Source organism: Nerophis ophidion, linkage group LG22, assembly GCF_033978795.1.
Source record: "Nerophis ophidion isolate RoL-2023_Sa linkage group LG22, RoL_Noph_v1.0, whole genome shotgun sequence".
Classification (NCBI taxonomy): domain Eukaryota; kingdom Metazoa; phylum Chordata; class Actinopteri; order Syngnathiformes; family Syngnathidae; genus Nerophis; species Nerophis ophidion.
The window spans coordinates 36,375,212-36,447,300 of record NC_084632.1 but is presented as its reverse complement, the minus strand read 5'-3'; the positions used below and the strand labels follow the sequence as shown (position 1 = coordinate 36,447,300).

General features: G+C 44.2%; 2 protein-coding genes and 1 long non-coding RNA gene across 4 annotated transcripts; 2 read left to right on the top strand and 1 right to left on the bottom strand.

The window, feature by feature from the left end:
• The first annotated feature begins 14,364 nt into the window (after positions 1–14,364).
• On the top strand, positions 14,365–22,989 carry LOC133540831 (uncharacterized). 2 transcript variants are annotated; one of them, XM_061883789.1, is made up of 8 exons: positions 14,365–18,347; positions 18,470–18,652; positions 21,651–21,753; positions 21,849–21,913; positions 22,020–22,289; positions 22,400–22,493; positions 22,591–22,658; positions 22,763–22,989. In XM_061883789.1, exons 3-8 carry the CDS (start codon positions 21,651–21,653, stop codon positions 22,889–22,891), a joined length of 729 nt encoding a protein of 242 aa, XP_061739773.1. In that variant the 5' UTR covers positions 14,365–18,347; positions 18,470–18,652; the 3' UTR covers positions 22,892–22,989. The 2 variants fall into 2 exon arrangements, with proteins under 2 accessions (XP_061739773.1, XP_061739772.1); XM_061883788.1 differs by having other exon boundaries at positions 14,365–18,652.
• LOC133540832 (uncharacterized) lies at positions 14,736–62,345 on the bottom strand. The gene is made up of 3 exons (XR_009803739.1): positions 62,235–62,345; positions 15,733–15,857; positions 14,736–14,912 (listed from the first exon to the last, which is right to left on the bottom strand). It is a non-coding gene; the product is annotated as an uncharacterized LOC133540832 (long non-coding RNA).
• Positions 40,783–43,168, top strand: LOC133540348 (uncharacterized). Its single transcript, XM_061882871.1, has 8 exons — positions 40,783–40,940; positions 41,035–41,234; positions 41,830–41,932; positions 42,028–42,092; positions 42,199–42,468; positions 42,581–42,674; positions 42,772–42,839; positions 42,941–43,168. Exons 2-8 carry the CDS (start codon positions 41,214–41,216, stop codon positions 43,073–43,075), a joined length of 756 nt encoding a protein of 251 aa, XP_061738855.1. The 5' UTR covers positions 40,783–40,940; positions 41,035–41,213; the 3' UTR covers positions 43,076–43,168.
• Positions 62,346–72,089: the final 9,744 nt, after the last annotated feature.

Genomic DNA, 72,089 nt, shown 5'->3' with positions numbered 1-72,089 from the left:
TAAATAAAGTGGATCACCATGGTCTTAAAATGGGCATTCCGACTCCTCCTCTGTTTGCTAACTCCCCCAACCTTTGAGCCTTTGCTTGGGAATATATATGGCGCCCCCTGCTGGTCAGCACGTATTAAGTATAGGCCCCAAAATTCCACCCAAAAGCTCCGACAAGACTCTCCCCCCTCTTTATTTTTCTTCTTTCTCTCCCCTCCTGCTGTGCCAAACACCAACATTAAATAAAGTGGATCACCATGGTCTTAAAATGGGCATTCCGACTCCTCCTCCGTTTGCTAACTCCCCCAACCTTTGAGCCTTTGTTTGAGAAGAGATATAAGGCGCCCTCTGCTGGTCAGCATGTATTAATTATAGGCCCCAAAATTCAACCCAAACACTCCGACAAGACTCTCTCCGTCCTTATTTTTCTTCTTTCTCTCCCCTCCTGTTGTGCCAAACACCAACATTAAATAAAGTGGATCACCATGGTCTTAAAATGGGCATTCTGACTCCTCCTCCGTTTGTTAACTCCCCCAACCTTTGAGCCTTCGCTTGGGAATATATATGGCGCCCCCTGCTGGTCAGCACGTATTAAGTATAGGCCCCAAAATTCAACACAAAAGCTCCGACAAGACTCTCTCCCTCCTTATTTTTCTTCTTTCTCTCCCCTCCTGCTGTGCCAAACACCAACATTAAATGAAGTGGATCACCGTGGTCTTAAAATGGGCATTCCGACTCCTCCTCCGTTTGCTAACTCCCCCAACCTTTGAGCCTTCGCTTGGGAATATATATGGCGCCCTCTGTTGGTCAGCACGTATTAAGTATAGGCCCCAAAATTCAACCCAAAATCTCCGACAAGACTCTCTCCCTCTATATTTTTCTTCTTTCTCTCCCCTCCTGCTGTGCCAAACACCAACATTAAATGAAGTGGATCACCATGGTCTTAAAATGGGCATTCCGACTCCTCCTCCGTTTGCTAACTCCCCCAACCTTTGAGCCTTCGCTTGGGAATATATATGGCGCCCCCTGCTGGTCAGCACGTATTAATTATAGGCCCCAAAATTAAACTCAAAAGCTCCGACAAGACTCTCTCCCTCTTTATTTTTCTTCTTTCTCTCCCCTCCTGCTGTGCCAAACACCAACATTAAATAAAGTGGATCACCATGGTCTTAAAATGGGCATTCCGACTCCTCCTCCGTTTGCTAACTCCCCCAACCTTTGAGCCTTTGTTTGAGAAGAGATATAAGGCGCCCTCTGCTGGTCAGCATGTATTAATTATAGGCCCCAAAATTCAACCCAAAAGCTCCGACAAGACTCTCTCCCTTTATATTTTTCTTCTTTCTCTCCCCTCCTGCTTTGCCAAACACCAACATTAAATAAAGTGGATCACCATGGTCTTAAAATGGGCATTCTGACTCCTCCTCCGTTTGTTAACTCCCCCAACCTTTGAGCCTTCGCTTGGGAATATATATGGCGCCCCCTGCTGGTCAGCACGTATTAAGTATAGGCCCCAAAATTCAACACAAAAGCTCCGACAAGACTCTCTCCCTCTTTATTTTTCTTCTTTCTCTCCCCTCTTGCTATGTCAAACACTAAATATGAAATAAAGTCAAATAAAAATAGGGCAAGAAAGAAGTATCCCGCAATCCTCTTTTATAAATTACAGCCGGTCAACAATCTGATTTGCCAGGGCGGCTGGACAAGACAGGTTAAAAAAAATTATCAATCAATCAAAGTTCAATCCATAATGGATCCAACACAGTCGCGAGAGTCCAGTCCAAAGCGGATCCAACACAGCAGCGAGAGTCCCGTTCACAGCGGAGCCAGCAGGAAACCAACCCAAGCGTAGGCGGATCAGCAGCGCAGAGATGTCCCCAGCCGATACACAGGCAAGCAGTACATGGCCACCGGATCGGACCGGACCCCCTCCACAAGGGAGAGTGGGACATAGGAGAAAAAGAAAAGAAACGGCATATCAACTGGTGTAAAAGGGGAGTCTATTTAAAGGCTAGAGTATACAAATGAGTTTTAAGGTGAGACTTAAATGCTTCTACTGAGGTGGCATCTCGAACTTTTACCGCGAGGGGCATTCCAGAGTTCTGGAGCCCGAACGGAAAACGCTCTATAGCCCCCAGACTTTTTTTGGGCTTTGGGAATCACTAATAAGCCGGAGTCCTTTGAACGCAGATTTCTTGCCGGGACATATGGTACAATACAATCGGCAAGATAGGATGGAGCTAGACCGTGTAGTATTTTATACGTAAGTAGTAACACCTTAAAGTCAATCTTAAGTGCACAGGAAGCCAGTGCAGGTGAGCCAGTACAGGCGTAATGTGATCAAACTTTCTTGTTCTTGTCAAAAGTCTAGCAGCCGCATTTTGTACCAACTGTAATCTTTTAATGCTAGACATGGGGAGACCTGAAAATAATATGTTACAGTAATCGAGACGAGACGTAACAAACGCATGGATAATGATCTCAGCGTCTTTAGTGGACAGGATGGAGCGAATTTTAGCGATATTACGGAGATGAAAGAAGGCCGTTTTAGTAACACTTTTAATGTGTGACTCAAAGGAGAGAGTTGGGTGGAAGATAATACCCAGATTCTTTACCGTGTCGCCTTGTTTAATTGTTTGGTTGTCAAATGTTAGAGTTGTATCATTAAATAGAGGTCGGTGTCTAGCAGGACCGATAATCAGCATTTCCGTTTTTTTGGCGTTGAGTTGCAAAAAGTTAGCGGACATCCATTGTTTAATTTCATTAAGACACGCCTCCAACTGACTACAATCCGGCGTGTTGGTCAGCTTTAGGGGCATGTAGAGTTGGGTGTCATCAGCATAGCAGTGAAAGCTAATACCGTATTTGCGTATTATAACTTTGAACATCCCTCAGGCCAGATTGTGGACGCTGGCTGGCAATAGTTTGGGGACCCATCGACTAGTGTAAAATGGGCAAATGTGTGTATGAGAATTCAAGGTTGTTTGCCAATATGTGCCCTGCATAGGCAGGTCAGGCTTATATCACCACGGGTGAGGTGTACCCCCATGCTACCTGCCGCATTCGGGCAGATGAGGCTCATAAACCTGGTAAGGCGGTCCCTCTAGGACAGGGGTCGGGAACCTTTTTGGCTGGGAGAGCCATGAAAGCCAAATATCTTAAAACGTATTTCCGTGAGAGCCGTATAATATTTTTAACACTGAATACAACTGTCAGGTTCAAACACTGATTGCATTTATTAAACAGACAAGAAGCAAGGAATTAAACAGAGACTGGATTCAATTTAGCTCAATGAAGAGAAACACGTCGACCTGTACCCTTGTACAGTGTCGTCCCACGCTCTGACAAGAGAATTCTAAGCCTCCTCTTTTATTTGGACTTACAACAACTAAATGCGTGCATCTCTTATTCTTTTTAATGACATTGTTAATCTGAAGACTAACCAATAATAAATCAAATACTTTTGACCATTAATGCGACTTCTTGAACAGATGCGATAGAAACGGATGGATGGTGTGAAGCTTGTGGGGCAAAACGATGCCGGATTTGTTCCTCCAGGGATGCGTCGAACAAGAACACAGCGTGGGGTGAGATATAAAGTATTTATTTAACGAATAAAAGGCTAAGGAACAAAAATACTGGAGCTAAGCAGAAAGGCAAACAAAAGCGCTAGCATGGAAAGCTAGGGAAAACAAACGAAACACAAACACTTGGCACGAAGGCACAAAAAGGTCAAACAAAACAACTAGCATGAAAGCTAGGAATAAAATGAAGTGTAGCGTGAGAGCATGAAAAACAAGTCATCAACTGTTGCACGAAGGCAAATTAGAGTCCCAGAATGAATGACGAAAAGCGGCGAGCTTAAATAATGGAGGTGATAACAAGAAACAGGTGTGCGTTGAAAACAAGGGGCAGGTGAACTAATAAGCTACCATGGTGACAGAATAAAACAGGAAATGAGGAGGTCAAACTACAAAATGTGATATCAAAATGGAACAAAGCAACAATATGGGTATGATCCGGCCATTGGATCACAACAGATGGATTAAAGTGCATGAGGATGTTTTACATTTTGAACGTTATTTTTAACACTGTGAATACCAGCGGAATTATTCGTTACTTATCGTGTTAAGCAACATCAGCTAAGATTTATCTGGGAGCCAGATGCGTTCATCAAGAGCCACATCTGGCTTGAGAGCCATAGGTTCCCTACCCCTGCTCTAGGAGAAGGAAATTTATCTCAAAACCAACGCTGCATTGCGGTCAACCCACTCGAGGGTAAGGCTGAGGGAGTAAACCTGACAGAAAATCAGGCGCTGGAGTCCTGAAGGCAGTTTGACTTTGTAGGGTCATTCCGGCAACTCCTATGGCGTCGCTGGTGCCAAGCTGTATCGACACTCGTCGCTCCCTTGGATCCACCAGCCACGCGGAGGGGGACAACAACAGATTGCCCTCCATAGTTCAATGCCCTGACCATCTAGATCCACTGGTTTGGATCCACCCCATTGTCTCCTGAGACGGAAGGATGCCGAAGAGAAAGAGGTGGTTGAAAACCACACTGCAAAAAGTCAGTGTTCAAAAACAAGAAAAAAAATACAAAAATTAGGGGTATTTTATTTGAACTAAGCAAAATTATCTGCCAATAGAAAGAGAAAATTCTGTTTGTCAAGACTTTTCAAAACAAGTTAAATTAGCTAACCCCCATGAACACAAAAAACCCTTAAAATAAGTATATTCCCACTAATAGCAACAAGTGCACTTTTCTTGGTAGAAAAAAAGAGACCTTTTTGCTCAATATGTTGAAAATTATTCTTAAATCAAGTAAATACTGATATAGCGACATTAGCTCGGATTCAGACTCGGATTTCAGCTGCTTAAGCGATTCAACAGATTACGCATGTATTGAAACGGATGGTTGGAGTATGAAAGTATTGAAGAAGAAACTGAAGCTATTGAGCGAATAGCTATTGACGCTATTCATAGCCATAGCATGCCCGAATAGCTGCGTTAGCGGACACTGGAACAATTTAAATCCTTCGATTGGTAAGTGTTTTTTCGCACTAAATGTGGGTGGAAGGAAACGTAATATAGTTGCAAATGTATCTGCAAGTTATCCATACATCTCTGTGCCATGTCTGCTTTAGCACCGCCGGTAAATAGCATGTTAGCATTGATTAGCGTAGCATGTTATTATCGATTAGCTGGCAGTCAACATCAACAAAACTCACCTTTGTGAATTTGTTGACTTTATAGTTGCAAATGCATCTGCAGGTTATCCATACATCTCTGTGCCATGTCTGCTTTAGCACCGCCGGTAAGTAGCATGTTAGCATCAATTAGCATAGCTTTTTAGCATCGATTAGCTGACAGCAACCAAATATGTCGGATTAGCACATAAGTTAACATCAACAAAACTCACCTTGGTGATTTTGTTGAATTTATTGTTGCAAATCCATAAACAGGTTATCCATACATTTTTGTGCCATGTCTGCTTCAGCACCGCCGGTAAATAGCATGTTAGCATCGATTAGCGTAGCATGTTAGCATCGATTAGCTGGCAGTCACGCTGCAACCAAATATGTCTGATTAGCACATAAGTCAACACCAACAAAGCACACCATTGTGATTTTGTTGAATTTATTGTTGCAAATGCATCTGCAGTTTATCCATACATCTCTGTGCCATGTCTGTCATTGCCGGTAAAATGTGGAAACATTCTGGCACATTCAATGGGGGTCTGGCGGCAGACACTTTCGCATCTTTGGGCCAGTGGTGCAACTTGAATCCCTCCCTGTTAGTGTTGTTACACCCTCCGACAACACACCGACGAGGCATGATGTCTCCAAGGTTCCAAAAAATTGTCGAATAAACGGAAAATAACAGAGCTGAGACCCAATGTTTACAATGTGTTGAAAATGAAAATGGCGGCTGTATTACCTCGGAGACGTCACGTTCTGACGTCATCGCAAAAAGAGCGATAAACGGAAAGAAGTTTAATTCGCCAAACGGAAAGAAGTTTAATTCGCCAAAATTCACCCATTTAGTGTTCGGTAATTGGTTAAAAAAATATATGGTCTTTTTTCTGCACCATCAAGGTATATTACATAGGTTAGGTGTTTAATGTTCCCCTTTAACGGAAGATGCAAACGAAGATTGTTCCCTGGTTTTATTGGCGGTCCATCACACAGGACACATTGGATTAGGTTAGCAAGCTCCTAGACGGAAGATATTTCCAGTATGTTTCCCTTTATTTCTGCTTTTAGGTGTGCACATGTCCTGACTGCCAGCGCTTTGAAAATATAAAGACCGAGGCGCCTGAGCTGAAGCCCATCAAGGTCGTATCACCTTGGTACACGGTTGGTGAGTGGGTTTATTCACACATCCCTCACCTTTTCATGCACAACTATACAAAAACTCAGTCCACATTCAAATATTTGCTAAACTGAGAACTGGAATTCATGCTCTAGGTGTGGACCTCTTTGGACCTGTGAAAAAGTCGTCTAAGGGGTACAGATATTGTCTCACTTTGACCGATTATTTCACCAAGTGGGTTGAAGCAAGAACATTCCCGAAAAAGACAGCAGCCAATGTGAAGGTGAAATTATATTGTAATTGTTAGTTGTACTAATATAATTTCTGTGGTGCCCCACAGGCCTTGACGGACATTTTCTACACTCATGGTTTGCCTGAAGTTATCCTCACTGACCAGGGCACTGAATTCGAGAAAGAGGTAACTTTCTCATTCTGCAACTGCACGTTTAAAATAGCCATATTTTTAGCAGGCACACACATTCCTTAGAACACAAGTAACAGACTCCTTTTTCGTGTATAGGCTGAGGTAGCTTTCAAGGAGTTGGGCATTGAACATCGGGTTTCGTTAGCATTCCACCCCCAGACCAATGGGCTTGATGAGAGGACGAACCAAACCATTAAAGTGTCAATTGGGAAGACCATCAGGGGCCAACAGGAGAAGTGGGAAGACAAGCTCAGGGAGATAGTGTATGCCCATAACACCTGTGTACAGGCATTGACCAAGTATCCCCCCCCCCCTTCTGCCTGATGTTTGGTCGAGAGGCACGGATGTTTACGGAGGTAGGTGGTTTGTTTTTATTAAGCTCTATGTCGGTCAAATCAAAATGAGTGCTCATTACACAGTGGTACCTCACAACACGAGTTCATTTCATTCCTAGACGAGCTCATTATGTGAAAATCATTTTGTGAGACAAATATTCCCATAAGAAATGATATTCCTGCCATTCTTACATTCCAGGACCCTAATATAACCACAGCCTTTTGAACAAAACAAAACGCTCCCGTGTAGATGAAAGTGTCTTTGTAGCCATAAATTCATACTTCAATCATCATCAATCAATGTTTACTTATATAGCCCTAAATCACTAGTGTCTCAAAGGGCTGCACAAACCACTACGACATCCTCGGTAGGCCCACATAAGGGCAAGGAAAACTCACACCCAGTGGGACGTCGGTGACAATGATGACTATGAGAACCTTGGAGAGGAGGAAAGCAATGGATGTCAAGCGGGTCTAACATGATACTGTGAAAGTTCAATCCATAATGGATCCAACACAGTCGCGAGAGTCCAGTCCAAAGCGGATCCAACACAGTAGCAAGAGTCCCGTTCACAGCGGAGCCAGCAGGAAACCATCCCAAGCGGAGGCGGATCAGCAGCGCAGAGATGTCCCCAGCTGATACACAGGCAAGCAGTACATGGCCACCGGATCGGACCGGACCCCCTCCACAAGGGAAAGTAGGACATAGAAGAAAAAGAAAAGAAACGGCTGTAACGATTCCCTCAAGGATGCGTCAAACGAAGAACACAACAAAGGTAAGATCTAACAAATTTATTAACAAAAAGTGAGCTCTGAACAAAAACACTGGAGCTAATAAAAAGGGAAACAAAAGACGCTAGCGTGAAAACTAGGAAATATAAAGAACTAAGATTTGGCACGATGGCACAAAAAATGAAAACAAATATGATTAGCATGTGGGCTAAAGATGACAACAAAGTGGCTTAGCTAATGAGCTAGCGAGAAAAACATACCTGACGTTACTTGTTGCATGTGAGCAAATTAGAGTCCCAGAAAGAATAAACAGAAGAGGCTGGCTTATAAAGGGAAGGTAATTAGCAGTGAACAGGTGTGCAGGAACCGGGAGTAACAGCTGAAACTAGTAAGTAACCATGGTGATGGACTAAACGGGAAATAAACGGATCAGACGGAGAATGAGAACAAAGATGGAAATATAAACAATATTTGAAGATCAGAGTCACGGATCGCAACAACGGCAGATCAACTGGTCTAAAAAGGGAATCTATTTAAAGGCTAGAGTATACAAATGAGTTTTAAGGTGAGACTTAAATGCTTCTACTGATACTTATACTTAGAAGTCTGTGTTGTCTTTCAGTGTGTTAAAGGTTACAACTGAATGTCCTCAGGTGATGATGTGATGGGACACAAGTAGGGGATTTTATTTTTTGTTTTTGTTTCATTGCCATGCAAGTTTTATAGTGTTTTATTGCAGGTTTTTATATTTTAGGATTTGATTGTATTTTTAAATTGCACGTTTTTATGTATTAGAATTTGATTGTATTTTGAATCGCACATTTTTACATTTTAGAAGTTGATTGTATTTTTAATTGCATGTTTTTACTCCTTGTGGACTTTGCTGGTATTTTAAGACATTGCCCCTTTTAGCTGGTTGCCCCTAATAACCAAAGTGACCAATCAAAACGGCACGGGAAATTGTATGCACCTGAGGAGCATTAGGACTGCACGTTTAAAAGGAGCAACAAGAGAAGGAGTGAGACAGGCAGGGGCGAGAGAGGTTGGATAGGAAGGGTCGACAGGGGGAAACGGCAGGATTCGCCAGGTTCTGGCCGGAACGGGGAAGAATCTGCGGCTTGGCCGAGAGCGACCGGGTAGACGCACGCAGGCTGGGAAGTAACCCCCGGACCACGCAGTAGACCCCGCAGGCTACCGGAACGAACCCCAAGACGTCCACAACAGGCAGGGGCAGAGGAAACTCTGCCGCCCAAGTAAGTGCCGTGCGTTGTGGATCTGTGGGGACACCCAACTGCCTTTGGCTGTGGGCTTGCGGGCTCGTGCGTCGTACGCTGGCTGTGTGGTTCTGTGGACAGGGGGGCGATTTGGACCCAGAGACCTGCGGAGACCCCCGGAGCGGCCAGGAGGCGGAGCGAGACGGGTACGGCCACGTGGGTCCCGCGAGTGACTGGAAACTGGCGAGGAGAGTGGGCGTGCCCCAACACTTGGACGTGGAACTACAGCAAAGGCAAGGGAAACCCTGCCTTGTGTGTAAGTGTGACGTCAGCCCGGATAGCGTCTCCGTAGTTGAAAATTCTAACTCCGTGGGCTGCCTCCCTTTTTAATTTTTGTGCAGGAGGACGCCGAGGAAGGGGGCGGAGCCAAGATACCCACATGCCTGTCGGCACCTCGCCCATCATATTTGTACCATCTGGTATTTTAGTATCAACAACGTGACTGTTCTTCTATTGTATTTTAATAAATTGTGAACCGGTTAATCATCTTTCCTTATTTTGGACAGCTGCTCTCACTACATTGGGTTCTTAATATTTATATTAACAATTTTTATTGGTTTTAAGCAACAACTGTATTAGATTTTAATATTTTTACCACTCGGGTCCATTACAATGGCAGCTCCTGACCAGGCTGATTCTCTGGAGGCCTTTGTGCAGCTCCGAGTTGGCCAGGATGAGGACGTTTTTGGAAAGGTACTCATTTTTTTTTTTTTTTTTTCCAAGATGGCGCTGCTGTAGTGGCTGCTGTAGGCAGGAGCTCTGTGCTCTTGTATCATCCTTTTGTGTTTCCCTCTTGTTTTCATGTGCTATTATATTTTTTTGCCTTTTGGTCCGGGACCCTTTGGGACTGTGTGACAAGGGGTGGCACTTTCGTGACCTCTGTGGTGCTTTTTTTTGTGGACTTTTGGATCTGCCTCCCGGGAGCCTTTTGGCCATGGGGACCATCTGCTGGGTGTCTGCTACACCGGAGTCTGTTTGGAGGGACTGGAGGAGATGCGGATGAGGGGACAGGACTGTGGAGCTAGCACTGAACGCTGGGACGGAGAGGCTTCGCGGTGTCTTGGCTGGGTGAGCAGGTGTCGGACACCTCAGTCACCTTGGACGTATCCTCGCTCATCCATGCGGACTGGACACTGGCCGGGAGTGGAGTTGGCTGTCCTGGTTGCTTTGTTGGGTCTGCTCCTGTCTCTGGCCATGCTCCCTCCACCCCAGCGGACGACGGCATGGAACACCGCAGAGGCCACCACAGTGGATATGTTTCTTTTACTTTTTATTCATAGCTGTATGTAGAAGTGTCTGCTTGTATCTGCTGCTTTAATGTCCTCTGTGTTCTTTGATGTTTGATGTTTCCCTCTTACACACATGTAAGAGGGGTGTGTACTATGGCTATGAGTTGTTGTTTTTTCCCCTTGGGCTCAGTCTGCACCCCCTCTCCAGGGCCCAGGCTAAGACCGATTTTTTAATGTTATTTTAATCTTCTATTTTTTTCTCCCCCCCTTGTTTACCTGTATCTCATCTTTTTTTGTAAGGGGCGCTGGAAGCCGGCAGACCCGTCAGCGATCCTGTTCTGTCTCCCTTTAATGTTTGTCTGATCTTGAATGGGATTGTGCTGAAAATTGTAATTTTCCTGAAGGAATAAATAAAGTACTATCTAATCATTATGTTGATGTATAACAACGTGTCCTGTTGAAGGATGATTACTTAATGGCTACTGGTTAATATTTAGTTATTTATTTTTCTGTAAATGCTCTGTAATCTAAACATCTTGAATCAATTATGGTGATCAACTATATGGAGAGGGCTCAAGAGAGACAGAAATTGTCATACCGGCAGAGGATGAAAAAGGGGGTCAAGCGCTTCATCATCCAACTATGGACCCAAACTGGAGCTAGACCATCTACAGCAGGGGTCACCAACGCGGCGCTCACGGGCGCCAGGTAGCCCACAAGGACCAGATGAGTCGCCCGGTGGCAGTTTATTTTTATTTATTTTTTATTTTTTTATGAATTCATTAATCAATCCAACAAAACAATACACCACAATGAATATTAGCAACAATGTCAAAATAGCAGTGATTAAAAATCCCTCATTGATATTATCATTAAAAACATTTACATAAAAATATAAAAAAATGAACTATAGTGTCACAGTGGCTTACACTTGCGTCGCATCTCATAAGCTTGACAACACACTTTTTCCAATATTTTACACAAAGATATAATAAGTCCTATTTTGGTTCATTTAATTTTAATTTTTTCCCCGTGTTTTCTCCTCTTTTAAACCGTTCAATTAAGTGTTTTTTTTTTCATCATTTACTCTCTACAAAAAACCTTTTGTAAAAGGAAAAAAAATGTACGACGGAATGACAGACAGAAATACCCATTTTTTTAATATATATATATATATATATATATATATATATATATATATATTTATTTTACCGTATGTCCCGGATTGTATTGTACCGTATGTCCCGGCAAGAAATCTGCGTTCAAAAGACTCCGGCTTATTAGTGATTCCTAGAGCCCAAAAAAAGTCTGCGGGCTATAGAGCGTTTTCCGTTCGGGCTCCAGTACTCTGGAATGCCCTCCCGGTAACAGTTCGAGATGCTACCTCAGTAGAAGTATTTAAATCTCACCTTAAAACTCATCTGTATACTCTAGCCTTTAAATAGACCTCCTTTTTAGACCAGTTGATCTGCCGCTTCTTTTCTTTCTCCTATGTCCCCCCCCTCCCTTGTGGAGGGGGTCCGGTCCGATGACCATGGATGAAGTACTGGCTGTCCAGAGTCGAGACCCAGGATGGACCGCTCGTCGGGACCCAGGATGGACCGCTCGCCTGTATTGGTTGGGGACATCTCTACGCTGCTGATCCGCCTCCGCTTGAGATGGTTTCCTGTGGACGGGACTCTCGCTGCTGTCTTGGATCCGCTTGAACCGAACTCTCGCGGCTGTGTTGGAGCCACTATGGATTGAACTTTCACAGTATCATGTTAGACCCACTCGACATCCATTGCTTTCGGTCCCCTAGAGGGGGGGGGGGGGGGGGGTTGCCCACATCTGAGGTCCTCTCCAAGGTTTCTCATAGTCAGCATTGTCACTGGCGTCCCACTGGATGTGAATTCTCCCTGCCCACTGGGTGTGAGTTTTCCTTGCCCTTTTGTGGGTTCTTCCGAGGATGTTGTAGTCGTAGTGATTTGTGCAGTCCTTTGAGACATTTGTGATTTGGGGCTATATAAATAAACATTGATTGATTGATTGAGATTTATTTATATAGCTATTCTTGTTTAAATCACACTTACATGTAACTTCCAAATGACAATATATATACATATTATATATATATATATAGAATAACTTAAGAATAATCAATCACAAAGAGACAGTGCAAATTCAATATTAATCGTTCTGCTGTATGTAAAGGGGGCCATATGAGGCTTCCAAAGGATATCTTACAACCCCAATCTGACCATCAGGGTTAAATTCTCAGATGACATGGGTAGAAGTGAAGAAGGGGTGGATTTAGGAGGACCAAGAAGAGAATTCCTAAGGCTGCTGATGGAGAATATTGCCAGGTCACCCATGTTTCAGGGAAAAGAAAAACAAATGAACTTGGCTCTTAACAACACAGGTAATGCCTGGCGATTTTTTTGTTCATAATGTGAGCCATTTTTTACTGTTACATTCAGTTACTGAATTTGGATAGTCAGCTAAAAAGTGTCACACCTGGGTGAAGTATTGTCTGGTTTCATGTTGTCTTGTCATTTCCTGTTTTATTTTGAAAGGTTAACTCTCCCTCTTGTTTCAGGTCACTTGCCCTTCCTCCTGTTTCACTGGTCTGATGTCTCCCCTGATTGCCTGATTGTGCCCACCTGTGTCATCCTCCCTCATGTGTATAAATGTCTCGTCCTCCTCTTGTCTTGTGCCAGAGTATCTCGTCTCGCTGCGTGTCCACAGCCTTGAATCACGTTCGCTAAGTATTGCCTTGCCTTATTTATTGATTTCTTTGTTTCCTCTGAGAAAGAGTGATTTTGTTTGCCAAAGTTTTTGGTCTAGAATTTTGTGTGTTTATTTCAGTGCTTTACCTTCTTTTTTTCCCCTCCTCTTGGAGCGCTTTACTTTGTAGTTATCTCAGCTTCTTATAGCGTACTTTCTGTTTAGAGTTTCTGGTCTCCTCTGCGTGAGTGATTTACTTTTTTTTTTTTTTTTGCTAATCAGAGATTGTTGTTCTTTTTGTTATTAGATTCGGGTGTAATTTTGCCATTGCCTTTTTCCTCCCTATGGAGTGATTTTCTGTTTATTGCGTTTTGCCCATTTGTCTTTTGTTATCATAGATTCTATACCCGCCTTGCCTTAATCACTCTGTTCACAGAGATTTCAAAGAAAACTGTTAAATAAAGCCTGTGTCAATTGTCCCCCTTCTGCACCTGAGTCCTCATTCTCGCCAAGGTTTAACAAAAAGGAACAGTAAGTATTTTCCCCCTGGACTTAGCAAAATTATATTGCTGACTTTGTTCGATTGGTCATTGGAGACTCAGCTTTTAAATACCAGACAGTTTTTTTTTTTGCTAAAAAACGGTATTTCCTTTTTATGCCATTGTTTTGCAGCTCTAAGAGAGGACTGGTACTACTTTGCTGGCAGAGCCATTACAGTGAGCTTGGTGCATGGCGGTCCACCACCAAACTTCCTCTCGCCAACAGTATTTTCTCTTCTGGTAAGTGGTTTATCAAACCGAAAACCCTGACACGGAGTATCTTATCAGGGGCAATGCCCAGCACTGGGCATACGCAACCATTATTTTAAAACAACATTACCAAAAAACACTTGAATCAGAATTGGCAAAATTGACAATTTTTATTGAAGAGGACTGGAGACCCGTTTTCCAGCTGGCAAAAGAGTGAACAAAAAGACACCTGTGATGCAGATTTCTGGGGGACACTCTCCATGAAGCCGAGGCCCTGATCATCAGTGCATTTGAACACCTTCTGCCCCAACCGTCCCTCGTCACTTCAGTCCGCCGCCCGGGCATCGGTAGCCACTACCACTGACCCTGTCGTCCCAGACAGGACTCCTGCTGTGACACAGGCTCCACACAGTCCTCCAGCACAGACTGTGACCCATGTGTCGGTAGCCACCAGCATAGACGCCGCTGGCACGGACTGATCTCCTGATGTAGATCAACCAGCGGGCCCTCCAGTACGTGTGGCCCCGATCTTCCTCCCCCGCCGACCGCTTGCTCCTGCAGTCACGCAACCACCCATGGAGCAGAGGGGGACACCGCACCAGAGGACGACACCATCCGGGAGTATCCGGCAACCCAGTCTCTTCCACGCCGCAAGATCCCTCTTCGAAGATCGCCTACAAGACAGGATTCCATCGTCATGGTCCACAGGGCGGACCAAAAAACACAGGATACCCCCGTTCAGACCGAGGACGACAACGACTCACCACAGAGGTCCGCAGTCCCCGAGGCCCTGCTCATCGACCTTCGGGACCAGGAGCAGGACACCTTGGACCTTTCCTCCCTGTTGTCCCCATTCAACGCCTCCACGTCCACCGACGGGTCCCAGCTCAGCCGGGACATGGAAGAGGACACGACACCACAAGGGGAATATTCATTACCGAACCTCACACATCCCTGGGCCCCGCTGATGGATTATCAAGACTCACCTCTGCAGGAACAGGACAGTGGGGGGATGTGTGTCACCTCTCCCTCCAACCCTCCTTGCTCGCCTCCAGATTGGGTCCCCACTTTTGGCAGTACGACACGTAGTGAACCCTCAGTTCCAGGTACTCCACCACACCTGTATGATAGGGAACCTTCGGTTACAGATATTCCACCACACCTATCTGACATAGAAGATGACGAATTACAGGAAGTCATTAGCCACACTAACACAATGAGGAAAATGCTCGATTGAAAGTTGTTGGCCACAAAGAGAATTTTGGTGAACGGCGACTCCAATCTGAGTCACATACCCCCCTTCTGCGTGCCTGATTTCCAGATTGACAGTTACCCGGGGGCCAACTTTCACCACGCGGAGGCCATCCTGGTCAAGACCAGGTCCACCGTCCAGGTTGACGTGTTAGTTTTAGCCTTTGGTATCAACAACTGTGAGCAGAAGGTTAAGGAGACTACCATCAAACAGCTCCAAGGGGCACTCCGGGCAGCCGAGAAAACTTTCAAATTTGCCCGATTGCTAATCCCCCTGATCAACTATTCAGCTTCTCTGCCCGTTGAGCAGAAAAATAATCTCAAGATGCTGAATGAGTTCATCAGGAACCATTATGCTCACATCCCGGTCCTCGACAGCCAGGATTTTGATACCCGTAGTAACCTGATCCATTGGACTCGGGAGACAGGTGTGCGAATGTTGAAGCACTGGCTTGATTATTTAAACTAGGCATCCCCATAATCCTGAAAACTCGGGGGGGCAATAAGAACGTGGTAAATTTGGCCCACTATTTCACACCAACCCCCTCACAAATTTCACTCCTCAACAAGGGCCTCAACTTTATTCCTTTGTCTAATCTTAGTAGTCACTGGCATCATCAATTAAAATTTGACCTTTAGCACTACCACAGACGTGTCAAACTTGCGGTATATTATGAAAAACAAGACACTCTTAAACCCAGACTTTTACAGCCCGCTCCGACTGGGAGCCCTCACCTGGACTTTTGCCTCCGGAGTACCAGGCGATGGTCCAGGCTGACGGGCTCACATTGTCCGGTTCGGGCTGCACAACTGCGGTCGCTCACAATTTGACAAGCGAAGAAGTTGAGGCCCTTTATAGTCTAAAAAGGAATAAACACATTGTGATCAAGCCAGCCAACAAAGGCAGTGCTGTTGTCATTTTTGACGGATCGCAATACATATGGTAGGGCTCTCGGCAGTTGGGTGATACTGCTTATTATAAACCCCCACCTGAACCTATTTATTCCCAAACTATCCCCATGGTAGAAAAGATTATTCATAATCTTCTATTAAAAAAATGTAGCAATTCGAAATAATAAAAGTATCTCCTGGGTGAGCCGGATCCCAGCCCCCGCAGATTTTACATGCTCCCGAAAATTCACAAGGAGCCAGACAAATGGAGCAAACCCCACGAGATTCCTCCGGGCCGGCCCATCGTGTCTTACTGCGGCAGCGAGATGTAAAGAACGGAAGAGTTCATCGAACATTATTTAATGCCACTCTCCCTTCTACACGACAGCTAAATCAGGGATACTTACGATTACAGTGATAAGATAAAAAATGTGCACATTCCCCCAGATGCCATCTTATTTACCATTGATATTGACAGCCTGTATACAAACATTGACATCGATGAGGGTGTCCAGGCTGTCAAAAATGTCTTCCACAGGTACCGTGACGTCAGCAGGCCTGAAAAAGAGCTTTTGCAGCTCCTTGAAATTAATTTGAGGAGAAACGATTTTGAGTTCGATGGTCGTTTCTCCCTCCAAATTAAGGGCACTGCTATGGGCAAGAAATTCGCACCTGCTTATGCCAACATTTTTATGGCAGAGTGGGAGACCTCTGCTTTGGCCTCTTGCCCAAAACATCCTCAATATTACTTCCGGTACCTGAATGACATCTGGGGCATTTGGACTCATTCTAGTGAGGAGTTCAGCATGTTCTTGAACACGCTCAACACTCACAATAAAAATATTACCATTAAGTCGACCACGAGCAACACATTTTGCCAAAACGCAACATTTGGACATTAAAGTGTTCTTCAAGGAGATGGACACCCATGCGCTCCTTTAAAAAAGCTACTTCCACCCCAAGCACACCTTTGCGGGGCTGGTGAAATCTCAATTACTCAGGTTTCATCGTTTTTGCACTAGGCGGGAGGACTTCCTGGTGGCCTCGAGGGCCCTCTTTTCTGCTCTGATGGGGAGGGGCTATTCCAGGTCCTTTCTCAGACGACAGTTGAGGGTCTTCCTGGACCCAAAGGGACCTCCCCCTGGTACAGACATGATTCCTCTAATCACCACATAGTCTCCCTCGGCCGTACGAGTCGTGGGAAAGGTCAAAACCAATTTCCGGACCTTCGTGGAGAGTATTGGGAGGATGCCGGATCATTATGTGGTGCCAGCCTACCGGAAGAACCCCAACTTGAATGATCTGTTGGTCAGGGCCAGGGTCAGCTCATTGAGAGACCCGCCCTCCACTCGGAGGGACGCCCTTGTCTGCCACTCACCATGTTTTGTGAACCCCCACAACCGCAAGGTTTTCCAACCGTTGTGCCGTGGCAGATTACACAGCCAGATTTGTGTTCATGTGATCCAGCGACATGTACGTGGGCGAGATGGGCAATACCTTAGCTAGGACATTCGCCCAACATATTAAGTACAACATCGTTGGACACAAAAATACCAGTACTCACCTGGTCCAGCACTTTGTCCGACACAGGTGGTCTTACGTCCGGGCAACTGTCGTCCAGACCAACCCCAAATGGAGCCTAGCCCAACGCCGAAGGGCAGAGCTCATTTGGATCGCCAAGTTGGGCAGCAGACATCCGGGGGGCCAAAATGAGATGTGAGTGGGAGCAGTTTGGATTGTTGATGGCCCGTGCACATTCCCATCTTTTTACTTCCCCTCTTTATTTGCCTTATATCCCCCCACACCCCCCGTCTTCCCCTGAACCTACCCATTTCCTTTTTATGGTCCTAACCCTAACCCCAACCCAACCCTAACCAGCCTGTGCCTCCAAACTGCTTCGGGTTAGGGTTGCCTGGACAGGTCGTAGACAGAAGGTGCCTTCCCTCCACTTCCCCTAACCCTAACCTCAACCCTAATCCGCCAGTGCCTCCGGCCTGCTGTCGGGCGACGTACTGCCTCCGTGGGCCCACTGGGGGACTCGTTGGTGAGTAGTTTGTTTCATTGTTTGGATGTGGTGGGGGCAACAAGTGTGTAAATTCTACAAAAATGCTTGTGTCAGACACATTATGTTCAGGAGTTGAGGTACTTCAAAGCAAACATTTTGTTGCTTTGTTTGGACACCCCGATATTCAACGGGGTATTTATGCCCTATCTGATGCACATAATATGTCGTGTTGGTGCATCACATAGGAAGGAGTGAATTTTGAGAGTTTAATAACTCCACTGTAGTTGTGAGCACATAAGCCCCGCCCACTACAGCACTCATATAAATCCTCCTCCTGCCAGAGCGGCTCATTCCCTCTCCAGCAGTTGATGACGGGACATCCTGCTGTTGAGACACTGGGAAGCCGCCGGGACCAGCCAGGGGATTAGAAGTGCCCCACCTACTGGAGAACCAGGTGAGTCCCAGTAGGCATTGCTCAGCCAGCCTGATGAGGCCTGAAAGGCCGAAACGCGTAGCTGGATATTATCCGCATGTTTGACGCTGCATCTAACATTGTCTCGGACTGCTCTCTTTCAGGTTCCTCGGGGGGGTCCTGCGTTTGGCGTGGACGTTGCCTGGACAGGTTGTAGATGGACAGTGCCTTCCCTCCACTTCCCCTAACCCTAACCTCAACCCCAACCCAACCCTAACCAGCCTGTGCCTCCAAACTGCTTCGGGTGATGTCCTGCCGGCGTGGAGACGACCTGGGTGGCCTGCTCGGTAAGTGCTTCGTTTCATAGTGCGGGTGTGGTGACGGAACAACAAGTCGAACATTTAGACTTGATTTAAACGCATTATTCAACTGGAGGGAAAGGTACATCAAAGCAAACATTTTATTGCTTTGATCAAACATCCCGATATTCACCGGAGTGTTTGTCCACTATGTGTTGCACATACTATGTCAATTTGACGCATCACATATGTAGGAATTACATTTTTTTACGATTGAATAAACACTCAAATCTAAAGTTCGGCCCAATTATCACAACCTTACACTCAAGGAGCAAAACTTTGCCCCAGATCTGCACCACTGTAAGCACAATAGTCCGTTCACACTTTGTGCAAAACAATACACACCGTGATTTGAAACACTAACACACACGTCAATGCATTAGACACAGAAGTATATCAAGATGTCACTTCCTTGCAATTCTAAAGCACTGACTGTCAAATTACCACACCTATGAGCCAGTTGATTGAACACTGCCATCAGGTGTGCAAACACAAGATTGCTTAATTGAAGACTTACCAACCAGGTTCAAGCACTATAAAAATGCAGCAGGTGAGTTCACCAAGCTTAACCAAAATGGAAGGAAGAGGAAGAGTGAGGATGAGAGGGGGAATCAGAGAAGGAGGAGGCAAAGGCCGTGGCCGAGGAAGAGGAAGACCTCAAGCAGGAGTAGGTGAAGCTCAAAGGAGAAGAGGTTCAAATCTTGGCAATGAAATTCGCACAACTCTTGTGGACCATGTTGTGAACCATGGATTGACGCTGAGGGAGGCTGGACTCAGAGTCCAGCCAAATCTCATTAGATTGACCGTGGCATCTGTCATGAGGGCATTCAGACTGGAAAACAGGTTTAAAAAATTACCTTTTTACAGCTTCTTACTGTATGCACCCCATATTAGCATTTTTGATACCCCTTTCTTGTGACATTTTACAGTAGGTTACATGTATTTTGTTCGATTGGGGATTGAGGGTCGAGTACAACGAGGACGAAGGGCTCCCATTTTCACACCACTGCAGGAGAGGGAGATTGTGAATATGGTTTTGGCAAATAATGCCATCAGGCTTCGTGAAATCCAGGCCAAAATTAATGAAGACCAAACCATCTTTCAGAATGTGAATCGGGTCTCTATGTCCACCATAGCTCGTATCCTGAAGGCACATCAGGTCCAAATGAAACAGATGTTCCGAGTGCCTTTTGAGAGGAACTCAGAGAGGGTCAGACAGCTGCGGCATGAGTATGCGGAGGTGTGTATTGTTCACTTTAGCACTCTGATGTTGCATACTGCACACATAACCTTTTTTTACATGTAAATGTACTGTACACTAAATCTATGCTGAACTACACAATCTTGTCTTTCACTGTATTTTAGAGAGTTTTACAAATGGATGCTAAGGCCATTCAGCATGAGTTCATCTATATAAACGAGGCGGGGTTCAACCTCTCAAAGGTCAGAAAGAGGGGAAGAAATGTAATTGGGCAGAGGGCAATTAGTGTCCCGGGGCAACGTGGGGGTAACATCACCCAGAATGGGGTCCTCCACCGCCATGCCAACATGGGTCCGTATAAAACACCTCACATCCTTACATTTTTGGACAGACTATACAACCTCACAATCATAAATAACATGCAGATCCAATACTTTGTCACCTGGGGGCAATGTTTCATTCCAACGCTCTGCTCTTGTTCAGAACTGGTTTACGCAGCACCCAAATTACACAGTCCTTTTCCTGCCACCATATTCTCCATTTCTCAAGCCAATTGAAGAATTTTGCGCGGCATGGCGGTGGAAGGTTTACGATCTGCACCCCCTGGCTCGGGTAGCCTTCATTCAGGCCATGGAGGAGGCCTGTGACCAGATTGAGGCCACAGCCATACAGGGGTGGATACGGCATGCACGGCGATTCTTTACCCGCTGTCTTGCAAATGAGGATATCGCCTGTGATGTGGATGAAATTCTCTTGCCAGATCCAGCTAGGAGAAGAGATCAACAGTAGCAATTTATGTGCTGAGTTTTCTTTTTTGGGGGGGGGTTCTTTTTTTGTACAGGATAAAATGTTATGTTCATGAAAACTGGGAAATGTTTTTTTTTTCCGCCATGTTGGCTTGAGTATATGGAAAACAGCATTAGTCTTGTGTCCTGTGTGGTGTCTACAGTAATGCATACAAGTGTTCACTGTGTGTATTGTTTTGCAAAAAGTGTGAGCAGACATTGTGTTTCCAGTTGTGCAAATCTGAGCGATGTTTTGCAAATTCACTGTGTGCTTCACCCATACTACTCTATGCACTTAGAAGCAGAATTAGCTGAAAATGTTTAAGGTTTTCAACAGCAGAGTGTAACTGGTGCAAACCGAGTTAAGTCATGTGCAACGTGTGTATTTCATATGGTAAAAAATAATGGTTTGGATAAGTTGGTGTATAGTTTTTACAAGACTGGTTCATTTTGTAAAGGAGTTAAGGGGTTTTGCTAATTGGGTATGTGGTTGTGCTATTCCTGTGTTGGGTTTTGCTAAACCAAACAATTAAAATTGTGTTTATTCAATCGTAAAAACCTGTAATGCTGATATAAAATGATGTATTTAATATGGTTTGCCTGTCTTACAACCATTTTTAAAAGTGCAAGGTTAAATAGATATACACAATTTACTTTTTAACAGAATCAATGTCTATTCTTTGATTCCATATTGTGTAAAACGGCTTCTGGTGATTTTTTTTTTAGAGTTGTGAGCACAAAAATAGAGACAGATATACATAAATATAGCACATAGACACACTCACGGAAAAACCACACAGACGCACTCACTGGACACACTTCCCATCACATAGTTCCTGCTAAGGTGAGTTTGATTTATTTTATTTATTGAAATGGCGAGGGAAAAAAACACTGTCATAAACCTATGTGGAAGAATGTTGACCAAGTTCCACTCTGATCTTTGTTTTCTTTGCCACAATTTAACAGCTCTCTTTGTGTGTGTGTGTATGTGTGCGTTTAGATGCCACGTGACAAGGGACACAGGCGGGCACTAGCCAACAGGAGGAAGATGGCAGTGCGGCAGGCATGGACCCCCAGGTCTCCTGTCCCCGAGTTGGTCGCCCGTAAGTATTGAACAGCTTATCATATGCTTTATAGGTACTCTTCAAATGTAGATGAGCATATGTTTAACACACAATCTCTTATCTTCATTACATAGGGCGCGGCACCGGGTACCGCCACCGCATGCAAAGGTGGCCTACTTCACACCTGACTAGCCGTCAGGTGAAGTTTGTCCCCCCAAAATTGCATCCGGAAAAGAAGGGACCAGTTGGTTGTTAGGAGTTATGGTTCTTGTGTCTGTTCTAAAGCAAAGTGTTTGTCGTTTCAGACTGTCTTCGTCATCGGCGACTCCCACCTAAGGGGCATGGTGGATGGGCACGTCCTCATCCCCAACGTACCTCTGTCCTTTGGTTTTTTGTCTGTTCCTGGTGGAGGAGCAGCTGACCTAAGGACAGAGATGCGGCGCCTGGAGTTCCCCTGGACCCCAGATGTTGTCTGCGTGCTGGCCCCGAGCAACGACCTGGACCGTGGGCCCTTCTGCGATGCAGCGGTGGAGTTCAGCGCACTCCTGACCAGCATCCGCAGCCGCTGGCCCAAGGTGCGTTTGTTTTCACTTTTTCTTGTATATTACTGTACAGCTGTTTAAAGGAGCCAGTGTTTTTTTTATTGTATTTTAAGACATAAATGTGATAAAATGTCTGTCTGTAGGTGTTTGTTCTGGACTTTCCCACACGACTAAACAGACCCGTGGGCCTGCAGGATCGGCTGCGGCAGGAGCACCACCGCGTCGCAGCACGCATGGGTACATTCAAGAATTTATCTTTGCGCTGGCGCAATTGTACCTTTCCCAGCAAATTTAATGTATGTAAGTATAATGATTTTTCGGAAATCTGAATCAGGTCTCCCATTTGTGGCTGTGACCAGCAGCTTCCCGCTGCATCGGTTGGAGCTGTGGTGTTATGATGGCGTAAGTACAGCAAATGTACAGTTGTTATGATGACAGCCAATTTGATGTTTTCTGTGGTGTTGGATACACTTATGGAGCCAATGTGTTCTGTATCTCTTATGCAGGTGCACCTCAGCGACACAGGTGGCTCGCCCATCCTGGTGAAGCTGTTGTGCGACGCTGCGCTCACCCTGTTCAAACCTGACGCCCCTGCGCCTCCTTCCCCTCGTCGGACGTCGCCAACAAAACATTGAGTTAGAAAACATTAAGCATTAAGAAATGTAATTACATAAATATTTTTCTAAAGAAAAAAAAGGGAAAAAAATAAAATGGTTCAAGATGTTCACCATAATTCTTGTTCTGTGTACTTTGTGAACACTTGTAGTCTCTTAAACTGAATCGTATTGGTGCTTTGTTTCCTTTCTTTGCTTAATCCGTTCCATAATTTAATTCTGCATACTGATATACTAAATGTTTTAAGTGTTGTACCAGCACACGAATGTTTTAAATCAGATTTTCCTTGACAGCGTCATACTTGCCAATGTCCCCAATTTTCCCGGGAGATAAGTTTTCCACGCCGAGATGAGTAGTCGCATTTTTTTTCGCTCCCGCTCGGGATTACAATCAACCACTAGGATAATACCACACTTTCTCTTTTTTCTACTGTGGATCACTGATTTATATTTGAAACCACCACGGATACAATACCCTCTCGAAAGTGAGAGTCGTGAACGCGAAATGGACAATCACTGCGAATTTTACCTTCTCGGTAATTCATCGGCGAAGCACCTGGGCTTCGGAGGTAATGTGATCCACTCTCACCTCACAGCGGATCGGAACAGAAGAAACAAACTCCTGACTGGAAGGATAGACCGAAAATCTACAATTTTACTATTACTTCTACTCTCAGGAGACACTGAACTAAACCCTGGACCAATAACCACCCGGTTAATGTTGTCTCACCTGGCGAAGCCTAGCAATGTTGTTGCTAACGACGCCGAGGAAGCTAGCGTAGCTGCGGGACCTCGTCGGAGCTATGCTAAAAACATTGGCTCTCCACCTACGCCAGCTCCTACTTGTTCATCACCACACGAGCTCACCTGCGATCGGCGGCACGACGGAGGACTTCACCCCGAACATTGGTGCGGTTTGCGGCCCAGAGATGGAGGAAGCTTGCTCAGACACCGGTGAGGACAGCGGCTCAACGGCGGACGGCGTAACGGCTTCTGACGACTCCCTGGCCACCATTAAAGTCGGCAGCGCGGAGGTCCTCCTAACCTCTCCCGAAACCTTGAGGGTCTATACAGGTTTCGGGGGTCTCTTCGTGGATCCATGGTCTTTGTTCTCAACCTCACCAAAACCCGAGAAAACCACATCTACCCCCACCACTCCTACCTGGTCCCTCCACCCCCTCTTCAACCACGCCGCTCCCCCATCACCTGGACGACGAACAATGCGCCTCTCTCCCTCTCCTCCTCCAAGTCTTGCCACAGAAACCTCAATAACAACCAACACCCCTCCATCTTTGGGACAGTACTACTCTATGCACTTAGAAGCAGAATTAGCTGAAAATGTTTAAGGTTTTCAACAGCAGAGTGTAACTGGTGCAAATGCAATGTGTGTATTTCATATGGTAAAAAAATATGGTTTGGATAAGTTAGTGTATAGTTTTTACAAGAGTGGTCCATTTTGCAAAGGAGTTAAGGTGGTTTACTAAGTGGGTATGTGGTTGTACTATTTCTGTGTTGGGTTTTGCTAAACAAAACAATTAAAATTGTGTTTATTCAAACGTAAAAAACTGTAATGCTGATATAAGATGATGTATTTAATGTGGTTTGCCTGTGTTACAACCATTTTTAAAAGTGCAAGGTTACGGAAATATAAATATAATCTATAAAACCACACAGACACACTCACTGGACACACTTCCCATCACATAGTTCCTGCTAAGGTGAGTTTGATTTAATTTATTTATTGAAATGGCGAGGGAAAAAAACACTGTCATAACCCTATGTGTAAGAATGTTGACTAAGTTTCACTCTGATCTTTGTTTTCTTTGCCACAATTTAACAGCTCTCTTTGTGTGTGTGTGTGTGTGTGTGTGTGTGTGTGTGTGTGTGTGTGTGTGTGTGTGTGTGTAAGACTGTAAAATTAATATATGCTAACTGGATTACTAACTTTTTCATGAATTAAGATCAAAGTTTGTGTGCTAAAGTAACTTTTTTGTCCCTCAATCTTGTTGGTTACAGTCCTTCCAGGCCAGGCTTGCTGAACTGAAACAGCACAGTGACAGATGCTATGAGCGTTATAAGGTGTCAGAGGAGGAACGCAATGCAGCTGAAAGACAGCAAACCCTCATGTTGCACCAGTGTGTGTGCCTTGATCAACAACTGGATAATGTGATTATATATAATAGGCAGGTATTTATTGGTTGACTTTTAAATCACAATGCTTTTACAGTTTTAAACTTTGATATGAAGATATCTTATCTTATATATGTGTATATATATAAACTTTGAGGTGAAAACCCTCAACATTATACGCACATGCACATATACTGTTGGGTAATCGGCTCCAATCAACATTAGCGATTATCAGAAATGAACAATTTTTAAACTTAGAATTTGATCTTTCTCAATAACAGAATTTTCAATTCACTCATATTAAAACTTATCTGACTTCAGTGCCTGAATCATGCTGATACTCATGCATTTGACCATGGCATTTCAGGAGGGTGTCCTTTACCCCTCTGTAAAATCATGGTCTTCAAATAATCCGTTAACGCTTAAATTTTCTCGTCTTTAGAGCAAAGAGGAGGCCTCAGATGACTCAACAGATGAGAGCATTTTTACAAACTACATTGACATTGATTATGTACCTGACACCGAGGGGCAGTGACTCTGACAGCATTCCTTTGTCCCCTGAAAACACACTACCCAGATCACGATTTCCTAAACTAATTTCATCAATGGAGGAACGCCAAGACGGAGAGAACAGCTCCACAACCAGTCCAGGGAAAGAAGATGGCAGAGATGAAGACGGTGCAGTGAGGAAAAGGAAGAGACCGACAGTCAGCCTCAGGAAAAAGAAGAGCAAACCACTCTGCACAGAGAGAGAAAGGAGTTCGACACTCTGCCCGGAGAAGGAAGAAACCCAGATTCAAGTGCGATCTACTGCAAATACTCTAGTACATCGAGCATATGACAAGAGGAACTACAGCATTTATTGTTCAAAGCCAACATCAAAACTTGCACGACATCTTCAGACTGTTCATCGTAATAAGGTAGATGTTACAAAAGAATTCTGTTATCCCAAAGATTCCAAAGAGCGTAAAGATCGGCTGGCCATTCTAAGGAAGAGGGGGAACTTTGCCCACAACACAGATGTCGTGAGGAATGGAGCTGGACATCTTGTTGCATGTTACCGAACAAAAGAGAGTAGACATGGTAAAGATTTTATTCACTGTGTTTACTGTCAAGGCCTTTACTCAAAGACATTGTGGAAACATATCAAAATCTGTCCAGAGAAGACAAGAGAGGACACACCTCAAGCTGGAAGAAGGAGAGTCCAGTCCCTGTGTGCTCTTACCACACCTGTGGGTCTTGAGGTTAGTGAGGGCCTACAGAAGATTCTTACCCACATGAACTATGATGACGTTACACATGTTCATAATGACAAATGCATCCTGCAACTGGGCCAATATATGTTTAACAAACTGAAGAACAAAGGTAGCAATAATGATGACTACATACGGCAAAAGATGAGGGAGGTTGGAAGAATGGTTGTTGAAGCCCAAAAAGTTACACCATTGAAGAGAGTGGAGGAGTTTTTCTATCCTAGCAACTTCCCACATGTAATATCTGCCGTGAAGAGTGCAGCAGGATATGATCCTAAAATCAACGGATATCAAACCCCATCTTTAGCGCTCAAGCTTGGCCACAGCCTAAAGAAAATATCTAGTATTGTTGAGACCAATGCTATGATATCGGGTGATCATGTCACAGCAGAATATGCCGAAAGGTACAGGGCTATACGTGACAGCAGATGGGAAGAGTTCATCTCTGCAGGAGCTTCAAACACTCTCAAAGAGGCCAAGTGGAATATGCCACAGGGTTTACCATTTACCAAGGATGTGAATCTTTTGAACCATCAAATTGTGTCTGAGAGAATGTTAAGAATCTCCCCACCCCCAGAAAACTATGCTGCCCTAGCTACGGTGACACTGGCTTTAGCCATTACATTTAACAGGAGAAGAGCAGGAGAGGTATCACGAATGTTTCTGGCTGCCTTTAGATCCCGGAACAGGTCCATGTTGCATCAAGATTTGGCTATCTGCTTGACTCCATTCGAAAGGAAGATGTGTGAGTTCTTCACAAGAGTGGAGAGCCGAGGAAAACGTGGGAGAATGGTCCCTGTCCTGTTGAAACCATCCATGGTGACTGCGATGGAGCTGCTAGCTGAGACACGTGAGAGCTGCGGTGTACCCAGTGAGAATCTGTTCATGTTTGCAAGACCAGAAGCTTTATCAGCCTACAGAGGGGGGGAGTGCCTGCAGAAATATGCCAAACTCTGCGGTGCTAAAAATCCTGAAGCGCTAACCTCAACTAAGCTTCGAAAACATATTGCAACAATGTCTCAGGTCTTGAACCTTGAAGAAAATGAGTCCGACCAACTTGCTGACATCTTAGGCCATGACATCCGTGTCCACAGACAGTACTACCGGCTGCCCCAAGGAACTCTACAGCTTGCTCGAATGAGCAAGCTTCTTCTGGCAATGAGAGGGGGACTGTGTCACAGTACAAAGGGATGACACTGGATGATATTGAAGTCGACCCTGAAGGTTTGGGTGCATTTTGATGTCTATTTCCAATTAAACACTGGCCTATAGTTATAACGCAGAAGTTAGTGCATTCCAATTTAAGATATTTGCCCTTCAAAAAGTTACACATATGAAAACTATGTCACATATTTGTGTTTTTACAAGAGCTTTACTGGATCCTGCCATTAATTAAATTGCATCTGCTCATTTAAATTAGCTAATATTCCACCTGTCTCCTGCTTTCCCTAGAGAAAATACCACACTCCAGTGAAGGAGGGGATGCTTCAAGTGATGCTTCAAGTGAGGATGAGGACTGTACCGGCACAGACAGGGACCACACACCTCCCAGCACAGAAAGGACTGCATCCCCAGAGCCCCCACCTGCTGCAACTCCTCCAGTACAAGGTTGAAACTTCCACCATGCAGCCCTTTAAGAATGATGATGATTCAGGATCCTGTATGCTTACCTGATTAGACGTAGACAGAGCAAGGTCACAAATGGTGCTATGAGGCTAATCTTCATACAGTAATTCACACTTACATGGAGTGGACATGTTCATTTCCTTTTTTGAGTGGTTACACATTCTGAATTATGCACATGCATCCAAATTGGAGGCCAGCCTGAAAAACATATCCAAGGCTTCAGAATTTCACCCATAGCAGCATTGTGATTGTTTCTCCAGTATCTGTATTTGCCAATCACAATCCCTTGGGTTGTAAAGCCCCATGTAGTCAGTGTTTTTTGCACAAGATATTTTCAGTTCAAGGTTACTTTTGGGAGATCAAGCAGTAAAGAGTTTTGACCAGTTAAACTTAAGAGCGGTACAGAAAATTCTGGGAAAAACCTTTGAAAGCTGATAAAACTATCAGGAAAACAGACACACAATGTGAGGAAAAAACACCTGTACAATTTACAAGTGTGTTTTTCATCTTCTACCGCTTGTCCCTTTCGGGATTGCGGGGGGACTGGAGCCTATCCCAACTGCTGTCGGGTGGAAGGTGGGGTACACCCTGGATAAGTCACCATCTTATTGCAGCAATTTACAAATACTTTAGGTCAAATGTTTGAAGACTCAGACAATCATGACAGAAAAACTAGAAGAATGTCATGAAAATGCTGGAGCTGATGGTTCTCAGGTAGAACAGGTTAATGGTGTGGATGGTGAATTGGATAAAGCTGTATTCATTCTTCTCTTCACAGAACGGGCAGAAAAACGCAGGCGCAAATAGGAAGCCAGGGAAGTAAATGCCTTTGAGAAGTACCTGATGAAGTTCATCAAGACTTTCACTGTTCCTGGCAAGCATCACTGCTTGGCTTGTCTAAGAGGTGAAACACAGGCACTTAAGGATCGAACATGGACAGATGTGAAAAATTTTGTTCGCAACAGAATCACTGCCCAAAAGAGACAGACGCACATTTAGGAAAAAACATTTCCATCTCTTCTATGCCTAAACTGGTACTGTGAAAGAGATGGAGGTCAAGATAGCCAAATCAAAGACGGAGCTATAAAGTAAGATAATGTTCAAGGTAATGCCTAGCACTTAAGTTAAAAAACAGAATTAAAAACCTTATACAAAGAAGTTTAATGGAAATAAGTTTTAAAATGTATTAAGAACAAGGTTTAACAGCGGTTTTAGAAAGGGGTAAAGTCTAAAATCAAGTAATTTTGAAATATTGACAAACATGGTTGACATTTTTGAAAGCAGTCAAACAAAACGTTTAAGTGTAACGAAGGAATGTTTAAAAGTGGCTAAACAGAAAGTTGGTTGAAATGAAAATGTCACAAATGTTTAAACTGAACTTGTTTTTGAAAATAGTTGATGGATATAAACATATTGGAAACTTTGATTTATACATCTTCCATAAGAGTTTGACTTGATGTTCAGCCAACCTCAGGACAGAAACATGGGTTCTTTTGTTTTAAAAATTGTCCTTTATATTAATAAAGGTGTGGTGATGCTGCATCACATCTCCTATTCAAACCTTATCCATTGTTTTCATTCACTTTGTAATCATTTGATTAGAGATATCAACATTTTAAGAAATTAGCCCCCAAAAATGGCGTCTATCAGAATTTGTGTATAGCCCGAGACCCCAAAAATGACTTAAATAATATTTGTCCCCCAACTGCAGGTAAAAACCAGGTCTGGACAAAATATGCGTAAATCTAAAACTAAAACTACAACTAAAACGGCCTTCTTTCATCTCCGTAATATCGCTAAAATTCGCTCCATTTTGTCCACTAAAGACGCTGAGATCATTATCCATGCATTTGTTACGTCTCGCCTCGATTACTGTAACGTATTATTTTCGGGTCTCCCCATGTCTAGCATTAAAAGATTACAGTTGGTACAAAATGCGGCTGCTAGACTTTTGACAAGAACAAGAAAGTTTGATCACATTACGCCTATACTGGCTCACCTGCACTGGCTTCCTGTGCACTTAAGATGTGACTTTAAGGTTTTACTACTTCAGTATAAAATACTACACGGTCTAGCTCCATCCTATCTTGCCGATTGTATTGTACCATATGTCCCGGCAAGAAATCTGCGTTCAAAGGACTCCGGCTTATTAGTGATTCCCAAAGCCCAAAAAAAGTTTGCGGGCTATAGAGCATTTTCATTTCGGGCTCCAGTACTCTGGAATGCCCTCCCGGTAACAGTTTGAGATGCCACCTCAGTAGAAGCATTTAAGTCTCACCTTAAAACTCACTTGTATACTCTAGCCTTTAAATAGACTCCCTTTTTAGACCAGTGAAGTTTGTCCCCCCAACTATGCACCCGGAAAAGAAGGGACCAGTTCTGCTCTTTCTTATAGACTGCGTTGGTTGTTAGGAGTCATGGTTCTTGTGTCTGTTCTAAAGCAAAGTGTTTGTGGTTTCAGACTGTCTTTGTCATCGGCGACTCCTTTGGTTTTTTGTCTGTTCCTTGTGGAGGAGCAGCTGACCTAAGGACAGAGGTCCGGCGCCTGGAGTTCCCCTAGACCCCAGATGTTGTCTGCGTGCTGGCCCCGAGCAACGACCTGGACCGTGATTTTGCAAATTTGGTCAATGAATTGTCATGGCGCGGAGTCGAACCCGCGTTTCCTCTGCGACTGGATCTGCGAACGCCTCCTCTGACAGCGCGCCAAAGCATTCATCCATTGACAGCATGCTCAGACACGTCTCCACTTTTGCTGAGCGCAGTACGCCCACGCAGAAACGAGCTTGCACACAATCAGGAATCAAAACACCTGGACTTGACGAGAGGGAGCGACATAAAAGACCAGTGAAGCCAAGAGACCTTTGCCAGAACGTAGCCAATCTCCCTTGAGTAAGCATCACGTCTGGCACCACTCCATTGTTCTTTGCTCGCCTTCTTGTGCTCTTCATCTCTCCCAACTTGATGTCTTTTGTGTTTCCCACAGTGTTTTCTGTGATCGTGTCCTGCCTCACGACCTCCTCCCGGATCCTTGCTTGCCCTCCCCGATCGTAGACCACTGCATGGAACCAGACATCGTTGCCTCTCTCCAGCCCCCGACCGCTTGCCTCACTGTTGACTGCCTCTTTGCCTTCCTCCTTGGATTTGACGAAAGATACATCCAACATGCAAAGACAACACCCTCTGGTAAATTCCACAGTTATTTCCACACATCGTCCGCATTCATTCTCTAGTAGTAGCATCCACACCCCACACATTCATCAAAGGTTTTAATAAACCTTCTAAAACCGCAGTTCAGTCCTGGTGTTGCCTCCTTCCCTTTGCCTGTATACAACATAAATAACCAAAATCCATTTTTCAAAGTGCAAGGTTAAGGAAATATACACAATTTGCTGTTAAACAGAAGCAATGTCTATTCTCTGATTCCATATTGTGTGAACTGCTTCTGGTGATTTTTGTCTGAGTTGTGAGCACAAAAATAGAGACACATGTACATAAATATCGCACACAGACACAATTACTGAAAACACACGGACAAACTCGCTGAAAACACACTTCCCATCACATAGTTCCTGCTAAGGTGAGTTTGATTTATTTTATTTATTGAAATGGCGAGGGAAAAAAACACTGTCATAACCCTATGTGGAAGAATGTTGACTAAGTTTCACTCTGATCTTTGTTTTCTTTGCCACAATTTAATAGCTCTCTTTGTGTGTGTGTGTGTGTGTGTGTGTGTGTGTGTGTTTAGATGCCGCGGGACAAGAGCCACAGGCGGGCACTAGCCACCAGGAGGAAGACGGCAGTGCGGCAGGCATGGACCCCCAGGTCTCCTGTCCCCGAGTTGGTCGCCCGTAAGTATTGAACAGCTTATCATATGCTTTATAGGTACTCTTCAAATGTAGATAAGCATGTGTTTAACACACAATCTCTTATCTTCATTACATAGGGCGCAGCACTGGGTTCCGCCACCTCGTGCAAAGGTGGCCTACTTCACCACCTGACTAGCCGTCAGGTGAAGTTTGTCCCCCCAAAATTGCATCCGGAAAAGAAGGGACCAGTTGGTTGTTGGGAGTTAGTGTCTGTTCTAAAGCAAAGTGTTTGTCGTTTCAGGCTGTCTTCGTCATCGGCGACTCCCACCTAAGGGGCCTGGTGGATGGGCACGTCCTCATCCCCAACGTACCTCTGTCCTTTGGTTTTTTGTCTGTTCCTGGTGGAGGAGCAGCTGACCTAAGGACAGGGGTGCGGCGCCTGGAGTTCCCCTGGACCCCAGATGTTGTCTGCGTGCTGGCCCCGAGCAACGACCTGGACCGTGGGCCCTTCTGCGATGCAGCGGTGGAGTTCAGCGCACTCCTGACCAGCATCCGCAGCCGCTGGCCCAAGGTGCGTTTGTTTTCACTTTTTCTTGTATATTACTGTACAGCTGTTTAAAGGAGCCAGTGTTTTTTTTTATTATATTTTAAGACATAAATGTGATAAAATGTCTGTCTGTAGTTGTTTGTTCTGGACTTTCCCACATGACTAAACAGACCCGTGGGCCTGCAGGATCGGCTGCGGCAGGAGCACCACCGCGTCGCAGCACGCATGGGTACGTTCAAGAATTTATCTTTGCGCTGGTGCAATTGTACCTTTCACTGCAAATTTAATGTATGTAAGTATAATGATTTTTCGGAAATCTGAATCAGGTCTCCCATTTGTGGCTGTGACCAGCAGCTTCCCGCTGCATCGGTTGGAGGTGTGGTGTTATGATGGCGTAAGTACAGCAAATGTACAGTTGTTATGATGACAGCCAATTTGATGTTTTCTGTGGTGTTGGATACACTTATGGAGCCAATGTGTTCTGTATCTCTTATGCAGGTACACCTCAGCGACACAGGTGGCTCGCCCATCCTGGTGAAGCTGTTGTGCGACGCTGCGCTCACCCTGTTCAAACCTGACCCCCCTGCGCCTCCTTCCCCTCGTCGGACGTCGCCAACAAAACATTGAGTTAGAAAACATTAAGCATTAAGAAATGTAATTACATAAATATTTTTCTAAAGAAAAAAAAGGGAAAAAAATAAAATGGTTCAAGATGTTCACCATAATTCTTGTTCTGTGTACTTTGTGAACACTTGTAGTCTCTTGAACTGAATCGTATTGGTGCTTTGTTTCATTTTTTTGCTTAATCCGTTCCATAATTTAATTCTGCATACTGATATACTACTGATGTACTAAATGTTTTAAGTGTTGTACCAGCACACGAATGTTTTAAATCAGATTTTCCTTGACACCGTCATACTTGCCAATGTCCCCAATTTTCCCGGGAGATAAGTTTTCCACGCCGAGATGAGCAGTCGCATTTTTTTTTCGCTCCCGCTCGGGATTACAATCAACCACAAGGATAATACCACATTTTGTCTTTTTTCTACTGTGGATCATGGATTTATATTTGAAACCACCACGGATGCATACCCTCTTGAAAATGAGAGTTGTGAATGCGAAATGGACAATCACTGCGAATTTTACCTTCTCGGTAATTCATCGACGAAGCACCTGGGCTTCGGATGTAATGTGATCCACTCTCACCTCACAGCGGATCGAAACAGAAGAAACAAGCCCCTGACTGGAAGGATAGACCGAAAATCTACAGTTTTACTATTACTTCTACTCTCAGGAGACACTGAACTAAACCCTGGACCAATAACCACCCGGTTAATGTTGTCTCACCTGGCGAAGCCTAGCAATGTTGTTGCTAACGACGCCGAGGAAGTTAGCGTAGCTGCGGGACCTCGTCGGAGCTATGCTAAAAACATTGGCTCTCCACCTACGCCAGCTCCTACTTGTTCATCACCACACGAGCTCACCTGCGATCGGCGGCACGACGGAGGACTTCACCCCGAACATTGGTGTGGTTTGCGGCCCAGAGATGGAGGAAGCTTGCTCAGACACCGGTGAGGACAGCGGCTCAACGGCGGACGGCGTAACGGCTTCTGACGACTCCCTGGCCACCATTAAAGTCGGCAGCGCGGAGGTCCTCCTAACCTCTCCCGAAACCTTGAGGGTCTATACAGGTTTCGGGGGTCTCTTCGTGGATCCATGGTCTTTGTTCTCAACCTCACCAAAACCCGAGAAAACCACATCCACCCCCACCACTCCTACTTGGCCCCCCCTCCCCCTCTTCAACCACGCCGCTCCCCCATCACCTGCACGACGAACAATGCGCCTCTCTCCCTCTCCTCCTCCCCCAAGTCTTGCCACAGAAACCTCAATAACAACCAACACCCCTCCATCTTCGGGACAGTACTTCACCCGTACTACTCTATGCACTTAGAAGCAGAATTAGCTGAAAATGTTTAAGGTTTTCAACAGCAGAGTGTAACTGGTGCAAATGCAATGTGTGTATTTCATATGGTAAAAAAATATGGTTTGGATAAGTTAGTGTATTGTTTTTACAAGAGTGGTTCATTTTGTAAAGGAGTTAAGGTGTTTTGCTAATTGGGTATGTGGTTGTACTATTTCTGTGTTGGGTTTTGCTAAACAAAACAATTAAAATTGTGTTTATTCAAACGTAAAAAACTGTAATGCTGATATAAGATGATGTATTTAATGTGGTTTGCCTGTCTTACAACCATTTTTAAAAGTGCAAGGTTAAGGAAATATAAATATAATATATAAAACCACACAGACACACTCACTGGGCACACTTCCCATCACATAGTTCCTGCTAAGGTGAGTTTGATTTATTTCATTTATTGAAATGGCGAGGGAAAAAAACTGTCATAACCCTATGTGTAAGAATGTTGACTAAGTTTCACTCTGATCTTTGTTTTCTTTGCCACAATTTAACAGCTCTCCTTGTGTGTGTGTGTGTGTGTTTGTGTGTGTGTGTGTGTGTGTGTGTGTAAGACTGTAAGATTAATATATGCTAACTGGAGTACTAACTTTTTCCTGAATTAAGATCAAAGTTTGTGTGCTAAAGTAACTTTTTTGTCCCTCAATCTTGTTGGTTACAGTCCTTCCAGGCCAGGCTTGCTGAACTGAAACAGCACAGTGACAGATGCTATGAGCGTTATAAGGCGTCAGAGGAGGAACGCAATGCAGTTGAAAGACAGCAAACCCTCATGTTGCACCAGTGTGTGTGCCTTGATCAACAACTGGATAATGTGATTATATATAATAGGCAGGTATTTATTGGTTGACTTTTAAATCACAATGCTTTTACAGTTTTAAACTTTGATATGAAGATATCTTATCTTATATATGTGTATATATATAAACTTTGAGGTGAAAACCCTCAACATTATACGCACATGCACATATACTGTTGGGTAATCGGCTCCAATCAACATTAGCGATTATCAGAAATGAACAATTTTTAAACTTAGAATTTGATCTTTCTCAATAACAGAATTCTCAATTCACTCATATTAAAACTTATTTCCTAATTTTGTTCAAACCTCTATCTGACTTCAGTGCCTGAATCATGCTGATACTCATGCATTTGACCATGGCATTTCAGGAGGGTGTCCTTTACCCCTCTGTAAAATCATGGTCTTCAAATAATCCGTTAACGCTTAAATTTTCTTGTCTTTAGAGCAAAGAGGAGGCCTCAGATGACTCAACAGATGAGAGCATTTTTACAAACTACATTGACATTGATTATGTACCTGACACCGAGGGGCAGTGACTCTGACAGCATTCCTTTGTCCCCTGAAAACACACTACCCAGATCACGATTTCCTAAACTAATTTCATCAATGGAGGAACGCCAAGACGGAGAGAACAGCTCCACAACCAGTCCAGGGAAAGAAGATGGCAGAGATGAAGACGGTGCAGTGAGGAAAAGGAAGAGACCGACAGTCAGGTTCAATTCCCGCTTCTGCCAACCTAGTCACTGCCGTTGTGTCCTTGGGCAAGACACTTTACCCACCTGCTCCCAGTGCCACCCACACTGGTTTAAATGTAACTTAAATATTGGGTTTCACTATGTAAAGTGCTTTGAGTCACTAGAGAAAAAGCGCTATATAAATATAATTCACTTCACTTCACTTCACACTCTGCCCGGAGAAGGAAGAAACCCAGATTCAAGTGCGATCTACTGCAAATACTCTAGCACATCGAGCATATTACAAGAGGAACTACAGCATTTATTGTTCAAAGCCAACATCAAAACTTGCACGACATCTTCAGACTGTTCATCGTAATAAGGTAGATGTTACAAAAGAATTCGGTTATCCCAAAGAGCGTAAAGATCGGCTGGCCATTCTAAGGAAGAGGGGAAACTTTGCCCACAACACAGATGTCGTGAGGAATGGAGCCGGACATCTTGTTGCATGTTACCGAACAAAAGAGAGTAGACATGGTAAATATTTTATTCACTGTGTTTAATGTCAAGGCCTTTACTCAAAGACATTGTGGAAACATATCAAAATCTGTCCAGAGAAGACAAGAGAGGACACACCTCAAGCTGGAAGAAGGAGAGTCCAGTCCCTGTGTGCTCTTACCACACCTGTGGGTCTTGAGGTTAGTGAGGGCCTACAGAAGATTCTTACGCACATGAACTATGATGACGTTACACATGTTCATAATGACAAATGCATCCTGCAACTGGGCCAATATATGTTTAACAAACTGAAGAACAAAGGTAGCAATAATGATGACTACATACGGCAAAAGATGAGAGAGGTTGGAAGAATGGTTGTTGAAGCCCAAAAAGTTACACCATTGAAGAGAGTGGAGGAGTTTTTCTATCCTAGCAACTTCCCACATGTTATATCTGCCGTGAAGAGTGCAGCAGGATATGATCCTAAAATCAACAGATATCAACCCCCATCTTTAGCGCTCAAGCTTGGCCACAGCCTAAAGAAAATATCTAGTATTGTTGAGACCAATGCTATGATATCGGGTGATCATGTCACAGCAGAATATGCCGAAAGGTACAGGGCTATACGTGACAGCAGATGGGAAGAGTTCATCTCTGCAGGAGCTTTAAACACTCTCAAAGAAGCCAAGTGGAATATGCCACAGGGTTTACCATTTACCAAGGATGTGAATCTTTTGAATCTTCATATGGAGAACCATCAAATTGTGTCTGAGAGAATGTTAAGAATCTCCCCACCCCCAGAAAACTATGCTGCCCTAGCTACGGTGACACTGGCTTTAGCCATTATATTTAACAGGAGAAGAGCAGGAGAGGTATCACAAATGTTTCTGGCTGCCTTTAGATCCCGGAACTGGTCCATGTTGCATCAAGATTCGGCTATCTGCTTGACTCCATTCGAAAGGAAGATGTGTGAGTTCTTCACAAGAGAGGAGAGCCGAGGAAAACGTGGGAGAATGGTCCCTGTCCTGTTGAAACCATCCATGGTGACTGCGATGGAGCTGCTAGCTGAGACACGTGAGAGCTGCGGTGTACCCAGTGAGAATCTGTTCATGTTTGCAAGACCAGAAGCTTTATCAGCCTACAGAGGGGGGGGAGTGCCTGCAGAAATATGCCAAACTCTACAGTGCTAAAAATCCTGAAGCGCTAACCTCAACTAAGCTTCGAAAACATATTGCAACAATGTCTCAGGTCTTGAACCTTGAAGAAAATGAGTCTGACCAACTTGCTGACTTCTTAGGCCATGACATCCGTGTCCACAGACAGTACTACCGGCTGCCCCAAGGAACTCTACAGCTTGCTCGAATGAGCAAGCTTTTCTGGCAATGAGAGGGGGACTGTGTCACAGTACAAAGGGATGACACTGGATGATATTGAAGTCGACCCTGAAGGTTTGGGTGCATTTTGATGTCTATTTCCAATTAAACACTGGCCTATAGTTATAACGCAGATGTTAGTGCATTCCAATTTAAGATATTTGCCCTTCAAAAAGTTACACATATGAAAACTAAGTCACATATTTGTGTTTTTACAAGAGCTTTACTGGATCCTGCCATTAATTAAATTGCATCTGCTCATTTAAATGAGCTAATATTCCACCTGTCTCCTGCTTTCCCTAGAGAAAATACCACACTCCAGTGAAGGAGGGGATGCTTCAAGTGACGCTTCAAGTGAGGATGAGGACTGTACCGGCACAGACAGGGACCACACACCTCCCAGCACCACGGACCACACACCTCCCAGCACAGAAAGGACTGCATCCCCAGAGCCCCCACCTGCTGCTACTCCTCCAGTACAAGGTTGAGACTTACACCATGCAGCCCTTTAAGAATGATGATGATTCAGGATCCTGTATGCTTACCTGATTAGACGTAGACAGGGCAAGGTCACAAATGGTGCTATGAGGCTAATCTTCATACAGTAATTCACACTTACATGGAGTGGACATGTTCATTTCCTTTTTTGAGTGGTTACACATTCTGAATTATGCACATGCATCCAAATTGGAGGCCAGCCTGAAAAACATATCCAAGGCTTCAGAATTTCAGAGCCCATAGCAGCATTGTGATTGTTTCTCCAGTATCTGTATTTGCCAATCACAATCCCTTGGGTTGTAAAGCCCCATGTAGTCAGTGTTTTTTGCACAATATATTTTCAGTTCAAGGTTACTTCTGGGAGATCAAGCAGTAAAGAGTCTTGACCAGTTAAACTTAAGAGCGGTACAGAAAATTCTGGGAAAAACTTTTGAAAGCTGATAAAACTATCAGGAAAACACACACATAATGTGAGGAAAAAACACCTGTACAATTTACAAGTGTGTTCTTCATCTTCTACCGCTTGTCCCTTTCGGGATTGCGGGGGGACTGGAGCCTATCCCAACTGCTGTCGGGTGGAAGGTGGGGTACACCCTGGATAAGTCGCCATCTTATTGCAGCAATTTACAAATACTTTAGGTCAAATGTTTGAAGACTCAGACAATCATGACAGAAAAACTAGAAGAATGTCATGAAAATGCTGGAGCTGAGGGTTCTCAGGTAGAACAGGTTAGTGGTGTGGATGGTGAATTGGATAAAGCTGTATTTATTCTTCTCTTCACAGAACGGGCAGAAAAACGCAGGCGCAAATAGGAAGCCAGGGAAGTAAATGCCTTTGAGAAGTACCTGATGAAGTTCATCAAGACTTTCACTGTTCCTGGCAAGCATCACTGCTTGGCTTGTCTAAGAGGTGAAACACAGGCACTTAAGGATCGAACATGGACAGATGTGAAAAATTTTGTTGGCAACAGAATCACTGCCCAAAAGAGACAGACGCACATTTAGGAAAAAACATTTCCATCTCTTCTATGCCTAAACTGGTATTGTGAAAGAGATGGAGGTCAAGATAGCCAAATCAAAGACGGAGCTATAAAGTAAGATAATGTTCAAGGTAATGCCTAGCACTTAAGTTAAAAAACAGAATTAAAAACCTTATACAAAGAAGTTTAATGGAAATAAGTTTTAAAATGTACTAAGAACAAGGTTTAACAGCGGTTTTAGAAAGGGGTAAAGTCTAAAATCAAGTAATTTTGAAATGTTGACAAACATGGTTGACATTTTTGAAAGCAGTCAAACAAAGGTTTCAGTGTAATGAAGGAATGTTTAGAAGTGGCTAAACAGAAAGTTGGTTGAAATGAAAATGTCACAAATGTTTAAACTGAACTTGTTTTTGAAAATAGTTGATGGATATACACATATTGGAAACTTTGATTTATACATCTTCCATAAGAGTTCGACTTGATGTTCAGCCAACCTCAGGACAGAAACATGGATTATTTTGTTTTAAAAATTGTCCTTTAAATTAATAAAGGTGTGGTGATGCTGCATCACATCTCCTATTCAAACCTTATCCATTGTTTTCATTCACTTTGCAATCATTTGATTAGAGATATCAACATTTTAAGAAATTAGCCCCCAAAAATGGCGTCTATCAGAATTTGTGTATAGCCCGAGACCCCAAAAATGACTTAAATAATATTTGTCCCCCAACTGCAGGTAAAAACCAGGTCTGGACAAAATATGCTTAAATCTAAAACTAAAACTACAACTAAAACGGCCTTCTTTCATCTCCGTAATATCGCTAAAATTCGCTCCATTTTGTCCACTAAAGACGCTGAGATCATTATCCATGCGTATGTTACGTCTCGCCTCGATTACTGTAACGTATTATTTTCGGGTCTCCCCATGTCTAGCATTAAAAGATTACAGTTGGTACAAAATGCGGCTGCTAGACTTTTGACAAGAACAAGAAAGTTTGATCACATTACGCCTGTACTGGCTCACCTGCACTGGCTTCCTGTGCACTTAAGATGAGACTTTAAGGTTTTACTACTAAAGTATAAAATACTACACGGTCAAGCTCCATCCTATCTTGCCGATTGTATTGTACCATATGTCCCGGCAAGAAATCTGCGTTCAAAGGACTCCGGCTTATTAGTGATTCCCAAAGCCCAAAAAAAGTTTGCGGGCTATAGAGCGTTTTCATTTCGGGCTCCAGTACTCTGGAATGCCCTCCCGGTAACAGTTTGAGATGCCACCTCAGTAGAAGCATTTAAGTCTCACCTTAAAACTCACTTGTATACTCTAGCCTTTAAATAGACTCCCTTTTTAGACCAGTGAAGTTTGTCCCCCCAACTATGCACCCGGAAAAGAAGGGACCAGTTCTGCTCTTTCTTATAGACTGCGTTGGTTGGTAGGAGTCATGGTTCTTGTGTCTGTTCTAAAGCAAAGTGTTTGTGGTTTCAGACTGTCTTTGTCATCGGCGACTCCTTTGGTTTTTTGTCTGTTCCTGGTGGAGGAGCAGCTGACCTAAGGACAGAGGTCCGGCGCCTGGAGTTCCCCTAGACCCCAGATGTTGTCTGCGTGCTGGCCCCGAGCAACGACCTGGACCGTGATTTTGCAAATTTGGTCAATGAATTGTCATGGCGCGGAGTCGAACCCGCGTTTCCTCTGCGACTGGATCTGCGAACGCCTCCTCTGACAGCGCGCCAAAGCATTCATCCATTGACAGCATGCTCAGACACGTCTCCACTTTTGCTGAGCGCAGTACGCCCACGCAGAAACGAGCTTGCACACAATCAGGAATCAAAACACCTGGACTTGACGAGAGGGAGCGACATAAAAGACCAGTGAAGCCAAGAGACCTTTGCCAGAACGTAGCCAATCTCCCTTGAGTAAGCATCACGTCTGGCACCACTCCATTGTTCTTTGCTCGCCTTCTTGTGCTCTTCATCTCTCCCAACTTGATGTCTTTTGTGTTTCCCACAGTGTTTTCTGTGATCGTGTCCTGCCTCACGACCTCCTCCCGGATCCTTGCTTGCCCTCCCCGATCGTAGACCACTGCATGGAACCAGACATCGTTGCCTCTCTCCAGCCCCCGACCGCTTGCCTCACTGTTGACTGCCTCTTTGCCTTCCTCCTTGGATTTGACGAAAGATACATCCAACATGCAAAGACAACACCCTCTGGTAAATTCCACAGTTATTTCCACACATCGTCCGCATTCATTCTCTAGTAGTAGCATCCACACCCCACACATTCATCAAAGGTTTTAATAAACCTTCTAAAACCGCAGTTCAGTCCTGGTGTTGCCTCCTTCCCTTTGCCTGTATACAACATAAATAACCAAAATCCATTTTTCAAAGTGCAAGGTTAAGGAAATATACACAATTTGCTGTTAAACAGAAGCAATGTCTATTCTCTGATTCCATATTGTGTGAACTGCTTCTGGTGATTTTTGTCTGAGTTGTGAGCACAAAAATAGAGACACATGTACATAAATATCGCACACAGACACAATTACTGAAAACACACGGACAAACTCGCTGAAAACACACTTCCCATCACATAGTTCCTGCTAAGGTGAGTTTGATTTATTTTATTTATTGAAATGGCGAGGGAAAAAAACACTGTCATAAACCTATGTGGAAGAATGTTGACCAAGTTCCACTCTGATCTTTGTTTTCTTTGCCACAATTTAACAGCTCTCTTGTGTGTGTGTGTGTGTGTGTGTGTGTGTGTGTGTGTGTGTGTGTGTGTGTGTGTGTGTGTGTGTGTGTTTAGATGCCACGTGACAAGGGACACAGGCGGGCACTAGCCACCAGGAGGAAGATGGCAGTGCGGCAGGCATGGACGCCCAGGTCTCCTGTCCCCGAGTTGGTCGCCCGTAAGTATTGAACAGTTTATCATATGCTTTATAGGTACTCTTCAAATGTAGATGAGCATATGTTTAACACACAATCTCTTATCTTCATTACATAGGGCGCGGCACCGGGTACCGCCACCGCATGCAAAGGTGGCCTACTTCACACCTGACTAGCCGTCAGGTGAAGTTTGTCCCCCCAAAATTGCATCCGGAAAAGAAGGGACCAGTTGGTTGTTAGGAGTTATGGTTCTTGTGTCTGTTCTAAAGCAAAGTGTTTGTCGTTTCAGACTGTCTTCGTCATCGGCGACTCCCACCTAAGGGGCCTGGTGGATGGGCACGTCCTCATCCCCAACGTACCTCTGTCCTTTGGTTTTTTGTCTGTTCCTGGTGGAGGAGCAGCTGACCTAAGGACAGAGGTGCGGCGCCTGGAGTTCCCCTGGACCCCAGATGTTGTCTGCGTGCTGGCCCCGAGCAACGACCTGGACCGTGGGCCCTTCTGCGATGCAGCGGTGGAGTTCAGCGCACTCCTGACCAGCATCCGCAGCCGCTGGCCCAAGGTGCGTTTGTTTTCACTTTTTCTTGTATATTACTGTACAGCTGTTTAAAGGAGCCAGTGTTTTTTTTTTATTGTATTTTAAGACATAAATGTGATAAAATGTCTGTCTGTAGGTGTTTGTTCTGGACTTTCCCACACGACTAAACAGACCCGTGGGCCTGCAGGATCGGCTGCGGCAGGAGCACCACCGCGTCGCAGCACGCATGGGTACGTTCAAGAATTTATCTTTGCGCTGGCGCAATTGTACCTTTCACAGCATATTTAATGTATGTAAGTATAATGATTTTTCGGAAATGTGAATCAGGTCTCCCATTTGTGGCTGTGACCACCAGCTTCCCGCTGCATCGGTTGGAGCTGTGGTGTTATGATGGCGTAAGTACAGCAAATGTAAAGTTGTTATGACAGCCAATTTGATGTTTTCTGTGGTGTTGGATACACTTATGGAGCCAATGTGTTCTGTATCTCTTATGCAGGTGCACCTCAGCGACACAGGTGGCTCGCCCATCCTGGTAAAGCTGTTGTGCGACGCTGCGCTCACCCTGTTCAAACCTGACCCCCCCTGCGCCTCCTTCCCCTCGTCGGACGTCGCCAACAAAACATTGAGTTAGAAAACATTAAGCATTAAGAAATGTAATTACATGAATATTTTTCTAAAGAAAAAAAAGGGAAAAAAATAAAATGGTTCAAGATGTTCACCATAATTCTTGTTCTGTGTACTTTGTGAACACTTGTAGTCTCTTAAACTGAATCGTATTGGTGCTTTGTTTCATTTTTTTGCTTAATCCGTTCCATAATTTAATTCTGCATACTGATATACTAAATGTTTTAAGTGTTGTACCAGCACACGAATGTTTTAAATCAGATTTTCCTTGACACCGTCATACTTGCCAATGTCCCCAATTTTCCCGGGAGATAAGTTTTCCACGCCGAGATGTGTTGTCGCATTTTTTTCGCTCCCGCTCGGGATTACAATCAACCACTAGGATAATACCACACTTTCTCTTTTTTCTACTGTGGATCACTGATTTATATTTGAAACCACCACGGATACAATACCCTCTTGAAAGTGAGAGTCGTGAACGCGAAATGGACAATCACTGCGAATTTTACCTTCTCGGTAATTCATCGACGAAGCACCTGGGCTTCGGAGGTAATGTGATCCACTCTCACCTCACAGAGGATCGGAACAGAAGAAACAAGCCCCTGACTGGAAGGATAGACCGAAAATCTACAATTTTACTATTACTTCTACTCTCAGGAGACACTGAACTAAACCCTGGACCAATAACCACCCGGTTAATGTTGTCTCACCTGGCAAAGCCTAGCAATGTTGTTGCTAACGACGCCCAGGAAGCTACCGTAGCTGCGGGACCTCGTCGGAGCTATGCTAAAAACATTGGCTCTCCACCTACTCCAGCTCCTATTTGTTCATCACCACACGAGCTCACCTGCGATCCAGCGGACTTCACCCCGAACATCGGTGCGGTTGGCGGCCCAGAGATGGAGGAAGACTGCTCAGACACCGGTGAGGACAGCGGCTCAGCGGCGGACGGCGTAACGGCTTCTGACGACTCCCTGGCCACCATTAAAGTCGGCAGGGCGGAGGTCCTCCTAACCTCTCCCGAAACCTTGAGGGTCATCGCCGCGTCACCTGAACCCCCCACGGCCTACACAGGTTTCGGGGGTCTCTTCGTGGATCCATGGTCTTTGTTCTCAACCTCACCAAAACCCGCGAAAACCACATCTACCCCCACCACTCATACTTGGCCCCCCCTCCCCCTCTTCAACCACGCCGCTCCCCCATCACCTGGACGACGAACAATGCGCCTCTCTCCCTCTCCTCCTCCCCCAAGTCTTGCCACAGAAACCTCAATAACAACCAACACCCCTCCATCTTCTGGACAGTACTTCTCTCCAACGGACTCTGATGTTCTCTTTGGTTCCGGTGGGCTACACATCATCCATCTTAATGTGAACAGCCTCTCTGGAAATAAACTCGACCAAATCAGAGAAATGTTCCACAACAATAAGGTAAACATCCTGTGCTTCTCCGAAACTAAATTAGATGATAGTGTTTCTGATTCAGAGATAGAGATAGAAAACTTCTCGGTCATCAGAAAGGACAGGAATAAACATGGTGGTGGTGTTTGTATGTATATTCCCCAGGATATTAAATACATAACTCGCTCTGATCTCAACCACTATACCCTTGAATCTGTGTGGGCAGAAATCAAATTCACTAACGCTAAACCGGTACTAATAGGGACTGTATACAGACCCCCTAATCAGAGTGATTTCTATGGTGCCCTGGAGGAGTGCTTAGCTGGTGTAGAAAACATGGAGATTATTATAACTGGAGATCTGAACACAGATATTCAACGCAGAGATGCACCTGTCTTCAAATCTTATAGCAAATTCTATCATCTGCACGCTCTTTCCCAGCTAATAACACTCCCCACACGGGTGTGTGTTTCCACCCAGTCAACCATAGATCTCATCCTCACATCGGACCGGCATAATATTAAAAATAGTGGGGTCATGATCTAGTGACCACTATATAACAGTCTGCACGCGCAAAATAAGTAAACCTAAAAAACCAATGGCCACATAACACCTCAATCCAGATCCCTTAAAAAATACAACAGTGATAATTTCAACCTCAAATTAGGTGAGTGGGACTGGTCCCCTGTGCTCACGAGCAACCTGGTTGAAGATGCTTGGGATTGCTTCAAAACAGCGTTCCTAGCTATACTAAATGATATGGCTCACATGAGAACAGTCAGGATCAAAGCCCGCTCTGAACCATGGATCAATCCAGACCTATTAGCTGCCATAAAAGACAGGGAGAGAAAATATTTCGAATACCAAAAGTTTAAAACCGAAGTAAATAAACAACCCAATAATAATAACCTCAAATCACTCCTTTCAACACTCAAAAAGCAATGCAATAAATTAAGAAATAAGACAAACAACCTGACTAAATACTTACAAAAAATGTATATCAACGACAAAATAGAGGAAAACACAAAAAGGCCACGTGAGCTCTGGAAAATTCTCAACAACCAACTTCCTGGATGCAGCCAGAAACTTAAAACCAGACTCACCAACATCGACATCAAGGAGGGTCACGCCCTCATTACAGACAAAATAGAGGTAGCAAGCAGACTTAACACCTTTTTCACCAACATAGCCACAACTCTCGTAAACAAGCTATCCCAACATTCTGGTCGCTTTGGTGTGGATCACATTAAAGCCTTCTACAGAAAGCTAGGAGTAGTCAACAACAATTTCAAATTAGAAATGGTCTCAGCTAACGAGGTGCTTAACAAATTGAGCGCGCTCCACCCAAACAAGGCCACCGGCCTTGACAATATCCCCTCCAGATTCCTCATGGACTCTGCCACCACCATTGCCCCAATAATCACTCATACAATAAACCTCTCAATCAAACAAGGCCAAGTACCCAAGGATTTCAAGATAGCAAGAGTAACCCCCCTTTATAAAAAAGGAAGCAAATTAGAACCTGGTAACTACCGACCTGTTTCTATTCTCAGTTCCATTTCGAAAGTAATGGAGAAAATAGTTTACCTTGCTACTAATAAACTAATGTACAAATTCCAATCCGGCTTCAGAACTAACCACTCCACTGACACATGCCTTCTCTATCTGACCGACCACATCAAACATGAGGTGGACGCGGACAAATACTGCGGCATGGTCATGCTGGACATTCCTTTGACACCGTAAACCACGCTATACTGTTGGATAAGCTCCGAGCAATCGGATTCGACGAAACCGCATCGAGCTGGATGCAATCTTACTTGGAGGGGAGGAAACAGGTGGTAGAGGTGAACGGCACCGTGTCCCCTCCCCTCTCAGTAAGCTGTGGAGTCCCCCAAGGCAGTATACTAGGACCTTTACTGTTCCTAATATACGTAAATGACATGTCATCAGCATGCCACTGTGAATTGTTCCGTTTTACGGATGACTCGGCCCTGCTGGTATCCGGCAAGGACAAGTCACAGGTGGAACCAATCCTCAGTGCTGAACTCCTCAATATTTGCACCTGGCTTGCTGACAACAAGCTATCCATACACTTAGGTAAAATGGAATCCATCCTCTTTGGGTCCCATATCAAACTTAAGAAAGTCAGTGACTTCACTATAAAAGTGGGTGACATTGTTATCACCAGGAAGGATGAGATCACCTACCTAGGTTCCATTCTAGAGGCTAATCTTTCCTGTGATAAAATGGCAACCAAGGTGATCAAAAAGGTCAACCAAAGAACGAGATTCCTCTACAGAATCTCCTCTCTGGTCAACAAAAGCACCTTGAGGATTCTACCGGGAACTCTCATTCAACCCTTCTTCGATTACGCATGCACCTCCTGGTACCCCAGCACCTCCAAAACCCTCAAATCTAGACTCCAAACATCCCAGAATAAGCCAGTCCGGTTACTTTAAGACTTCCACCCCAGATCACACCTCAATCCAACCCACTTCTCCAAAGTGGGCTGGCTCAGGGTGGAGGACAGAGTAAAACAACTTGCACTGAGCCTAGTCTATAAAATCCGCTACACCTCCTTGATACCCAAGTACATGTCAAACCACTTCCTTAACGTAAATGACCGCCATAACCACAACACCAGGGGGAGCTCCACAAACCACGTTAAACCCAGATTCCGATCTAACAAAGGTCTTAACTCATTCTCTTTCTATGCCACATCAATGTGGAATGCACTCCCAACAGGTGTAAAAGTAAGTGCATCTCTATCCTTCAAAACCGCTCTTAAACAACATCTCCAGGCAACTTCAACACTTTACTAATACCCTCCTCCATTCACATCCCATCTCCCCGGATTATAAACAACTCAAATGTACTTCTAATGTATATACTTGTTCTTATGCTATCTGAACTCACTATGTTCTCTGCTGGCTGTACATATCCTACTAAATAAGACTTACACTGTTTCAATGTCCACATTTCTCTGTTGATGCAATTGTTGACTTAAATACTGATATCAACCAAAGCTCCTCATTCTACCCCCCAGATTGTAAATATTGTAAATAATTCAATGCACATACTATGATGATTAACTTGTGTGATGACTGTATTGTGCTGATAGTATATATTTGTACCAAGAATTGATTAACGTGGACCCCGACTTAAACAAGTTGAAAAACTTATTCGGGTGTTACCATTTAGTGGTCAATTGTACGGAATATGTACTGAACTGTGCAATCTACTAATAAAAGTATCAATCAATCAAACTTGGTTTGGGCCCCCTTTATATGAATTAATGCCTAAATGCGGCGTGGCATGGATGCTATCAGTAATTCAGTAAGGTAAGGCAAAAGGGGTCCAACATTTCTGTTTGGGGTTTTCATATAAGCTGTAAATCAGTGGTTCCCAAAGTGGGCGGTACCGCCCCACTGGGGGCGGTGGAAAGATATGGGGGGGCGGTGAGGAAGAAGGGGGCGGTAGGGGGGCGGCAGTCCGAAGTCGAAGTCAGAAGTTCGAACGTTTGTTTGACGATTTGTACACAACACGTGCAGCAGGACGAGTCAGTGGACGACGCATCAGGGTCCGGTTACCACACGCCAACATCATATTTAGTAGAACGGGGCTTCAGTGCAGTCGCCTTGCTTCTTTCCAGGCAAAGAAACCGACTGAAAATTACTGACCGCGGGGATCTACGACTTCTTCTGAGTTCCAGCCTGATGTTGAGAAGCTTATGTCCCTGCACCAAGCACATCCATCCCATTAATATTAAGTGTGAGACAATGAAGGTTACTGGTGGAATGTTTATTTACCATTTTATGTTGCTGAAACAGTTAAAACTGCAAAAAAATAAATTGGCTTACTAAATTGGGTTTTATTTGTGAAATACACATTTGTGTTTAACCTTTCTCTTTTCAAATTGCAGCATACCAAATATCAAGAAAGAGTTGGGCGGGGGCTAGGAATTCACTGGGGAGCCAAGGGGGCGCCAGCCTGCAAAAGTTTGGGAACCATTGCTGTAAATTATAATCATCAAAATATAACAAATAAACGCTTGAAATTTCTCACTTTGCAATTAATGAGTCTATATATTAGTTTCACTGCAATTTTAATTACTGAAATATTTGATTTTTTGGCAAAATAATAAAAAAAAATTCGAGTTTCACCTGTACATGAAAAGTTTGTACAAATAGGTAACGCAGGCATGAATTTATTATATCTATTTTTTTTATTAATAATCCTTTTTCTTCTTTTTTTTTCAGACAACTGAGCCACATGTTTTCCTTTCTCTGGAAAAATAACATGCACAAGAAAACCTCCTTCAAAAATGGACAGAACTGTTCATGGAAGTAACCCTCAACAAAGTCATATCAACGTGAAAATGTCCTCAAACAAAGAACACCAGCGGAAATATGACAAGAAGAATTACTGCCTTTACTGTGAGAAGCCGTTTGAGAAGCTCACAAGACATCTGAAGCAAAAGCACGTTGATAAGGTTGAAGTAGCTAAGGCACTTGCACACAGGCAAGGATCCACACAGGACCGTCTTCTGCTGGAGAAAATACGAAATGTGGGGAATTACCACCATGACTGTTCAGTGCTATCCTCTGGGAATGGACTAATAATACCAAAAAGACAAGCAGCCTTTAAATAGACTCCCTTTTTAGACCAGTTGATCTGCCGTTTCTTTTCTTTTTCTTCTATGTCCCACTCTCCTTTGTGGAGGGGGTCCGGTCCGATCCAGTGGCCATGTACTGCTTGCCTGTGTATCGGCTGGGGACATCTCTGCGCTGCTGATCCGCCTCCGCTTGGGATGGTTTCCTGCTGGCTCCGCTGTGAACGGGACTCTCGCTGCTGTGTTGGATCCGCTTTGGACTGGACTCTCGCGACTGTGTTGGATCCATTATAGATCGAACTTTCACAGTATCATGTTAGACCCACTCGACATCCATTGCTTTCCTCCTCTCCAAGGTTCTCATAGTCATCATTGTCACCGACGTCCAACTGGGTCATTATTGTCACCGACGTCCCACTGGGTGTGAGTTTTCCTTGCCCTTATGTGGGCCTACCGAGGATGTCGTAGTGGTTTGTGCAGCCCTTTGAGACACTAGTGATTTAGGGCTATATAAGTAAACATTGATTGATTGATTGATTGATATATATCCTCAGCAACAGACTATCTGCCTTGCAAGTTTTGCTTCGCTATGTATGTCAGAACTGACCTCTGGAGACATAAGCATTGCAAACTGCAAGTGAAAAACGATGGACCGGTGAAAAGAAAAGTTCAGGCAAGTTCTTCCCTGATGTTGCCCTTGGACACAACAATTTCTACCGGACTCAAATAAATTCCTCAGGCCATGACATATGACATTGTTGCACAAGCGGTGAAATCAGATGACCTGATTCTTTCACTGGGAGAAAGAATGTTCCTCAAAAATGGAGAAGTTCCGCGTCATCGGGCAGACGTCAGGAACAAGATGAGAGAACTTGCCAGACTTGTTTTGTCGGCTCGAAAAATTGACAAAGACGTTATCTTTTTGAAGGACTTGATCAACCCAGGAAAGTTCAACACAGTACTTGAGGCTGTAAAAAATATGACTGGGTTTGATGCCTAAACAAACAGATTCTCAGTTTTCTCAACAGCACTGAAACTGCGCCACTCACTATTGTGCAAGAAGAGGCTCTGCCTCAAAAGAATAATGCCTTAAAGGGAAGGGCGTAACAGTCCATCAAATTAATTGAACTAGAATGGACAACACGTGTCATCCAACGCACTGAAAACCCTGTACCAGAAGAAATGGAACAGCCCCCAAATGTTGTCTCTATCAGAATAATAATAACAATGGATTAGATTTATACCGAGCTTTTCTATTGTTATATACTCAAAGCGCTCACAGAGAAGTGGAAAGCCATCATTCATTCACACCTGGTGGTGGTAAGCTACATCTGTAGCCACAGCTGCCCTGGGGTAGACTGACGGAAGCGTGGCTGCCAATTTGCGCCTACGGCCCCTCCGACCACCACCAATCATTCATTCATCATTCATTCACCAGTATGAGCGGCACCGGGGGCAAAGGTTGAAGTGTCCTGCCCAAGGACACAACAGCAGCTACTTTGATGTCAATAGGTGGGAAGCGAACCTGCAATCCACAGGTTTCTGGCACGGCCGCCTTACCCACTACACCATGCTGCTAGAAGACATCAAAAAGCTCCAGGATCATTTAAAATCCCTTGAAGAGTTGAACAAAAAGGCTCTCATTGTCCATCCATCAAAAAGCTCATGGAGTGAGCTGTCGCAAGTCACCCTGACACAGCTGATTTTATTTAATCGACGTCGAGAAGGAGAAGTTTCAACGATGGAAGTACAGACATACCTGCTGAGAAACAAACGCAGTATGCATGATGAAATTCTGAAGAGCCTGTCACCATTTGAGAAGAAATTGTGTCAGAATCTCATCAGGGTGGAAACCCGGGGAGAAAGAGGCCGCAAGGAACCAGTGCTGTTTCCAACAAACGTACACGAGTCCGTGGAACCTCTGATCAAAACAAGAGATGAGGTTGGAATTTCCCCAAGCAACCGTTACATTTTTGCCCGCCCATATTATGGATCTCTGGAGAACATTCGTGGATGTGACAGCTTAAAGGGGAACATTATCACAATTTCAAAAGGGTTAAAAACAATAAAAATCAGTTCCCAGTGGCTTGTTGTATTTTTTTTAGTTATTTTTCAAAATGTTACCAGTCCCGGAATATCCCTAAATGAAGCTCAGAGGTCTCCTGTTCGTGAAGGTGTTACGACGTCATATTCCCCTGTTGGATAGTTAGGCAAATACTGCAGCATGGTCATGCTGGACATTCAGAAGGTCTTTGACTCCGTTAACCACGCTATACTGTTGGATAAGCTCAGAGCAATCGGATTCGATAAAACCTCATCGAGCTGGATGCAATCTTACTTGGAGGGGAAAAAACAGGTGGTAGAAGTGAACGGCACTGTGCCCCCCCCCCTCTCAGTAAGCTGTGGACTCCCTCAAGGCAGTATGTTAGGGCCTTTACTGTTCCTAATATACATAAATGACATGTCATCAGCATGCGACTGAATTGTTCCTGTTTGTGGATGACTCGGCCCTGCTGGTTTTTCGATGACGGCCCTACGTTAAAATGTCAATTATGTAGAGAGGCGTTACTCCGCAGCGACAGAGGCAACCGGAACAGGACATCTTTGCTATATACAACCTCAAGCATGTGATGTAGAGCACAATGATAAAATCCTACTCTATGATTTTGAGACGTTTGTCGATGACAAAACACTCACATTCCCTTTGAAGTCAGTACAAAGACGATGCAAGGAGAAAAGTGGTATGCTTTTGGTCCGGACTGCGTTACAGTTTTCCTTACACATTTCAGGAAACCTTGTTATCGTCAATCTACATTTATCGCACACAATTCGAGAGGATTTGACGGTTACTTGATCCTGAGAGGTATGGTACAGTTGGGTATAGCACCCTCTATCATCATGCAGGGGAGTAAAGTTCTCTGTTTTGAAGACCTTGATTTAAGGCTAAAATACATTGCCTCGCTTTCCTTCCTTACCATGCCGCTCAGCGCGATGCCTAAAGCGCTGGGACTCGACGATTGCTGGTCTAAGGAGTATTTTCCTCACAAATGTATTTCAGAGGAACATTTAAACTATGTTGGAAAATACCCCCCAATCAGCAATTACGGTTGAGAACACATGACGGCCGTCGAGAGGGGTGAGTTTGAGACGTGGTATCATAAAGAGAGCAGAGTGGTCTTTGATTTCCGAAAACAAGCGGTACATTACTGCAAAAACGACGGACGTTCACCGAGCGGGATGCATCAAATTTAGAGCAGAGTTTATGAGCGACACGGGTGTTGATCCTTTCACCCGTATCACCATAGCCTCAGCCTGCATGAAGTTGTTTGTGACTAATTTCCTCGAGCCATGCGCTATAGCCACACCTTCCCCGGATGACTACCGAGGGTTGTGTAAAAATGACTCCCACGCCAGCATCCAGTGGTTAGAATGGGAGTCGCATCATCGCAGGATTTTCATTCAGCACGCTTTAAACAAAGGAGAAAAACAGATAGGGGCATACATAGGGACGGCGTGGCGCAGTGGGAGAGCGGCCGTGCGCAACCCGAGGGTCCCTGGTTCAAATCCCACCTAGTACCAACCTCGTCACGTCCGTTGTGTCCTGAGCAAGACACTTCACCCTTGCTCCTGATGGGTGCTGGTTGGCGCCTTGCATGGCAGCTCCCTCCATCAGTGTGTGAATGTGTGTGTGAATGGGTGAATGTGGAAGTAGTGTCAAAGCGCTATGCAAGTACAACCCATTCATCATTTATCATTTTACTTTGTAGACGGATTTGCTGGAGGTGTTTTTCTCACGGATGCTCAACGTGTTTTAAACCCAGCGCCGTATAGATAGATAGTACTTTATTTATTCCGTCAGGAGAGTTCCTTCAGGAAAATTACAATTTTCAGCACAATCCCATTCAAGATCAGACAAACATTACAGGGAGACAGAACAGGATCGCTGACGGGTCTGCCGGCTTCCAGCGCCCCTTACAAAAAAGATGACATACAGGTAAACAAGGGTGGTTGGGGGGGGAATAGAAGATTAAAATAAAATTAAAAAATCGGTCTTAGCCTAGGCCCTGGAGTGGGGGTGCAGACTGAGGCCAAGGGGGAAAAAAAACAACAACAACTCATAGCCATAGTACACATCCCTCTTCCATGTGTGTAAGAGGAAAACATCAAACATCAAAGAACACAGAGGACATTAAAGACATGTATGTATGTCCTTTGACAAACACTCCTTACGAGGAGTTACACAGGGCTACCGAGGAACTACTTTTATTGTGAGGAATTTGTCACGCCTGTAAGTTATGTTTTGGTTTTAGTCATGCTATGTTTCGTTTTTGGACATTCAGTCACGTTTTGCACTTCCTGGTTTTGTTTGTTTCCATCTCAACTCATTACTTTTCACCTGTCATGTCACGTCCCTGTTCTCAGCCTCACCTGTTTTCACTAATCATCACAGCTATTTAAGTCACTCTTTTTCTGGTCTTCGTCCTGGGATCGTCACACTCGTACACACGCTGCCCATGCTGGCAACATTACCTTCTTCACGACCTCGTTTACCTGCTTCATGCCTTGCTACGCTGTTCCTTTTGATCCACGTAAGTTTTGTATTTATGCCACAGTGCACTCTTTTTTTTCATGTCTTTAGTCTTGCCATCTTGCTGTTTAAGTTTATAGTTAAATTGTCTTTCATGCCGTTGAGCAAGTGTTTTTGTTTTCCCTGTTTTGTATATATTATATGATAAAGTAGAAGCATTTAAGTCTCACCTTAAAACTCATCTGTATACTCTAGCCTTTAAATAGACCTCCTTTTTAGACCAGTTGATCTGCCGCTTCTTTTCTTTCTCCTATGCCCCCCCCCCCTCCCTTGTGGAGGGGGTCCGGTCCGATGACCATGGATGAAGTACTGGCTGTCCAGAGTCGAGACCCAGGATGGACCGCTCGTCGGGACCCAGGATGGACCGCTCGCCTGTATCGGTTGGGGACATCTCTACGCTGCTGATCCGCCTCCGCTTGGGATGGTTTCCTGTGGACGGGACTCTCGCTGCTGTCTTGGATCCGCTTTGAACTGAACTCTCGCGGCTGTGTTGGAGCCACTATGGATTGAACTTTCACAGTATCATGTTAGACCCGCTCGACATCCATTGCTTTCGGTCCCCTAGAGGGGGGGGGGGGGGTTGCCCACATCTGAGGTCCTCTCCAAGGTTTCTCATAGTCAGCATTGTCACTGGCGTCCCACTGGATGTGAATTCTCCCTGCCCACTGGGTGTGAGTTTTCCTTGCCCTTTTGTGGGTTCTTCCGAGGATGTTGTAGTCGTAATGATTTGTGCAGTCCTTTGAGACATTTGTGATTTGGGGCTATATAAATAAACATTGATTGATTGATGATTGAGTAGCAAGAAACACGTCAATAATGAATAAAGCAAAACATGTTCTAGACCAGGGTCGAGAACCTTTGTGGCTTTTGTATTTCCGTGAGAGCCATTTTTTAACACTGAATACAACTAAATGCGTGCATTTTTAGGTAAGACCAACATTTTTAGAATATTCTTATTCTTTTTAACAACATTGTTATTCTGAAGCTAACCAATAATAAATAAAATACTTCTTACCATTAATGCGGCTTCTTGAAGAATTGCGGTAGACAACGGATGGATGGATTAAAATGCATGAGAATGTTATATATTTTTAGCACTGTGATTACCAGCGGAATTATTCATTACTTATCGTGTTTAGCAATGTCAGCAAAGATTTATCTAAGAGCCAGATGCAGTCATCAAAAGAGCCACATCTGGCTCTAGAACCATTGGTTCCCTACCTCTGTTCTAGACCAAAAATACGTTCATATTCTCTACTGCTCGCTTGTGTTACCATATCTGAGTTATTGTGCAGAAATATGGGGAAACTACAAATGTGTGCTTCATTCACTAACTGTGTTAAAAAAAATATCAATTAGAATATTACATAATGTTGGAAATAGAGTACATACAAACCCTTCATTTATTAAATCAGAATTATTGAAAATCAACGATTTGGTGCATTTGCAAACAGCTAAAATGATACCTAAGAATATACAACAATTATTCAACTAAAGAGGAGAAATATATCCTTACAGGAACATTTTATTTCAAACATTTGTATGCTCGTACAACACTTAAAACCTTTAGAATATCAGTATGTGGAATTAAATTATGGAACGATTAATCAAAGAAATCTAACAATGTACTAATATGATTCAGTTTAGGAGACTGTTCAAACTACATGTGTTCACAAAGTACACAGAACAAGAATTATGATGAACATATCGAACCCTTTTTTTTTTAATTATTGAGACAAATATTATGTATTTCATATTTATATGCTTACTATGGTATATTATTTATTTCTTCACTTTTCTGTTACAGACAACAAGGAAATTGGATACAATTACTATGGTATGAATAGGATTGAATAAACTCTGCTTCTTCCTTCTCCTTTTCAGACGTGCTGTAATGAAACATGTGGAATTATGTGATGCGTCACATTGTATTGTATGCATGTTCCAAATAAACTGAAACTGAACTGAAGAGTAGCGGAGAAGCAATGTCACTGTCCCAGTCTATCAGGGCTAAATGAGGCAAAACAATGTCATTAGTCACTCGTTAAAAAACAAAAAGTAAATATCACTAGGTCAGGGGCATCCATGCTTTTTTTTTCCAGTGAGGGCCGCACAAAAAAAATGTAATGCAGGGTCTCTGTGTGTGTGTCTTTGTGAGAGTGGGCGTGTTTTAGGCGTAGGCTTGGCTTCCTGGCACAGCTGATCCCAGCTCCCTAATCAAGTCACCTGCCTGTCATCAACTCATCACCTGCAGCCTATATATGTGTGGACTTCAAGCCACGCGATCACTAGTCAGACAAACTGTCAGCTCTGTACAGGATGCAACTGATAAAGTGGAAGACTGCTCATAAAAGTTGGGTTTGGAAAAAAGTGTGTGTGCAAGACGTGCTTCATGATTATCACAAAGAAACGCGAGATCTGTGACGTCAATCTGACAATAAATGGACCAATCATTAAGAGAGTTAAATAATTTAAATATCTTGGGCTGTGGTTTGATGAACAATGTCTGTGGAAGACATATATCAATACATTTGAGAAAGTGCAAGAAGGTACTGATTGTAATGAGGTCAGTCTCAAGCTACAACTGGGGAGCAGATGAACTGATCAGGGCATGTTTGGACTATGGGTGTATTGTTTATGGAGCAGCCGCTAAGACAATGTTAGGAAAAATAGACAGAACACAATACAGAGCAATTCGATTTAGTATTGGTGCAGTTAAAACAAGTCCAACATAAATTGAAGCAAATAAGCTACCTCTAAATGTATGCAGAAACAAACTATTTTTGGTGGTACTGGACAACACTAAAGGGTTCTGATGAAAGGTGACTGAGGAACAAACTAACAATGTTCCTTTAATTTATTATCTTTATATCAAAGTGGTACAGTTTTGTTAATAAATTAGGGAAATTGACCTTTTTTAGGGTGCGTGTATTTATATCACTTTATGCAGTTTACAAGCACAAATACGGTGTGTCATTGAGTGCTGTAAATAAGAAAAACACAAAGTTTGAAAAACACCAATGACATTGAATAGTCTACAGCAGTGGTTCTCAAAAGGGGGTACGCGTACCCCTGGGGGTACTTGAAAATATGCCAAGGGGTACGTGAGGTTTTTTTTTTTAAATATTCTAAAAATAGCAACAACTCAAAAATCCTTTATAAATATATTTATTGAATAATACTTCAACAAAATATGAATGTAAGTTCATAAACTGTGAAAGAAATACAACAATGCAGTATACAGTGTTGACAACTAGATTTCTTGTGGACATGTTCCATAAATATTGGTTTCTTTTTTTGTGAAGAAATGTTTAGAATTAAGTTCAAGAATCCAGATGGATCTCTATTACAATCCCCAAAGAGGGCACTTTAAGTTGATGATTACTTCTATACGTACAAATCTTTATAATTGAATCACTTGTTTATTTTTCAACAAGTTTTTAGTTATTTTTGTATCTTTTTTTCCAAATAGTTCAGTGGCATAGTTCATCACTATGCCACTGATGACATAGTGCTGTATTTTACTTATTTATCTTTTTTTTTTTCAACCAAAAATGCTTTTTCTCTGATTAGGGGGTACTCGAATTAAAAAAATGTTCACAGGTGGTACATCACAGAAAAATGGTTGAGAATCACTGGTCTACAGAAACACTGCTTCATTTTCTATGCCCCATTCAGTTAATGATAACTGCCGGTGTTGTACCGAAATCTGTTACCCATCGGAATTCGTAACTCCGGGTTAGGGTTAGCCCTAACCCTAACGTGGTATCATAAAGGGAGCTGAGGGGGTCTTTGATTTCCGAAAACAAGCGGTACATTACTGCAAAAACGACATCGAGGTTTTCTGCGCGGGATGCATCAAATTTAGAGCAGAGTTTATGAGCGAGACAAGTGTTGATCCTTTCACCCGTATTACCATAGCTTCAGCTTGCATGAATGTGTGTGACTAATTTCCTCGAGCCACAGCTTCCCCGGATAACTACCGAGTGCAGAGTAAAAATTACTCCCACGGCAGTATCCAATGGTTAGAACGAGAGTCGCGTCGTCACAGAATTTTCATTCAACATGCTTTAAACAAAGGAAAATAACAGATGGGGTCATAGGGATTTTCTGTAATTGGCAACAAACTGTTTGTCTGGGAATTTCAGGGGTGTTTTTATCACGGATGCCCGACGTGTTTCGAATCCAGCGCCTTATGTCCTTTGACAAACACTCCTTACGAAGAGTTGCACAGGGATACCGAGGAAAAAACTGAGGCGTTAAAGCGCGACCACAAGTTCAACATGATCCTCATCAGAGAGCACGAGTGGAATGAGATGAAAAAAGTCCCACCCGGGGGTAATAGACTCTCAAAACTTGCAATTTCCCCGAACCTCTTATCCCACGACACACTCTTTTTGGGGGTAGGATGAGTGCCTTCAAATTGAGGCACACGACAGGTGAGGATGAGGATGTCACGTCTCTCTACCCGTACGTCAACAGCGCAATTCCTTACCCACTGGGTCACACAGTCATCATCCACACGAATTTTGACGACGTTCAAAATTATTTCGGTCTAGTTAGGGCCGTCGTTCACCCTCCTCGCGGTCTCCATTTCCCTGCGCTACCCTACAGAACGGCCAAGGGCAAACTAGTTTTTACACTTTGCCGCACATGTGCCGAAAACAATAACCAGCAGGGACCTTGCGAGCATGATGAGGAAGGTAGGGCGCTGACGGGGGTCTGGGTCATGGTCGAATTCAACAAAGCTCTGCAGCTGGGGTACAGAGTCGGTAAGACTACGGAGGTGTGGCACTTTGAAAAGCAGAGCGGTACCGTCTTTACGGGTTACGTTCAAACTTTTCTAAAAGGGAACAAGAAGCTTCAGGGTATCCTAAAGAAGCCTTCGATGCAGAAAGCAGGGAAAAGTACATTCGTGAATATCGTGATAATTGAGGGCAACTCTGCCAAGAGACAAATGTCCAAACTCTGTTTGAACAGCCTTTGGAAAAGTTTGCAGAGCACAATCAAACTCAGACCACCTTGGTGAGAAAAAGTGAATAATTATTCGACTTAGCATTTTCAGGAAAATATCAGGTCGAATATTTCTCCTTTCTCAGCGAGCAAATTGCTATGGTACAGTTGAGATACGGAAAAAACTGTGGTGCTTTTTGGTAGCACAAATAATGTATTTACCACCGCTTACGCACGCTTGAAAATGTGTTCTTCACTTAGACACCGATAGTTTAATACTTTCCATTGCACCTGTAACATATGTGTTGTGTCTATACAGCTACTTGCAATGGCTACGAGGCAAGCAGACAAAACCGGGTTCCACGATGCACGCCTTCCAGCGTTTTACGTGTTGAAGCGTGACAAGGATGCGCAAACGCAGAGCGTCGCGGCCGGACCTGAAACCCCAGATAAATGCTCTCCCTAAGGTTTGCTTGACTTTGTTTACAGGTGAAGAGGAGCCCACTGATGCCATGCTCCTTGAAGCAGCCATGGAGGTGTAATCTCAGCGTGAGTTTTCATCGTCGTTCTTTGTCCAAAATATACGCTAATCTGAACTGAATTGAGCTGACTGAAATGTGCCACAGCTTCTACTACCTTGCAGATGATAAGGATGCCGCTGGAAGCAGGCCCTTCCCGCCTTACAGCTCCTATCGCCGGACATGATGCTGCTGCATCGCTCCTGACTTCAGGCGCCCAGGTACGAGCACATTGCTGATGTAACGCGTGCGGTTATTCCTGCCATCGTGTTAATTGGGTGTCCCCTCTGTCACAGCTTCTGCCCAAGTCTTGGCGTCAGACGCTGCCGGAAGACCAGCACGACTGGGTGGGCCGTGCGCTTTTTGTCCGAGGTCCCAAGGTGAAAGCGGTTCTCAAGTCTGGGCTGCAGCTATGGTGGCAACCTCCTAAGAAGTTGCAGTATTACACGCAGCCCCCTGCCTCGTCCGCTGTGTTTTTCCACTCGCGCTTTTTCCTGTGGTGCCTGTACAAGCTTTGGGGCTGCAAACTCGAGTGCCCAAAGTGCAAGCACAAGCTGACGGGTTGCGGACTGTACAAGACCCTGAGAAAGGTCTTGGACTTAAGTAACTGGTACTACATGGCCACAGAGTATCTGGAGTGCCACGCGTGCCACAAGAAGTATGCCGCGTGGGCCAGCAAAATCATCGGGCAGCTAAGCATGGCAAAACAGAGTTCCCGGCAATCCTCTCCTACATGTGAGTCATTTAAAGAGGCAAGGATGTGTGATGCATTTGTCTGGAATCTGTGTAACAATATGTTCCTATCCCCTTTAACAGGTTATCTTGTGACAAGAAGGTATTATGGCAGATGCAGGCTTGCACGCTGGGTAACAGTGCCACTCGGCTTCGCTCCCACTAGGTAGTGGAGCACTCGCGAGAGTGGCAGACTCGGGCACTTGGCTACCTGGAGGTGATGGCTCGCTTTCGCTCAGTTGGCTCCTTCCCGCTGCCGAGGGGCCTGTATCCCTTCCATGCAACCGCTGCCTGGCATTTCCTGGCTGCTGTCGCTGTGCGTGAGGGAGGTTCTTCCTCGCATGGAGCACACGAAGGCCAGGATTATGCCTACATTCGGAAGTATCCTGAAAACGGACTCCACCAAGAATGTACGTCCGAGAAATGGCACAAACTACAATATCATTAAGTGCCTTACATCTTTTGTGATTCCTAGATGACCAAGAAACTGGCAGGTGAAGCCGCGGGAACGGCTGCCTGGGTCATAAGGAGTGTACAAAGCCTCATGTCTGAGAGTTCAGAGTTGACCAAACATGCAGGAAACGTCCTGACCTCAATTTGGCTCAGTGTGCCAAACACTGCACCTACAGGAAACAGATGTTTGAGCAATAACGAACTTAACAGGAAACCAAGCAAACACTGCACATACAGGAAACAGATGCTTGAGCAACAACCAACTTAACAGGAAACCAAGAGTGGTTCCTAGACACGAGACACATAGCAACTGATGTCAGTCAGTAGACTGACCAATATGATAACTACTGACACAGGGTATATAAGCTGCTGTACAACAAACTCTCAGACAGATCGCTTTGGGTTTTCCTGGTACTACTGTTCAAGTGTACTATACGATCTCCGCTCTCTGCAGACTGTGTTAAATAAAATACTTCTACTCGACTCAACTCCTGCCTCCTCGAATTGTTTTCCTGCTCCCGGCCCGGGTGAGACGGCACTGAAAGTGCGTCTCAACAGTCACCAACGTCGGCACCGAGCTGGGCCAGGTGCTCGTGTCGGTGCTGACGGTGGCAAAGGGGCACGGTCTGCTGGCCACGGCCGCTACCGGGAGACCAGGCGAGACCCTCCTCGCGTGCTCCACGTGGACTGTGACTGCTGCTGCTCCGCCACCGGACAGCTTAAGGTGAGGTTTTGATCTGTTGTACGGTAGTCTTCAAATTATGGCCTGCCGAGCATAACGTGTGTCTGTGTCATTAGGTGGCGGCTACGTTGGGCGACTGGGACAGGCTGGTGGTGTGCCTGGACGCGTGGCACCTCATGCGCCGCTTTGCCAGGGGCGTTTCCACAGAGGCCTCCACGCTGTATGGCGAATTCATGAATAGGCTCTCATTTGCCATGTTTGAGTGGGACGAGGGGGACATGAGGCGTCTGCGTGAGGCTAAGTTGGCGGGGCATGGCAGAAATGCCCACGTCGAGGGTGTATGAGGGTGCATTGATGGACCTCTTCAGCCACTGTTCGGCCTGCCAATCAGAATGTGAATGCAAGCTTCAGAGGATGCGTGGGTCATTCATCAATGTACACCAAAATTGCCTCGGCTGTAATTTCCAGCGATTGTGGCAAAGTCAACCGACCATCAGAAATGTACCAGCTGGGAATCTAATGATGTCCTCCGCTATGCTGTTCAGTGGTTCCAGTGTCAGCAAAGTTCTACAGTTTTTGCATCATCTTGGGGTTCCAGCTATAAGTTCACAGACCTTCATTAAACACCAACATTTTTACCTCCAATTTGCAATTATGTCTATGTGGAAAAAAGAACAGGCCGCTGTAGCTGAAGAAATCCAAGATAATGGGGGTAAATTTGAAGCTGCCGGTGATGGCCGTGCAGATAGCCCTGGTCACTGCGCTCAGTATGGTACATAAACACTTCTGGACACTGGACTAAACAAAGTTGTTCACCTTGAACTGGTCACTGTACGTTTGACTTGTGATTTTTATCCTTAGTCAGTTTAGGGTTTACAAGCATGGGTATTGCCATTGTCATGTATGTCTTCCTGTCTGTCTGTCCCAAACTTGTGGGTGGCTGGTGGTTGCCTCTCCTTGCACATAGAAGCAGACTTTTTCATTTTAGCGTTAGTCAAGTCTTTAGCCTGAAGAAGGTACATTTGTACCGAAACGTCGCCAATAAGACTTGCATTTAGATAGTTTTGGCTATTTTTTTTGCCTCTTTTCTACCCTTTCCCTTTCTCCATTTGTTTGTTGCTGTGGCGAGCCGGCTCTCAAGAGGCGAAAAGTCCTTCGACAATTCGCTCATTTTACGTTCAGTTTACACACTTTAGTTAGTCATTCATTTTATTAAACTCTCTACCTTGGAGTTGTTTTCATCGTTCTTCACAGAAACGCCCTTAGTTGTTTGTTTCTTTTATAATCCTTTTTGTCGAAGAAGTGCATCTTCTTCTTCTCTGCCTTCTTTTCCAAGACATCCGGTTTGGGCGGAAGTTGCGTCACTCGGGACTGAAGCTCGCCGGTGTCTTTTTATTTTATTTCATTCACATTCTATTTATTTTTTGTTTTAGCCCACTTACCTGCATTCCCATCATATTTTTACCAACATATCTTATTTTACATTAAATATCACCGCCTGTTTTCGAACAATGGCGGCGTGGGAAGACGAAGAGTGGATTCTCGTACGCCCTCGCGGACATAAACAACGATCGCGGCGCGACATGACTCCGCCTCCCCGTCTCCCGCCTGACAACGGCCGCTTTTATGGCCAAAACAGCAACTCTGCGGACCGCTTTCAGCACCCTCCCCGCAGAAGCTATGCGTGGCTATCCTGATGGGGATTTTGACAAGTGTATGCGCCCCCGCAGTGACACACGTTGCCATGACAACCAAACAGGTGACAGGCGTGACGGCCCTCCACGTGGCAGGGCAGAGGTGACTAGGGGCTATCCAGATTGGGATTTTCACCAGCGTGTGCGCCCTCTCCGCGACATACGTCGCCATGGTAACGAAACACGTGACAAGAATGACAGCGCCCCACAGTGGCGAAATGACGGCACTACACGCCAAAATCATAATGTTTTCAGTGGCTCTCGACCTCAATATTGTCATTATCAAACACAAAATATGCCCCCGAAAAACAGGGTAAATTTCCAACCCGCCTATCATCATCCTCCCAATCCCAGGAGGACTTTTTGGACCAATCAAACCCAAAATAGACGTGTTAAACGCCCCAATACATACAGAAACAACAGCAGAACACGACCCTCCAAGCACCCTGACAATCTGGACACTAATATTAGCCTAAATGCTAAAATTATGTATAACATTATTAAAATTTTACATCATCTAAAATAATGTCAGTAAGGACACACATCCTACTCCGATCCATCATCAAGATGGAACTTACTTTGACAACGGGAATCAGACCAGCGATCACCAACCCCGACACAGAAAACCTGATTAAGGTAAATGCACATAATTGGGCTCACACAACGGTGCAAATTATCAGGGAACATTACAAAAAAGCACTTCAAACAGAAATTGATAAACTGGGGGGGGTTATTGGCCAAAATTGGAGAGCCCCGTTCCAAGTGGCCTCGGCGTGGCCCAGTGCACACTCGGGACGCAGGTTAACGACTGATACGCTGCGGCAGGCTGAGTCTCAAGTGGACTCGGTCTGGGTGGACACCCGTGTCGTTGACGAGGTGGTGCGTCCTGCACGGTTTCGGCAGACGAGGTCACAAGTCGACTCGGACTTGTTGGACACCCAGGTTGTGATGGATGTGGTGCACCCCACGCTGCCCCCGCCAGTTCCGATGCCGCACGTGTCTTCGCACGCCACGGTTTCCACCATGACCGACCCTGTTGGCAGGGAGTGGTCCCCTGAGGTGGAACAGGATACAGGTCCGAGGGTACAGGTTACCCCGGTCCCATTCCCGGTTTTGTTGCCTTCCTCTCCGGCTGCGGTACCACTTAAGAGTCCAGAGAGCGACACGACCTCACGAGCCATGCAGCAGTCCTCCCGACGATTCCATCGTTGAGGCTCCCCTGGTCCAGCCACCCAGGCCGCGAGGTCGGGGTCCATCCTGTGGTCTCCGACGCGCCACCGCTACCTGTGGAACAAACCACATTAGTTTTAGTACACGGGGTGGACAATGTGCAGGGGACTCCTGGCCAGCCAGAGACTGACCAATACTTACCTGAGCAGCCGGCGTCATCCCCTGACACGCCTCTAGGTTGGTCCCAACTGCCCCCTGACACGCCTCCAAGTTGGTCGCAACTTTTTCTTGGCCGACCGAGACCACCCACGCCTCCTAGTCTGTCGCAATGGTCCCAGCTCGGTCTTGACCAACCCAAACCACCCTCACCGACGTCCTCTCTCCTTGATGTGCCCCTCCCGGACGCGCCTTTCCCGGACGTGCCTCTTTTAGACACTCCTCCACGCACGCCTTTTCCAGACGCGCGCTCAAGCTGGTCCCAATTCTTTTCTGGTAGTCAGAAAAAAACAAAAACTGTCACTTCGGCTGCTTAGCCGACAGAAGACATGATCACGACGCAGGTTGCCAAGCTAACAAGTCCGCGCAGGAGGCCTACCAGGCATATCAGCACGACTCGGAATATGGTAGATTGGCACCTGTCCGTCAACAGGAAGGTCCTGGTGATTGGGGACTCGAACATCAGTCGTCTTCCACCCTTCCGTCTCCAGGACCTCCAAATGGACAGCTACCCGGGGGCCAACTTTCGCCATGCAGATGCCAACCTGAAAAAAAACGAAAGTGAGTGTTAAGGTTGAGATGGTCCTCTTATCATTTGGCATTAAAGGCCACCCCCTTTAAACAGGTCCAAAAGGCCCTCAAGACTGCCAAAACGACCTTCCCAAATACCGAAATTTTCATCCCCCTCCTCAATTTCTCGGAATCTCTGCCCGAGGAACACAAGGACAACCTCCGGCAAATTAACACCTACATCCACAAAAACTGCCACTTCATCCCGGCACTCGCCAGCGATGAGTTCGCAACGGGGAGGGACAACCTCCACTGGACCGAGGACACGGCCAAGAAAATGCTGAAGCACTGGCTTCAGCATTTAAACTTGTCGTCCCCAAAAACCCGATATGTCGGGTTGACAAAGGCCTTGGTTTCGTCCCGTCCACCAGCCTCAGTCCCGAGTGGCACCACCAAGTTAAATTTGACCTGCAAGAATAGGTCTGTGAAACTTGCAGTTTTTTATGAAAAGCAAGGGTCCCTCAGGCCGCGACTTTTCACCCCGAGGTCCGAATGGGAGCCCTCCCCCGGGTCTGCTTCCTCCAGAGGTCCACACGCTGGTCCTGGTGGATGAGCAGCCATTGCTCCTGTCGGGTTGCGCCCTCGCGGTGGCGCCCAGTAGTGTTGTGTCGTTTGCGAACGATTTGTTCGAACGAACAAATCTTTTGAGTGAATGTACTGAACCGAATCTTTTCATGAACTGATTCGTTCCTTTCTCAGTTCAGTTTAGCTCCACCGCAACCATGCCGGTATGAGTGGAACCGAACCCTCGACGTCGGCGAAAGACGCAGCCAGCTACTCATCATGGGGTCGGAGGGAGGGACTGAGCGAACGATTCGTTCACCGCGGATTAACGACATGAATCACCCAGTGAACGACAACCCTTTCGCTCTCTGCTCTGCTTGCCCCAATGTTGCGAGTGATTCCCCTCCCGTCGCGGGGATTTGTTTCATGCCATTGACATCAGTTCTCCATTCATTTTCCAAGCTAACGGCTAATGTTGACTCAAGCCACATGAAAACAAACACACACACGCCACATCCCCATTATCTCAACACATATTTTTGTTGCATATTTAAATTGATATTTCCATTTTTATATTTTTAAATGTAAGCTACAGAAATTTTAGTTTTTATGTTGAAATTTCTGGCACTCGGTTTATCCATCCATCCATCCATTTTCTACCGCTTATTCCCTTTCGGGATCGCGGGGGGCGCTGGCGCCTATCAGCTACAATCGGGCGGAAGGCAGTGTACACCCTGGACAAGTCGCCACCTCATCGCAGGGCCAACACAGATAGACAGACAACATTCACACTCACATTCACACACTAGGGACAATTTTAGTGTTGCCAATCAACCTATCCCCAGGTGCATGTCTTTGGAAGTGGGAGGAAGCCGGAGTACCCGGAGGGAACCCACGCATTCACGGGGAGAACATGCAAACTCCACACAGAAAGATCCCGAGCCTGGATTCGAACCCAGGACTGCAGGAACTTCGTATTGTGAGGCAGACGCACTAACCCCTCTGCCACCGTGAAGCACTCGGTTTAATATTTGTTTAATTTAAGGTAGCCTATTTATTTGATTTTTGTTTGCACATTTAAGTTGATATTTTCTTTGTTATATTTTCAAACATAGGCTATAGAACATTTAGTTTTTATGTTGGCATTTCTGGCTCTTAATTTGTTTTATTTTGGAGGTATTTATTTTCTTTTTGTTTGCATATATAAGTTTACATTTTCTTTGCTACAGAACATTTAGTTTTTATGTTGGCATTTGTTAAGGGTTTCTTAATTTAATATTTTTTTTGCAGAGAGCGAATCACGTCTGTCGCCCTCTGGCCCAGAGAACTGTAGCTGAGTGATTCAGGCTCGCTTCACGAACCTACAAGAACTGACTGGTTGTCGCTGAGGACGTGAATAACGTTCGCGCTGCACTAACTCACTCATTCAGAATCAGGACTCACGATTCGCGAAGACAGAGAAGTGACTGTGTCGCGGAGGAGGACGTCACATTGAGGCTCTCGTTCAGTCACTGTGCGCATCGTTCATTGGGCGCTGAGGGCTTGTGTCGTTGGCGAACTGACACACACCGATATCTGCCGCTGGGGAAGCTGTTACTGACTGACTCATGATTCGCCGACCTGCACACAGAACTGCTGCTGCAAAAGTGATTCGGTGAACGAATCAATTTAAGGAACTGATTCTAGTGATTCAGTACAGTCAAAAGAACTGCTGATCCCATCACTATTTCAGTGATGTACCCCCTGTGAACATTTTTTTAATTCGAGTACCCCCTAATCAGAGCAAAGCATTTTTGGTTGAAAAAAAAAGATATGTCATCAGTTTCTGATTTATTAAATTGTATAACAGTGCAAAATATTGCTCATTTGTAGTGGTCTTTCTTTAACTATTTGGGAAAAAAAGATATAAAAATAACTAAAAACTTGTTGAAAAATAAACAAGTGATTCAATTATAAATAAAGATTTCTACACATAGAAGTAATCATCAACTTAAAGTGCCCTCTTTGGGGATTGTAATAGAGATCCATCAGGATTCTTGAACTTAATTCTAAACATTTCTTCACAAAAAAAGAAATCAATATTTATGGAACATGTCCACAAGAAATCTAGCTGTCAACACTGAATATTGCATTGTTGTATTTCTTTCACAGTTTATGAACTTACATTCTTATTTTGTTGAAGTATTATTCAATAAATATATTTATAAAGGATTTTTGAGTTGTTGCTATTTTTAAAATATTAAAAAAAAAAACTCACGTACCCCTTGGCATATTTTCAAGTACCCCCAGGAGTACGCGTACCCCCTTTTGAGAACCACTACTGTAGACTATTCAATGTCATTGGTGTTTGCAAACCCTGCGATGAGGTGGTGACTTGTCCAGGGTGTACCCCGCCTTCCGCCCGATTGTAGCTGAGATAAGCGCCAGCGACCCCAAAAGGGAATAAGCGGTAAAAAATGGATGGATGGACGGTGTTTGCAAACGTGTCTCCATTTGTGGTTTTCAAACATTGTGTTTTTCTTACTTACAGCACTCAATGACACACCATATTTGTGCTTGTAAACTGCATAAAGTGATATAAATACACGCACCCTCAAAATGGTCAATTTCACTCATTTATTAACAAAACTGTACCACTTTGATTTAAGATAATAAATTAAAGGAAAATAGTTAGTTTGTTCCACAACACCTCAGTCACCTTTCATCAGAACCCTTTAGTGTTGTCCAGTACCACCAAAAATAGTTTGTTTCTGCATAAATTTAGAGGTACCTTATTTGCTTCAATTTATGTGGGACTTCTTTGAACTGCACCAATACTGATTCCAATTGCTCTGTATTGTGTTCTGTCTATTTTTCCTAACATTGTCTTAGCAGCTGCTCCATAAACAATACACCCATAGTCCAAACATGCCCTGATCAGTTCATCTGCTCCCCAGTTGTAGCTTGAGACTGACCTCATTAGAATCAGAACCTTCTTGCACTTTCTCAAATGTATTGATATATGTCTTCCAGAGACATTGTTCATCACACCACAGCCCAAGATATTTAAATTATTTAACCCTCTTAATGATTGGTCCATTTATTGTCAGATTGACGTCACAAATCTTGCGTTTCTTTGTGATAATCATGAAGCACGTCTTGCACACAGACATTTTTTTTTTTTTTCTAAACCCAACTTTTATGAGCAGTCTTCCACTTTATCAGTTGCATCCTGTACAGAGCTGACAGTTTGTCTGACTAGTGATCGCGTGGCTTGAAGTCCACACATATATAGGCTGCAGGTGATGAGTTGATGACAGGCAGGTGAGTTGATTAGGGAGCTGGGATCAGCTGTGCCAGGAAGCCAAGCCTACGCCCAAAACACGCCCACTCTCACAAAGACACACACACAGAGACCCTGCATTCCTTTTTTTTTTGCAGCCCTCACTGGAAAAAAAAAGCATGGACGCCCTTGAACTAGTGATATTTACTTTTTGTTTTTTAAGGAGTGACTAATGACATTGTTTTGCCTCATTTAGCCCTGATAGACTGGGACAGTGACATTGCTTCTCCGCTACTCTTCAGTTCAGTTTCAGTTTATTTGGAACATGCATACAATACAATGTGACGCATCACATAATTCCACTTGTTTCATTACGGCAGGTCCGAAAAGGAGTAGGAAGAAGCAGATATTATTTAATTCAACCCCTATTCATACCATAGTAATTGTATCAAATTTCCTTGTTGTCTGTAACACAAAAGTGAAGAAATAAATAATATACCATAGTAAGCATATAAATATGAAATACATAATATTTGTCTCAATAATTAAAAAAAAAAAGGGTTCAATATGTTCATCATAATTCTTGTTCTGTGTATTTTGTGAACACTTGTAGTTTGAACAGTCTCCTAAACTGAATCATATTAGTACATTGTTAGATTTCTTTGATTAATCGTTCCATAATTTAATTCCACATACTGATATACTAAAGGTTTTAAGTGTTGTACGAGCATACAAATGTTTTAAATAAAATGTTCCTGTAAGGATATATTTCTCCTCTTTAGTTGAAGAATTGTTGTATATTCTTAGGTATCATTTTAGCTGTTTGCAAATGCACCAAATCGTTGAATTTCAATAATTATTTTTTAATAAATAAAGGGTTTGTATGTACTCTATTTCCAACATTATGTATTATTCTAATTGATATTTTTGTAACACAGTTAGTGAATGAAGCACACTTTGTAGTTTCCCCATATTTCTGCACAATAACTCAGATATGGTAACACTAGCGAGCAGTAGAGAATATGAAGGGATTTTTGGTCTAGAACAGAGGTAGGGAACCTATGGTTCTAGAGCCAGATGTGGCTCTTTTGATGACTGCATCTGGCTCTTAGATAAATATTTGCTGACATTGCTTAACACGATAAGTAATGAATAATTCCGCTGGTAATCACAGTGTTAAAAATATATAACATTCTCATGCATTTTAATCCATCCATCCGTTTTCTACCGCAATTCTTCAAGAAGCCGCATTAATGGTAAGAAGTATTTTATTTATTATTGGTTAGCTTCAGAATAACAATGTTGTTGAAAAGAATAAGACTTATTATACTCTAAAAATGTTGGTCTTACCTAAAAATGCATGCATTTAGTTGTATTCAGTGTTAAAAAATGTCTCTCACGGAAATACATTTTAAAATATTTGGCTTTCATGGCAATACGAAAGTCCTGCAGTCCTGGGTTCAAATCCAGGCTCGGGATCTTTCTGTGTGGAGTTTGCATGTTCTCCCCATGAATGCGTGGGTTCCCTCCGGGTACTCCGGCTTCCTCCCACCTCCAAAGACATGCACCTGGGGATAGGTTGATTGGCAACACTAAATTGGCCCTAGTGTGTGAATGTGAGTGTGAATGTTGTCTGTCTGTGTTGGCCCTGCGATGAGGTGGAGACTTGTCCTGGGTGTACCCTGCCTCCCGCCCGATTGTAGCTGAGTTAGGCGCCAGCACCCCCCACGACCCCAAAAAGGGAATAAGCGGTAGGAAATGGATGGATTGCTTTCATGGCTCTCTCAGCCAGAAAGGTTCTCGACCCTGGTCTAGAACATGATTTGCTTTATTCATTATTGACGTGTTTCTTGCTACTCGATGCTATATATTTTTCACAGGAGATTTCCAATTAATTTTATCATCTCTTACTAGACCAGTGTTTTCTTTTACCTTTTCAATATTTACTCCGTCTATTTGTATTTGTCTTTCTCTTCCACTGTTTCCAAATAGCATTATTTTAGTCTTACTAAGATTCAAAGATAGTCTGTTTTTGTCAAACCATCTTTTATTTATTTGTTAATTTCTTCTGTTGTTATTTGTATTATCTTCTGTGTGTTCTCTCCTGAACAAAACACAGTTGTATCATCTGCAATTAATACCAACTTTAAGTCCTTTGAAACTTTACAAATGTCATTTATATGGATATTGAACAATTTTGGTCCTAGTATTGATCCCTGAGGTACGCCACAAGATTTTTTTTTTTTTTCTCCATCTCTTGCCGCCCTCAGCTGGACGGCGGGAACTAGACAAGTCTCAGTGATGCCGTGGTGAAAATGGTACACTTTCACAAGGTGTGCCTTATGAAATACGGTATGTTTCATGGGTTAAAATCCAGCAAGCCAGTTATTAAGTTAGGTTGAGTTCATTCTAATTCTATTAGAAACAACTTGTAAAGCACACTTGGGGGGCCAAATTTGGAGAAAAAAATGTGTCTGGGGGCCGGTATATCTAATTTGAGGAATACTAATACAGAACCTCACAATACATGCTTTTCATGTGACGTCATTCATCCGGGTCACCAAGGGTCGTGCGCCATTTGGAAAGGAAAACAATCGTCACGCAGGTTGATTTTTAATAGCTTCTATTCACAGCCAAAAGCACACGATATGGTAGTTTGGTGTTGGGTTAATGGGTGCACTAATCGCTGCCAAAGTTCAGTCAAACGTGGATTCTTCAGAATTCCTAGAATTCGTCGCCACGAAGGCGAACTTACACAGAAAATAAGCGAAGATCGGCGAAGGACATGGTTAGCCAGCATAAATAGGAAAGACGCGCCCTCCCAGTCATCGAAGATATGTTCAGATCATTTTGTTACATTTTAGGCATGTTTATTTTTCTCATAATCAAACTAATTCTACGGTATTATTTTTTTAACCGGCCCAGAAAACGCAGGTTATGTCTAATATTCTGATTCAAATCCGTTTGAGGACCGTTTAAATACGTACACCAGTACAGTAAAGTAAAGTTTCGAAATGTTTAAGCAACATTTTTGTAAAGCCCTTAGTTAAAACGACATCATGCCAATTGTTCATGGAAGAAAATTGAATTAGGGCCTTACATAGTAACTGTATACACAGTACTAGGAAAGAATTTGAAATATAGTAATGAGTATAAATTGCCTTTTTTACTAGTTAAAATAAATACGGTACAGATTTACATACCCTGCCTGTCACCAAGACTTTCCCATTCGTCGTCAAGCTGGACACATCTTTCACCCAACCATTCACGAACTGGTTGTTAGCCTCGAGTGATTTGAAAGCCTTTAACTCTCCCAAAGTATAAGCATTCTTGGAACAAACCAGATGATTTGGAATGTCTATGTATGTTATAGCAGGAAGGCATTTGTGGTCAGCAGTTATTTTAGTTTTACAAACTTCGTACGGATCGATACCGATGCATTCTGTTTTGCTGTCGTATCTTTGTCTCTAGCCTTTAAATAGACCTCCTTTTTAGACCAGTTGATCTGCCGCTTCTTTTCTTTCTCCTATGTCCCCCCCTCCCTTGTGGAGGGGGTCCGGTCCGATGACCATGGATGAAGTACTGGCTGTCCAGAGTCGAGACCCAGGATGGACCGCTCGTCTGTATCGGTTGGGGACATCTCTACGCTGCTGATCCGCCTCCG

Bases quoted from the DNA above. Each gene is read 5' to 3' on its own strand.
- LOC133540831 (XM_061883789.1), top strand. From the start codon at position 21,651: ATGCCACGTGACAAGGGACACAGGCGGGCACTAGCCAACAGGAGGAAG. The intron at 21,914-22,019 runs GTGAAGTTTGTC...TTGTCGTTTCAG, and splicing joins CACACCTGACTAGCCGTCAG to ACTGTCTTCGTCATCGGCGA. The intron at 22,659-22,762 runs GTAAGTACAGCA...TCTCTTATGCAG, and splicing joins AGCTGTGGTGTTATGATGGC to GTGCACCTCAGCGACACAGG.
- LOC133540348 (XM_061882871.1), top strand. From the start codon at position 41,214: ATGCAAAGACAACACCCTCTG. The intron at 42,093-42,198 runs GTGAAGTTTGTC...TTGTCGTTTCAG, and splicing joins CACACCTGACTAGCCGTCAG to ACTGTCTTCGTCATCGGCGA. The intron at 42,840-42,940 runs GTAAGTACAGCA...TCTCTTATGCAG, and splicing joins AGCTGTGGTGTTATGATGGC to GTGCACCTCAGCGACACAGG.